This window comes from Bombus fervidus, chromosome 10 (assembly GCF_041682495.2).
Source record: "Bombus fervidus isolate BK054 chromosome 10, iyBomFerv1, whole genome shotgun sequence".
NCBI lineage: Eukaryota > Metazoa > Arthropoda > Insecta > Hymenoptera > Apidae > Bombus > Bombus fervidus.
Window position 1 is genome coordinate 4,266,560 of NC_091526.1, and position 72,089 is coordinate 4,338,648.

Here is a 72,089-nt window from a genome sequence, read left to right on the forward strand (position 1 = left end):
ATTTCCCTTATTGTAAGTGCCCCGCTGCATTTCAACTTTCGCCCTCGATATCGAACACCGAAACACAAGTGACTCGACTGAAACAAGAAACCAACGAGACAGAGCACAAAGTACCGCGGCCTGATCTCAATAAGATCACGTCCCATGATCGAGAATCGACAGTGGTGAACTAAATACGCGTGGGGGACGCAGGGGCGATTTTATTTCGACAGGGACTCATCTCGAAAGAAATGGGCGAACGGATGTACACCTGTACGACAAAAACGGTGCTTGATTTTTCGGCGTTCTCGTACCCCATATATGTAACACGTAATTGGTCATATTTTTAACATTCCGATAGAGAAACGCGTTCCGTTCACGCATACCACTCGACGTGTCTTTCTTACCTTGTCTTTTGTTTCTCACGTACCACGCACACACGTGCACACAAGCTTTGGATTGAATCACGTTTCAACGACTTTTTTGTAGACCGGTTCGACGACCGGTTCCCGCCAAAATTGGATTCAAATCGGGCATTAAATCGGGCGCAAAGTTTGTAACTCTCTGTGACGCACGCTGTTCATCCCTTTGTCCCCAAGGAGCTGCGAGACCTCCTCGTAGATGTACGTTCGTTCCCCTACGTCTTGTTCCATCTCTGTTTGGCGATGAAAATGCTCGTTAAAGGATACCACTGGCTGATGGACGTGCGTAGTCAGTGATGGATGAACCGAGGCTTCGAGCCGATTGCTTCGAATTAACGCGATCCGTGACGAGTGGTCGGTGCGACTCCTGCTTTGTTGCTTTGCGAAACTTTATCTGAACAGGGGAGAGCAGAAAGCTTGTCCGCGATTTTACACAGAAAAATAGGGAAATTGCGCGTGCTTGGAGGGTTAACCCTTTCCCTTTTAACCAACATAACTTGATAGAAAAAAACTATGCGAAAAGGTTTCATTACGAGTAAACTCGGATTGATAGCAATTTTTTCACTCATCATTTTCTATGTAATCTTCTAGATATATCGGGATAATAATTACGATATAATCAACAATATAATAATTTCTCACGTAATAACAATTATACCAAGATTTTTTATGAGTCTCGTTGTCCATATGCACGAAAAATCAATAAAAAGAATCGATCCTTTTAGCAAACATTTTCCGCGATGAACAGACAAGGCGAGAGATTAAAATTTGCTCGGATCTATAGGATCGAGAGGATCGATCGATCGAGAGTAGTTGAGGACGAAAAAGCGTGGCCCGCGCGTAGCACGCTCGATTACGAAAGCGGACGGACCGCACGGCGGCCTATACGAGATTCCGCTCACGCGTGTCGCATGAAATTATGCATCTCGCATTTTTTCCCCCGGTCGGTTGACAATGCGACCGTGGCGCTCGTCCCCGGATGCCATTTGTGGAAAAGCCACGCAATTATCCGCCGGCAAATCTGAGCGGCAGCTGTGTACTCCAAGTTTGGTCTCTTCCTCTTTCTCGCTCCCACTTTCCGCCTGGGTCGACCGTAGTCCCGTTCACCTCTTTTCAAGTTCCTTTCTTCTCTCGTCGTCACACTCTGCCGACTTTACTCTATTCTTCGCTCGTGCTCGCTCGCGACACACTCGCGTGCGGTCTCTCACGGCGATCCTCGTCTCATTCGAGCCGGCTGATGTCTTCATTGGATGGCTAGCTCACCTTGAATAGGGAGGCGTATGCGAACTGACCAAGGACGCGAAAACAGCATTAGTTGCTAATCAATGATGTATTTCGGATTTCGAGATAACGGACGATTACGACATCCTGCAGGCGCCACTCGAGCGATGCAATTTGATTCAGGATAGTCCGAGATGGAGAGCGTGTTGTTGGTTCCTGGGATCTTTGGATGTTTATAAAGCATTCCGAAGCTGATAAACAGATTTTTATGGATTTATTTGAAACTTAAAATTACAAAAATATTTAAATATAAAATTAGAAAAATATACAAAATGCATGTAACATGCGAAAACATGAAAACTACTCAAAGTAAAGTACTTTCTACAATATCGAATGGATGAAATAAATCTTTACACGAATGACATTTATCCACTTACGTTAATAAAAATATGAAATTGCACAAAAATCCAGAATCTACTGATAAAGCTCGTACATTGTCCCTAATATTTTATATTCTGCATATTATTATTTATAAATGAAATCCCAATCAATCAAAATCAAACGAAGATTTTTCGGCATATATATATTGTTAAGAAATCACACTTTTTGATGTTTTCTTTGACGATGTTCGTATTCAACTGTTTAACGACATCCACATTAGATTGTATATGAAAGCATATGAAAGGATATTGAGAGCAAATGAAAGAACGTCGATGAAATTGTTTCTTGATTCCGGAAAGTTCTTTTAAGAATTCTATTGATTTAACCTTATTGATTTAATAGGTTGTGAGTTTGGAAAGAACTAGAAAAATGAAAATTCCATTGACTTAAATTTTTAATTCTATTTATTTTGTGCAAGAACATGGATTAACAAGATGTTTGGTATTTTGTGTATTATAATAATCGACTGACCAGAGATTTGATGAAACGATTGATTTACATCGATTAAAGAAAAGAAATATAATTCTCGCGCTTCATAATAGGAGGATTGTACCACAGTTTGATGGTCGATCATTTAAGAAAAAAAACTTCCACTGTTTGTCGTGACGCGTAGCGTGCAAAGTTTCTTGGCAAATACCGAACAGATAGCCGATCTCGTCACGAGGTCGTCGTAACAAAGCGTGTATCATTTTTATTAGCATCGTTCTTTGCCATTAGTTTCTTGCAAACATCAGTTTTTTCCAACGAGTTTAAAGAGATTGCACATACCAGCTTTATCACATTTAGCATATCGTTCAGTGCAAACGAGCATATTTTTTTAATTTCTTGAATATCGTCGCAAGAAGAAGCGATAAGATCCCCAAATAAATGAAACCGAATAAAGCCAAACTAAGTTGAGAAAATTACTCGCAGTACCAGAGATGGACTATAACTGTTTGAAAAATTGATAGTTTTAATTTCAAACAAACTTGATTCTCCCACATCAATGTGAATCGTTTTATATAAAAAATTATAATCCTTTAAACAATAATCCAATAATGAAGAAAACAGTATAATACATACAATAACTCACAAAGCAATAGTAAATAGCATAAAAGAGCCCAAAATTATCAAACCAAAATTTAATTTATACCGTTCTTACACCGACGACTAATCTTCAAACCGTCAAACATAGGAGAACATGAAGTTGTTCGCTTATACAACGATCTCAGACTACAATGTTGACCGGAGTCGTTCCACGTCGAACACAATAGACGACATCAGGCATCGCGACTACATTGCAACAATAAAAAAGGAAAAAGAATAAAAAAAAAAAATCAAAATGACGAAGAGGGAGGAAAAAGGACGAAAGGAAGAAAGAAAGGAAGGAAGAACCGTAGCTCATTTCGCGCTGGACAGGCCGACGACGCCCAGTCTGGGTCGAGTTATTTCAGACGAGCCGCGTTCCGCGTGCTCTGTGCCTTCGCAACCGTACATTTAGCTTTGAACGTGGACAGCTAGACAGGTACAGAGAGAACAAGCGGACCGGTTTAATATAGATATACTGCTTAATTAGCAGTTGCGCGACTCGCTTCGCTTTTTTGCGGATTTACGACGCCGGGCACATTCGGTCCGGTTCCACGGTGTTCTATTAGTCCTGAGGGATGTAGTTCACCCGGTTGTTAATTATCCAAGAACACGCGAATGTATGTAGGCTGTAATCGAATTAACGCCGATACAGGAACGTTGATAACCTGACCGAGGTGAATTGCTATGGCTTGTGCGACTTTAGAGGATTGAATATTACAAGGGACGAGGTGCCTTCAGTTTCAGTGATTACGTATCGTGGTATCGTTGCTGAGTTTGTGGTACTTGATTTCTGATTTATTGCTGTAATAAGGTGCTTTGAACGCGTTAATCTACTCTTCCTTTGATATTATCTCATTGCAGAACCTGCTAACTGCTATTCTTCGTAATATCATTTTTAGAAGTGTAATTTAAAAGTTAATTCTTCTAATGATTACAAGTTGAGTTAAATGATCGTGAGTCAAGCTTATGCGTTGTACGTTTTATTTCGAGTCCATACAGGGTTCTACGTTTTATTCGAAAAGTAATGTTTTAAATGCACGATACATTGTAATAAATTATCTAAGTTCTAACCACGAAGTTACGCAATTCTATATGATATTTTTCATATTATTAAATATCATACTGGATATCACCGTGCATAATTATTCGTAAAACGTGTTTGAAGATACTGCAGCATGATAGAAGCTTCCAAAATATTGTGTAAATTAATTACGAAAAACTACTTATGATCATACATAAACTATAAGCTCATAGTTGCTTATAGAAGTTTTTCTTCTGTTTAAGGTGTTTAAATAATCTTTTAAAAGTAAAACTAATTAATTAATTGCTGAATTATAACGAGTAGATTCGTGTATTTCATGACCCCAGGAGCAATTTATCAACGAACAGATGCTTGATTAAAGATATCATGATAGATAAACTCATGAAACTAAAAAATTCATAACATCGTACTGAATTATAAAGAATAACCTCGTTCATATCTCATTACGCGAATTTATTAAATTATTTATTTCGTTTAACTTCTAAATTTTTATATTTATTACATGTATATATAACATTTATCCTGCGCGTTTTCTTACACGATTTCCTATTTATACGCGTTTCTTTATTTTATCATTCACGTACAAAGCATAGTTTTGGTTTTGAACATATTTACTTAAGAATTCGCCTAATACACGCATATGATGAACTTTAAACTTTATTTTTCTTGAAAACGAAGCGTCTCGTAAAGATATTGTATTCTACGTTTGCAACTTATTTTCACCTGTAGAATAACCTTCTGTCGATTATTTAGAATACCTACTGCTGTCCAGTGCGAAATTAGCCATATTCAAATATATTTGATAAATTTGCAAACTTAATTTTCTGGAAGATCAAGCGCTATATGAAAAATTTCTATTCTATATTTTCTTATTATCACGTTATTCGGCCTTGTATATTCTGCTTAAGCTTTAATCGCGAGAAGTTTCGCATCCTGTCGCATCACAGGTTCGGAAGGCATCTCGCGACACACGGCTCGATAAATTGAAATCCTTATCGTGGTTCCAAGGCGGAAGGTACGGGAACGAGTCGTAGCTAACAAGATCAAAAGTTGGGGGTGGGTCGTCCGGGACAGACGTGGGACGTGGTGCGTCGGTGCGCCATCCGCGTGGGATCACCGTAGTGTGCGTGCAGATCGCCCAGGTCCAGGTCGTTACCCAGATACCAAGACGTCGTGTGCGTCCACTACCACCGACGCCGCCGTCGTGACGCGTCCTATAACGACGTAACGTGTGGGAGTCTCTCTGGCTCTTTTGCCTCGGCTTCTATCTCGCGGCTCCGTATTTCTCGTTATTCCATTTTCTCGGGGCTGTCTCCTAGTCCCTTTTACGCAAAACGTCGCTCAGGCGATACCTTTCTACATTGTTCCTTGGAAAGTTTAATAAAATGATAAACCAAATTATGAAAATTAAAAGATCGTATGAAATTTATGAAAATATGTTAAAAAATTTGAAATTTTTTAATCTTCATTTTATTGTAATGAAATATTTGTATCTACTCGTATTCGTATTCAATTAACATTTATAGTATTGCTAGTTTATTGGAATTATTTCTTGAATTTATATGTTTTGTAGAATACAAAAAGAATAAAATAGAATGTCTTTCGGACAGAAAAATATTGTAGCTTCAAAGATACAAATCCACTTTTCTTTCGCGTATTTTAAAGTATTTACACCCCTGTTCATAAGTATTAGGATTGGGACTCTTGTTACATATCCAGGTTATTAGAGAAATAAGTAATCAATTAGAACTTAGAATCAGTTAAGATCTCTACAAGATGACGATTCAAGACATGACGAAATATTACGAAAATTATTTGGAAGAATTTAAAGAGATATGAATTTAAACATTGATAGAATTTAAACTAAATTAAATAGCGTAAAGGCTAAATCTGATTTCTTGAATTGTTTCTCAACAGCCTACGTCTAAATAACGACATATAAAACACAAAATCGGTATCAGACACAAACCAAATCAAAAGCCCTAATCCCAATCTATAAATATCAAAACTGATTAAAACGGTGATAGAAAGATACGATGGATTTAAATGAAGAAAACATCTAATCTTATAATATAATTCGTAAAATATTTATTACCATGTTGAATATGATTTCTTTGCAGTCTAAGATTTCAAATAAGGTTTAACAACTTTTCAATAGCTTATCAGGTTTACCTTTTTCTATAACAGACCTAATACTTATAAACAAAAGTGTATTAATGTAAATAATAAAAATTGGATAATTTAACTTCCAAGTTACGCCATATTGTAAACATACGAAATAGGTATTCTTCATTCAGGTTACTTTTAAGTAGATGAAGATCGTGTTAGATCAGACGCGATCGAAGAAACAAAATCAACTTTCCTCCTCACAACGCTCTTTCTTAACTTTCTAATTTATTCTCGTCGCTGCATTCTGCGCTCGTCTTCTGCATTTATAATTTCAATTTTTCGTGTTCTTGTTCGACCTCAATCCGCTTTACACCTTTTCGCTTTACCTCGTTTCTTTTTGCGTATCTCGCCGCGACACGAACACGAAACGCAGCTCTTGTCGACATCGACGCGCCATCACCCAGCTCGATAAATTTAGACGGTCGATGTCGAGAGCAGGACTGTCGTTCGACAGAACGAAGCTTAATGATCGAAAATTTAACTCAGTATCAACGACGTAGTTCCGATCGCGCATCTTCGATGATCACGCACGATTTACTGAAATACGCGTTTTTATTTCCATTTTTAGTCACGTGTTGAGTTTGCAGAATATTCATGTGATAATCGAAGCTTTTAAGAAGGAATTAAAACATTTTTATCTTGAGAAATTTTTCTTTTATTAGTTAATGCGTAGTAATATTTAATATTTAATATTTAATATTAATATTAATTTATTTATAATAATAATATTAATAATAATATTAATTTATTTTATATTTAATAATTTTATAAATTTTTTGATTAGGGGAAACGAATTATTTCGTCATTCTGGTTGACCATAACATAATAATTGCTATATGTAGACTCTTACATTTTTACGCATAATGTAAATTATATTATGTCTATATTTGCGAGGACTAAAACTGGCCTGTACAGGTTTCTCTTTAAGTCACGATCTAGTTAAGGGATTAATTTAAAAAAATAAAAATATTTTATATAAATATATATAGATAAATATAGGTATAGATACATATATAATTTATTGATTAAATACAAACCCTTTGTTGTAGGTATTTATAAATCATTATTTCTGTAATTATACTTCGTATGACGAAGAAGATATTTAATCAACCGTTATAAATAAAAATAGTACAAAATAATTATACTGTACTGTATAAAAATACGCAGACATTTAATAAAATAAAATATCAATATAATGAAAGCTCTCACTAAAGTTTTATGTATTTTTTGAAACTCAGAAGAAGAATAATTTTTAGAAAATCGAGATGTATCAAATTATTAAATACTTCCTTAATATATTTTTAGTTCTACCACTTACATCTATTATTAACCCTTTAAACTGGTTTATTTTATATATATTTTGGAATTCTTATCAATATGTACATCCATTGCATTATACAATTGTTGATCGAGTTCATTATTTGAAATTTTTTTCAATAAAAATTAAAGCTTTTTTCAAGAAACCCAGGGGTAAATTTTCACTTACCAAAATTTCACTACGAAAGATTAAATATTCGGATAAAGTACAATTCAGCACAAGTTCCTCGATTATCGACAAGCAAACTCTTAAACGAATAACGTACAGTACAAATCCCGAATTTTCTAAATTTCGTAATTATTCGCGTTTAACGAAAGCATCTTACTTCAAGATAATAATTTGTACAAGCTCTAAGCCTACGAATACAATTTTCCTAATTATCCATTAATAAACATTTAGACGAATAAGCGTAAAATTCTTGAATTTCTTTCTTTCTTTCTTTAATTCCCGTAATCGTACGTCCTGATCAAAAGTTTCTAGATACTAGTTCGTACAAGCGTCAAGCATACTGTAAGTACTTCATGCTCCTTCCATACAAGATAAACCATCGAATGAAATATTTATAGTACTAGAGCCTCATCTCTCCCCTTCCTTTCTAGAAATTGCAGCTTCACGGCAGCGTGCGCGCGTTGTATCTCAAGATCTTGATCTTACGTTTGCTAAACTCCTACAACGGTTGCCGCGATGAAATACGACGCAGTCGGCCAGGGAAGCTTTAGTTATAACGGCCTGGACAAATTACGACTGGCGCGTGACTAAAATGGTCACGCCGGACGAATTGTCGATCGTTAACACCTCCGTGCCAGCGAGCGCGCCGGCATTATTTGCATGAGGTTGGTTCTTGCTGCATGAAAAAATAAATGCTGGGAAAAATCAAAGAGAAAACGCCGTTTATCGCTCCTTCTTTAGTTACCAATCGATGCACTGGCGAAATTTGCGAATTTTTCAATATTAATGTGTAAAACTTTCACTTTTCAGTAAACTCATAAAGTTTGCTTCGAAATCGATTTGCTCGCGAATAAAAGTCAGAAAGGAGTAGAATCGATGGAAAAGATTCCGTGTATTGCAGATTTTTGTGCAATTATATGAAACTTAAAGATGTAGAAATGGACAGAATATACATAATCTACAGAGATATATAAATATGAAAAGTAGAATATACATTATAATTTTTAACAAGTAAAACGAATCTCTACTTCAGTTCTATTTCTTGAGTCGTGTTGGTCAAAATATAAGACATAAAAATTCGTAGTCTAGTTGCAACAGTTAAGTTTCGTGTATCAAAGTTTCCGATGATATATACAAGTTTTAAAATTTGTATTATACATCGTTAAAAAAATAACATCTCTTTTTAATAATTCTGGTACGAAAATGTGCTCTGATATTTATTTACTATCATGACACACGACAGCAACTCCCCTCGTCTAAACTTACAAAAGCTTCTCTCGACTCCACCAATGTATGACAAATCCAAAACCAAGGTTACATGAACCTCGTTCTCTCTGAAACCAAGGTTACAAGCCCTCTTAAACCAAGATTACAAGTCACCTCATCCCAAAATACTTCTGATCCTCTATAAAAGCCCACCCAGTTCACTTTCAATTTTATCATAATTTTAAACGCTCAGATACGACGTCTGCCAAAAAATGCCAGCACCAAGCTCGAAAAATTCAAAGAATCGTTACAGTTTTATCATAAACGACCCAGATCTGCCTTCCTTGGAGATCTTCTACTGGAAGAGCACCGGAATGATCTCATATTCTCGGCGAGTTTCATCCATTTAAATTCCCAACCAGGCTGGAAATCGCCATCGGTACGGATTACCGATCTCGTGGAATTTCCCGTGACGATTGACCACGATCATCGCGATATCGCGTGGATCGGTTACTAGATCGCGGCCGGTGGCCCGGTGCTAGGCGACAATGCAGAAACACGACGGCGACGACGTGTGGGCTCGGCTGAGGTGTGGGTTCGGCCGCGTTTAAGCGGTCGTATTTGGCGATACACGACAGAAAACGGTCGTGTGGGCTCGTTCAGCCTACCCAGCATCGTCGTGCTCAGAGATCTGTACTCTGGCGAAAGCGATACTCGGAAATTAATCGCGAGGTCAGTTTCTTGCGGCTCGGCGTGGTTCGCCAATAAAATTGCTAATGCAATGGCAATAAAGCGGAAGAAGTATTCCTTCGTAAACGTATTTTCCTTCTGGTCAGGATGAGAGACTATGTATGGATATATTCCTTCTTCTTCTTTGATTGCTTTTTCTTCTGCTGCTTAATCGTGAAACGATTGGAAGAGGGGGCGAGAGAGAGAGAGAGAGATAGAGGGAGAGAGAGAGAGAGGGAGAGGGAGAAGAACGAGACCGTTTTAATTTGACAAGATCGGGAACGACGCTCGTCACGCGAGCCTCGACGACGTGCACCAAGCTGAAGAGGTTAATGGAAAGTTATCTTCTTTAATCTCGAAGGCTGTCGCGCGCTCGTGCACGTCGCGCCTCGCCGTCAGAGCCAATTGAAGCGGCACGTGATCACTGCGGTGACTGGGTAATCGCGTCGTTCTTCTGCCATTCGAGGCGCACGCGGCTTCCACGTCGCGTGCTACACAGTCGTCACATTTTCGATGTTATTAGAGCGGTATAGGCTATTTTCGAGCCGAATGGATGGTAATTCGCGCTTCTCTGAGATCATCATTATTTTTTGAAGTGTTGCTTTTGGTTGAATCCACGTGAATGTAGAAACAGTTGAAGTTAGGTTAATGAATATGTAGCTTCGTTAATTAATTTAGGAAGATTGTATGTCTGAGTTAATAGCGTAAGAAATTGTAATCAAACAAAAAATTGTATTTAACGTACTGAATACTCTTACTGATCTATCGAACAACAGAAGCAAGCAACAAGATAGTAAAATATTACTAAGTTACAAAGAACCTTACATATTGTCGAAGATAAGATAAAGTAACTTATTTATTGTTTTTGCCGACGTACAAAAGATGTATTACAATAATATATACTTTACAGCAACCTATTATATAAATCAGAGATACAAACAAAGATTTCTATAATCTTAAAAAAGATAGTTTGTTATCGTTTTTGAGGATACGTCAATTTTTGCAAACTTCATAAAATAATAGAACCTAATTGGAAGAAAAGATAATATCAAAAAAAATATTAAGTAAATCCTTGAATAACTACGATATTAAAAGCAGAAGTTAACAAGTTTCAATTATCTAAACAAAACAACTTCCAAGTAAGATGCCTTTAATAAACTAATCATTCCAATTTTCTTTACATCGTCTGAACTTTATCAACCATCAAATCGTCTTCTACGCCGCTCTTACCGTAAAATTCCATTTCTCGTGGTGCACTTTGCTCGTCAAACCTTCGAACAAAAACTCGTGACAAATTTTCAGATAGCGTTTGTTCTACAAACAGTGGATCGCGGGTCGCGGTTGAAACGTGCGCAAACATCGTCTCGGGAGGATATCGAGGAGCCTTTAGAAAAGCTCGTGGACCTTGCTGAGGATGTCATAACTCATCGTTCGCCTATTGACACCTGTTCAAACGCGGTGGCTGGTGAAGGGACGGCAAAGGTCGCGATCGAAAAACGTCGCGTTCACGGGAACCGCCGTGTCACCCACACACGTCGTTGGCCTCTTGTTAAGGAAGCCGCGATTTAACAGGAGCGGGATAATACGACGAAGAAGGAAAGGACGGGGAGTCTCCTTAAAGCCTACGCGGCTAGATCGGCCCACTTGAGAAGGCTCGAATGCGTCGAGCACACTCTGAGATGCATGATCGAAAGGACAGGGGTAGGCGCTAAGAATGACCTGCCTACGATCGTCTAATTAGGCGTAAACCGCGTTCCTCGTGTTCCTTATGCGTTGCCAGGCCGGCAGAATATGGTTCCGTGGATGATCTGCGTGAACCGACACGTGGGCTACAGGATATTAATCGTCGCGGGAACAAGAGACTTGTTAAGCGCGGGTCGAACGACTTGTCTTTCAAGATCGCAACTAGAATATGGTTTATGTTTGATTAACTACGGGGGTAACCTTTAACTATTTATCGAGTAGTTTTTTGATTGCTTCTCTGACTTTTTACTCCATTACAGGATAATTTCTGCGATATTTTTTCAACATCTATGTTAATTCATATTTTTATGAACTAGGGAACTGGACTTAAAGCAAGAATTTGTTTCACACATTAAACCTTTACCGTACACCTTTTTGTAAGGGCTACTAAATTTCTCGTGACGACTATAACCGTTGTTTGCAACAATGTGTTAAACACTATAAACTAAATTGTGGTCTTTTATCTACATTATTATCCATCTATAGATTATCCAACCTTTGTTGCCATAATTTTTGTTTTAGCCAATTAAGGACCAGGGTATAGTTTATCACAATATTTTAAATACTTCAATTTCTCTAAATGTCATAAAATTGTAAAGTCTAGATGGAAGAAATAGCGATGAAGGAAATATTAAAATCCTTAGAATTGCCTCTGTAGAGGATAGTTGGTCGTGTGGTTTAAATGACGAGATAACTCGATGTTAAAACCGTCAAATATATTTAAAAATAATTAATAAATGCAGAGAATGTTCGCTAAGACGCTCGGTATTAACTGATTCGCTAAAGACTGTGTATTGATCGCTATTAAAATCGCTCGAGACTGAGCCTGAAAAACTCGTCACCTTACGATGGCGTTCGTTTATTTATACTGGTCGGAGGAGTACCAGAAAATTGAAATTTGACTTTGTTTAACGATTGCACGTAGCGGCAACATTGTTTCGCTCGGAGTTTATTTATTATCACATTACGTATGTCCTAACGATGTTGATACTCCGAGGCAAAACAACAACATGATTCAATTTTCCTCTATCTCATGTGCCGCTACACCTCTCATAGCTAGAATGCTAAAGAGCAGAATTTAATAACGTATAGTAAATTCCTTAAAGATTATATAAGATTATATAAATGAAGGATTTTTAAACATAAAGCATAAAGTATATTTTGGGAGGAAACTCGAAAATGGTCTGATAAACGTCACAAATATAATCGAATCGCTACAGTTCATCGTACCTGATAAAAATAACATCAAAGACGATCCTTGTACCTTTAGTACATCTGCCATATGGCTGTGGCACTTGGGGTGTTAGATTCGTCCCTTCATAAGTTCTCTCCACAGTACCACACTTTCGAGTGTCACGCAGATAAAAGATCTTCTCCTCTGTTACTCATATTGTAAACACGTTTACACGTGGCTGGGATTTTCGTCGTCGCGTTTCTTCCTTTAACTTATAGATAATATGAGTATGTACATGCATTTGTAAGAAAGATATCTATATTGATATTTAATTCTACGCAACCTATTCGAATTAATTGGCAAAGTAAATGAAAGTTCTAAAATGTTATTTGAAAGTTAGGCACAAAAAGGCAGAAGAATATAAAAATATTTAAGAAGTCTTTAATTATTTCTAAGTCTGAATTAAATTGAAAAAGAGCATGATACTATATTCTATTTCAATTGTCTCATTTACGATGTATGTGAGGAAAATAAATAAACATTAATACGAAAACCAATACTAAGTAGAATTTCATTTATTCATTCGATTTTTTTGTTCATGTTCGATTAATAAACTTCTGCTCGTTGATTTGCTTATTTGAACGTAAGTTCCTATCATATGATACGATGTGGATTTTGATATATTTAAGGAAAATTTAAAAGTGCAAAATTTCTAGAACGTATATAATATGCAAAAGTATATTATTTTATTATAATATTGTATAAGTGGGACAAATCACGGACTAGGTCCTAGTCTTTTAATTTATAAAAGACCAGTTTATAAAAATATGAATTTGCATAAATATGCAGCCTGGTAATGGGGAAAACTGGTAAGCTCCTATCTCGTAAACTTTTATCGATTATTGTGTAAACTGTATGTCTATCGACAATTTCAGATAAATGGAATTATACTATAACGAATAATAATAACAATAATGAATTAATCAAGCCAATCGAAACGAAATGTACATTGAAAGAAGTAACACTCATAAAACGTACAGCTGAATAGGGACAACTTTAAACCATCCGATTCTATACCTGAAAAGGTTAATCCCATTTTGATGGAAACAAGCAGACACTGTCTCCGCTCAAAAAGCTAACAACCGAAATTGCTGGACTCTTGAAAGATACACGTGTCCACGTGGCTTTCCCGAGAAGGATATCCCGTAACCAATTCCAAAAACGAGCCGACAGAAATGTAACGCGATCGTAGCCGGTCCGTCCGATCGATCGCGAAGAAGCGGCAGCTGCTTGCACGATCGAGTCAATATTTAATACAGTGGCCCCGCTGTTGTCCTGTGACCAGTTTCGGAAGGGTGACGTCCCACCCCTTTCATCCAGTCGGGCTGCGTTGGCGCATTCTTGCCGGTTTTTGTCGGCGGTTGGTATATCGAAGAAACGTCGAAACTCCAATTCGGGATATCGACGCGAGACGAGGATATCGAATCGGCTGGCGCTTCGACCACGATTCCATCGTGGATCGAAGGAACGACGAAAAAAGGGGGCAGATATTAATAAGATGACACTGTTCGCTTGAACTCGTACGAACGATTGACAGATGTTACTCGGCCAGAGGTAGCTGTTCTTGGGAACGATCGTTCCTTCTCCTCTCGATTTCAACTCACGATAATTATCTTTTTCTACGCTTGTCATGTAGTGCCGATGATTTTGTTTTCTTTTTAAAACCCCCAAAATTCCACGGAACGAACGCGTGTACGCGAGAGATGGCATATATGGTGTATCATTTATGACGAGAATCGAAGATTCGATTTTTTGGATGGAAAGGATAATGGTAACTGGTGAGATTCTTAGGGCTGGAAAGGGAACCAGCCTTCTTTGGGGAACACACTGTGCGTCTGGTACAGAGGGCCGCGCGCGGTCAGGATCGCATCTAGATTCGGTTTTTTGATCTTCTGGCAAACCGTGGGACGCCGTGGTCCAGCGGGGAACGAGCCAAATATGTCCGTTGCCGGAGCCACATTTTCATTGACTTTTTGCCGGCGAATGAATTATCGCGACGGTCTGCACGTGAAACGTTTCGCGACCTCAGGGGTATAAGTGAAGCCGATCGATTCTACGAATTTTTTGAATATCGAAAGGTCAAAATGAAATTATGGTGATTCGACGTTCACTCTGCTATCTTTTGATATTATCGTTGTCTGTTTCGTATGTTTCAGAGCAGAAATGGTATTTTAATTTTACTTTCTATCGGCCCTTTTTCCCCTATTACGTGTAAATTCAACGCTATTGGAAAACATACGAAAGTATTCGAACAATTACCATAGAAAATTTTTATGAATATATTATGCGTGTTATGCAACATTTCTTGAAATTCTATTAGCACTGAAATGATCTGCCAATGGATATACATATAAGATTATAAGGTGTTTATTGCAAATATGCGTTTAATGAAAAATTATATAAATCTTGTGATTTTTGTGAAGTGTATGTTTGCAATACAAGCCTGTTAACTTCTATATACATTCTCGAATTTGTTTCAAACTTTACCAATGTGATCATAATATATCATAATTATATCACGTGTATTATAGAAAATGGTTTATGTAACACATGTGGTATATATTCAGAATAATTTGTCACAAGTGTTCAAATACTTTCGACAGCCTATCTAAATAAAATAAGTTATTGTTTTATCGAGTTAAACACGTTACAAAAAACCGTTCCTACAGAATGTAGAATCTACATACATGTATATCTCCAAATTTCATAAAATTGTAAGATATAGATGGAAAAAGAAGGATTACCGAAAGAGATATTGACCAGATTCTTGAAATTCATCTTTAAAACTGCAATGTGAATTTGATAGAATTCGACAATCCTAAACTGATTTAAGTACTAAAAAATTACAAATGAAATGTTCCATCTAATTAACTTAACTGAATCTTAACATGTTGACTGCAACCAGTGACCATCGGTGGACCAACATTACTAAACTTTTTAGGATGACTAAAACAAGATAAATTGAGTGGATTAAAAAATATTCGACAATGTGAATGTCATAGATAACATTGCCAGAGAAAAGGTGTGCAAATACAAATATTCTGCGAAAATTTAATGTTTCAATGCAGTAGGTACATTTCAATCTATTGCGAGTCCCAGGGCAAAATATAGGTATATAAAATTCACATGACAATTAATGTGTTACTAGTTTAAAGATCTCTGAAAGCCACCTGAACAAAATCAAAATGGCTCTGTGGAATGGGTTCTTACCGCGTTCGGAGTGAAAATATCCGAAGCTGAGTCATCGGAAGAGCGGGCCACGCGCTGTTCTCGTTGGAGGGGATTCGAAGAACAAGCGGACCGCCGCTACACGGGAATGTATTCCGAATGTTTCCCTCGTAATCGTCTGTTTGTAGGTACGTCCGTGGATCGTCTGGGGTTGGCAAAGGGTGGTGGAACGGGGCCAGGAGAAATGGAAGGAGAGGACAGCTTCTTGCGTTGCATGTTTGTCGTCGAATCCGCCGCGTGATTGACGGACGTTAGCGAGAGACGAGGGCTGCCTCTCTGTATCGTGACATCCTCTGATCCGATGTTTATCTTGCACTGCTACGAGCTCGTTCCTGTTGTTCTCCAAAAGTAGGTATGTAGTACCCGAGAGCGCGATCTTTGCGATCGTATTTCGTGCTGCGTCCTCCTTGGCTGGAATCGATCTTGCTGGACCGTGAGTCGTGGATTAGCGTTCGTGAAAGCCCTCGCAATGGGAAGGAGAACGAACGTGGATCAATCCACAGATAGGGGAGAGAACCGAGAGATTGACATGCGGACCGGGCGGGAGCCTTTAACGTAGAAAGATCGAAGGTCCAACGATCGGAATCGGATGTAGAACCCGCGCGCTACATCTATCGTATCGCTCCTTTTGATGTTTTCGCCAACGTTTCGTTTATTGCCTTTTGCTTTCAACTCGAACGTGTTGGTTAGACTCTCACGAGTTTGCTCTACGATTTCGTAGAAATTTCCAGGAGCTCTATATTTCTTAGGATGCTCTATGTTAGTTTGATTCGTCTCTTTTGGGAAGTTGGAAGATACAGGTTTGTACAAGGTTTTGGTTTAGTTTAATTTGGTTAGATAACGTATAATCTTTTAGTCAGTTTATTAGTACTAATTAGTAATATGAAAATATGTAGTCTTTCGTTAACTGAGTATTGATAATATGAAAAATGTGTATTTTTTTAGCGACTGAGTATCAATATTATGAAAACTCGTTTCTTTCTAGTACCTGGATATTGTAATATGAAAACGTGTATTCCTGCAGTGATCGAGTATTGAATGGGTTTAGTCTTATAATTTTGAAATCAACGTGAATAGGTTGAAATAAACTTATGAAGGATTAGGATAGAATTAATTCTACCTAGAATATTATTCGTATTTTTCTGGCCATGTGAATTTTCTTCGATGCTTCTTTTCTTAATCTTTCTCAAATTAAGACGCCACTTTTATTATCATTTCTCAGATTCCAGTTATAAGTGATCTATGAAGACTCTGTGAAATATTAATAAAAATTGTAGCTGAAAATTATTTCTCGTTAAATACACAAAGAATATGTCCATACCAATGTATCACACTACCGAAAAATATTTGAGACAGAATTTAACTTCATTGGTGACACAGTATGAATAAAGTCTCGACACCAGCGAGAATGTTTTGCGAGTGGACATTCTACCGGTATTCGAAACGCGACTCTAAAGAATGTTAATTTTACATTTAATCATGGGTATCAGTTTCTACCAACGCAGTTATTGCGCGAAAGAAATAATTATGGAACGCAACGAAATTGTTACACCCAGTGGAACGCGAGTCGTTTTCGCGAGCAAGGGTAATCAATACAATTATTATGTTCCTGTTCCAGTGCATTTTCTGGAGCGCTGTACACTGTACAACCTTCGGTCCACGACGGAGGGAAGAAAAAAATAATAAAGGCTAAGAGAAAGGGAACTGTTCTCGAGAATACCTCACAAGAACGCGTTTTTCCTCTCTCGAAAAATAACGTGTCAGGGTCGTTGTATTCGAGATATAAATTGCTTTTTGGAATGGAGTCTCGCGTTTCAGTGAAATGCTATGATTTTTCCGGACAAAACATAGTTTTTAGTTCTGAATAGAAAGACTGTTTCATTATTTTTAAACTGCCGTCTAAAAATTACACGTGACGCGGTGGTGCTATAAAAATCTCAAGTTATTTGTACTCTTCGACATATACTGCATTGTAAGAATACAATAACGATTAAACAATTTCCGTTCTAAAACTATAAAAAATATTGCAATCCTGTGCGCCGTTTCTCTCGCCAAAGAACCAGGTAATTATTGTTAGATTATAGAAATTCTCTCTAAGGATACAGTTCAATTTATGACACACCAGTGTAACAGAAAACGAAAGATAAAAAATAACAAACTCTACTCGAATATCCAAATAATATTTTTCACTAAAAAGAACAACTATAGATTTACCTAAGAAAACTAAAATAAAAGATTATGATCTTTTACCAAGAAGCCTAATCTTTTCCCACTAAAACCGTCAGAAACGTTGCAACCCTCAGCATCATTCCTCTCAGCGAGGAAGTAAAACCGATTTCAAAGACAAAGAAGTGTAGACCGATTTCAAAGACTTTCTCGGAAGATCGAGTGGAAGAAGGGTTGTTGAATTTTCCCCGCGGCTTGCAGAATATTTTCGTAGCTCTCGTTCGTGGCTAGCCAGTGCTCGTTCGTAGCAAAGAATAAATAACTCGGTAGCTGCTTAATGGATCGTAAAAGCGTCGCAAATTTCGCGGCCGTGGGGAGAGGACGGCGCGGTTCTGAAGGCAATTTCCAAGCATAATTCGCACCTGGTCCAATAAGCATCATCCACGGACTACCGAGTTGAATTTCGATCGTCCGGCTAAACCTCGTAAAATCCTCCCTTGTCCGCCGGTTAATCAAGATCTCCGGCGGTGCACTCTGACGAAAAGTGATAAAACTTTCGTTTCTACGTCGTAAATGGCTCACCTTGAAACGCTGACTCCCTCCAAGCCGATAACTTTTACGCAGCGATTTCGTTTATCGCCACTGTTGCTTGCACGCAGTTTCCAACGGCGGTGCTTACAATTCCAACATTTTATTAAATAAAGGCTACAGCGTTCGTTTAATGCTGAAAGTTTCGTTTCTACGATTAAGATAGTAAAATTGGATAATGACGAGCTTCGGCGAACGTTTTATTTTCGTTTAAGTTTGTGAGGAGGGATTGTTTTATGAAATTGAGGATTCGGATATACCCCTTACGCTCAATGAAAAACATTAACAAATTTTATATTATTTAGTATTCTGCGTTATAAAGCACACGCGATGCGAATGAAAATAAAACCAACGAATAGAAAATAAAAACAACGGTGGACCTTCAATTTGAACATCCAATTATTTGTACATGTCCTAAGATTTATTGCCTGGGATAACGCATGTTTACGTATTTATCTACATTTGTCACAGTATCTAACCTATGTAATCATTCACAGCCTACTCATCATTCGTTGTCTGTACCAAAATGCATTCGGCGAAATGCTTCCATCGAATTAACTGTCAACAACGATTACGTGAAATTTAAAGGCTGGTAAATTAAAATCTTCACGTTCACACCTCCGCTATAGTTCGCGGAATTATCGAACGTTTTACGCGCAATTACGCTTTAAGTAGTTTTCCTGTCCATCGTTTGACCGGTGCTTTCCGTTGGTTCCTCATCTTCTGACTTCATTGCTATGCATGGAACGGCGCAAGGATCGCAGAAGGACGACCAAGGTAATTGATTCCTGTCCGAACGAGATATTTACATACGCTAATGGCGTGCTTTCGGCTTATTTGGCTCTCGTATTCGCCACGTTTCGCTTCGTGTGTTCATCTCTGCGTATCTTACTAGTGGCATGATACACGCGATTTCAGAATCGAACAGAGCTCGAATTTCTTGTTTCTGTGTAGTATACTGTGAATTGTTTCGGATAAGTAACCGCTTTCGAAGGTCGATGAATAATCGTCTCATTGATAGTCTCGCTTCCAAAGACTTTTAATTACCATTGACATCAGCTTAATGCAGACGTCACGTTCTAAGATGAGTAATTATGGGTAATTATGGAGAACGGATGAACGTTTGATGGCACAATGACGAGTTAGTCGTGAATTTTTTTCCTTGTTTGGTCGAAGAATTTTAACCTTGCTACGATCCTCAAATCTTTGTATTTCAATCTCATTCTCATTTTAACAAAGAAAAAGAATTTGTGACGTTTCGAGGAAATGTTTAATATGAAACTGAAATGAAAAATCATGCATACCAATACGTTTTTTTTTATATAATTTAATATAATTGCAAAATCAAAAATGACCGAAAGAATAAGAATATACAAGTTACATTGGAAAGCTGCTTCAAAGAATTTTCAAAGTTTCCCAGATTCATCTCTAATTCCAGAAAACCATCCAAAACACTGTATATATATTTTAAACTGAACAAAAACGAACTAACATTAACTTGTTAACACACGCACACTTATATATTACCAATTAATTCACGATTCAAATTATTAACTATAAATTCAATGACCAAAATTACCTGAACAATTTTTCGGAGCTTACAAAATTTCTCACAACTTCAAACACCGCCAAATTACTGGAAATGTGCGCTGAAACTCTAACCCAGATAGAACCACGCCTCTGCAATTAAAATTTTATCAGGGAACTAATATTAGACTGCGAATTTTTATACAAACTTACATTTTTATGAACACAATGAAAAATGGAACTTAAGTAGAAATATCTTCTTATAATTTGCATATTCTATATATTTTTACATATTATGTACATTCTATACATTTCTGCATTTTTAAATTTGGCATAAATGCATAACAATCCGTAATCTACTGGTTATAACGAATTACCATAGTTTTTAAAATTTACCACAAGAAACCACTAAATCCATCAACCTCTCCACCTCCGATTCCCAAAGCGAACTAGAAGCGCACGCACACACAGAATCGACTGGCTCATTAATGGCACGAGAAACAGGGTCCAAAGCGAAGGCAGCGTTGAAATTCATCACGAAGCTGGTCAGTGTCACGTCGGAATCTCGGGGTCGCTTAGGAACACCCGAACCTGGAACAGGCTCACATTGTTCGCGACAATTCCCTCGACACGACTATACCTAACTGAAGAGTCAGACTCTCCATCGGGTTTCTACACGCTCACCCACGTGGCGTGTCGGTGGAACACACGGCGGAGCGGAAGACGCGCGACGCACGGGCAGCAAGCGCACGTGTCGCGCTTTTCTAGCTCGGTATTACGCGCTTGGGAGCGAACAACGAAATAAGAGCATCAGATAGACGGCCCCACGGTCGTGCCTCTCCCCGTGGTACACTTCATAAATAACTCCGGTTTCTCGACCCACACACGGCCACGCGAGCGCACGCTCGCTCATTGCTTTCCGCCTCTCTCCTATCTAAGGTGGACCGAGAGGCTAATCGTCGAGGTACGCGTCCACTCAAGAGTAAAACTATCGCGAGGTGCTCTCGAGAGTATTTCTCGTAAGTGAACACTGCGTTGAGAAACACGACTATCCGAGTCACTATCAGATAGGATAGAAAATGAGAGTTGCTCTCAAAGCGGTATCCACTTGCGAGAAACACCCTCGAGAGCAACTCACGATTGTTTAAGTCTAGAGTAAACGCGTACCTTTACGTACCTTGCGTAGCAGATGTTTATGGATTTGTAGGGAAGGGACGTGGTTAAAAAGTGCCAAATCTGTACCGTTTCAAGCCTAAAATTGTAACAAAATATCATATATCGTATACTTTGTCGTCAATAATGATTTGACTGAGAAAGTATCGTCCGAAAAAAAAAGTAAAATATAACGATGGTTCTTCGTATTTATTATATTCCATTTTGTTTTAGAAGTAAGTTATAGTGTAATAACTTGTCACGTTTTGTTAACAGAAATTGATATAAATTCACGCGAATGTTTATGCAATTTTATATCTTTATAAACATGTAGGTACGACACAACAACAAGTCTTCTATTTTGAATGTTTTATATATTCTTGCATGTTACATGCATTTTGCACATTTGTAAAACCTTAAGCCAGAAATGCATACGTATCTTTTGTCTGGTTATTAATTAACAAATTGTCCAATATGTTTTTACATGCTATATAAATATCTACTTTCCTTTACAGAATAGGACTCGATTTCTTGCACTCCATGCATTCATTTCGCAAGTTATGATCATTTGAAGTGAGAAAGTTCCAATTCGTTGTTTCACGAATCATTCCATGCACAATTTCACTTCGTACTTAATTTTTGTTTATCCTCCAAAAAACACTAGCTAATTGTAAGTAACTAGACTGAGAGATTTTCATTTTAATAATCATCTTGTATTCTTTTAAATACAATAATAAAATCCAACATTAGGTGCCGGGTCTAATCTCTGCAAATGTTCGATCGTTAGACGGTGAACGAATGCTTATTTACACTTTCATTTTACTAAATTATTGATAACCAGATTTAACAACTAATATTTAGCCTCAAACAGTTTCATATATAAAAGTTTCGTATAGATATATAAAATACATTAATAACCCAATGCAATTAATAAAGTTGCCTTCTTAACGAAAGAATCGATTGTAAGAAACTTCAAAAGAGAAAAAGATATTACAAATTTTACGAAAGCGTAGGGAGAGTCATGATATAAACTCTGCACTATACTGCGCACCGTAATAGTCGTAACCCGAGGATGAAGAACGCGACCGAGAAAACGTGTCGACGGTGTTCTGTCTTTCTTCTAGTAGATTTAACCGAGGAGCGTTATTAACCCAAATTGGCCGTGCTTCGTGCCCTTATCCAATCCCACGCGAGCTACGTACTTCTATGCCGACACGGGAATTATATCGCCCCGGGGCTGTAACTGGTCACGTGTTTTGACTCGTTCTGGATGCACGTTCTGACGGGGTAGGGATGTGGAATTGAATTTCACAGGAATTTGAGGAGGATAGATCGGTCTGTGTATTTCGTTTGTTCCCTGCTTCGTATTTCATATTTCAAATTTCTCAGGTGTATTTTAAGAGCGTCACAATTGAAAATAAATCAGTCTGTATTAGAAAATCATTAAAACCTTAAAGGAAGATTTCAAGTGTAAAAAATAAGATATTACAAAAATAATATTGTACCATTGTTTCTTAGAGTCTATCTTTTGTAACAATTACGTTTGGTAAATAATTGTTTTGTAAGCTTCCAAATAATTTTTCGCTTTCGTTGAAAAGAAGAAAGAAGAAGGTGAGAAAATGGAAGGTTGGAAGATGATCTAGGACAGCTAATCAATTTATTTAATTGTTCATTTTTTATATTTCTTTTGCAGCGAATGTGCATCTCGATCTGTTATTATGCACAGATTGGAACTCTCTAGTTCTTAGCTCGCGAAAATACTCGTACTATCAATAAGCGGTATTTTGCATCTCCAAAGCTGCTCTTGCAAGTTAAACCAATTTCAAAGAAAGAAGCGAGGCGCCAGGACGGTGTGCAGAGTTCAGCCGTGATCAGCAACTCGTGCAAGCATTTGGGAATATGTAAATACCGGATTACACGCGGCGAGCAAGGTTTCCGAACGAAGTGTCAGCCGTGAAAGAGCTTACAGGAACAATGGTCGATCGTGACTGGCGTAGATCGATACGATTTGACGTGTACGCTCATGGTGTTAGTGTGCCACGGGCCAACCTATGTAAATCTAGACGGACAACGCTGTAAGTAAGCTTGATCCGTTCTAAGAATAGCGGAACAATATGTTCCGCGTTGAATCCAAGAAATCGGTTTGTTCGTTTCGCAATCGAACCTCTGCGAACCTTTCAACATCCTCGCTTCTCGTCGACCGGACGTATCGATCAAAATATAAAAGAATAAGATCAGAGAACACAAACGCAGTACAATTTTGATCGATCTATCGAAGAAAATCGTTGTATACCGCGTTCTTCGTCGCGATTGAGAAGATATCACGTATTCGCTCACAACTCGAATTATTATAAATTACAATTTCGAGCGAGTAGGTTTAGCCGAGTTGGTCAAGAATTGTTGAGTTGTACGTTACACAATTGCGTTGTGAATACTAAGCGTCTTTCCTTTCTTTTTCTTTCGTCTCGGTATGTTTGATGCGATGCCTTAGGCAGTTAAAGTTCACTTTATTACGCGCTTAAAACCTATAAGTGTAGGTGTAGATTTATTGGCAATTAGGATTGGCTTCTTGAGCTTCAATGTGTGTGGACAGGAAATATTTCCAAAAACCTGTACGCGTATGGATTAAATCAAGTGGCATCAGGTTTCTGAGTGATAAATTGTGCGATAGGTGTTCTTTCCAATTTTGAATAGGAATTCGTTACGATTGTATCTTACTATTTTGTTAATTAGTGTATTGTTGTGTGTTCTGTTCAGTGTTCTTCGCGTGAGTCCTTCAATATGGGTCATAACGTCTGTCTTTCGGCTTCCATATGTCATTTTCGCAAATTGTAACCGCGAGTGGTATCAAGAATGATTCTTACAAATATGTTCTGTACTCTTTGTGCGCTGTGCGTGTATTTTGTAGACAGCGGACTCGAATTGTTCTCATTGTTTCATGGATGGGTGGCTTCCAGGTAATTTGCATAAATTACTAACAATAAGTGGACAAAATAATTTTCAATAATTGGATTTTCAATCCGCGTCTACGATTACCTACTTAAGTGATTGATTTTGGCTAGAAAACCCGAAGGGATCTCGCGACGAAGCAACAGTTCGCGATTTTATTGGGGGTGCGTCTGAAATTTCAGAACCACCGTCACCGGTGTTGGTCGACTGCTTAGAAATCTCAGTTTACAATTCCGATTTTATTCTTACGTCTCAACAGAAATAGATAAAAAAGGAGGAAATTGATTTTGCACGAGATCGGTAGAAAATGTGCGGATTCGTCGATTCGCAGGCTGAGACTGCTGACACATATCGAAAACTTGCCAGCACCATCGTTCCTCGAAATAAACATCGTTCGCTTCCAAAGAGCGAAGAAATTCGAGCCGCTTAGGTATTCCGTTTGATTATTCAGCGTCTGGCAGCCGTTAGCAGACGCTTCGTCATATTAACATTCTCGAAATACAAAACCACCATTCAGAGAAGGGAAACATCGATAGACTACGGCCCCGGTTGTGTATTGCGCATGCATTGAATATCGGCGTGCCGTGATTCGACTCGATGCTTGCATTTCGAAACGCCTTGTCGAAAGTCGTGTCGGTGGTTTTTTCGATTAATTGCTCCATTAATTGTCGAGATATTGTTGCCTGTTCGGTCCTTGAATTGTTTTGTCGCGTCAGCATGAGCTTGGAGTTTTTAAGGAGGTTATTTCCTTCCTCGAATGACTTTTGTTCCAACATCTTTCCTGGTTTTTCTAGCGTCATTTTTCATAGAATATGAAGTTAAGTCGTCGGGAAATAGATATAATATTTCGAGAGGTGGAAAAATAGATGCATATGTCAGGTACTTTAACGGCGAATGACTTTAGAGTGCTGTTTTTATAGGTAAAATCTCCACGGAATAATTGATTCTCTACAGGTAACGTGAAATTGTAAAAGTGGAATCTTGACAAGAAACTAGAGTTCAAGAAAATCATGGTAATCGTATTGTCAATGAGCAGATTTCAATTAAAATCAAATTCCAATGCACTTAAAATAAAGCTTTACATTGGAGCTACAGTTTACTATACTACGGATGTATATGCGAATTCATATTTTTATTAATGCAACTAAAAGAGCAAGATCTAATTAGAGATTTGTTTCACTTATCAAGTATTACAACAGATACTATATTTTGAATATCTTATATACTTTTGCATATTCCATGCATTCTGTAAATTGTTGCACCCGTAAATTTTCCATAAATGCATCAAAATTCACAGTCCATTTATTACTGAAAGTATATAACGATATATCTAACGGTCGGTTAGTGAACCTTAAAATCTGTTAATTCTCTAAAATACAAGAAGAAGTAGGAAAGTAGAAGAATGTTCAAAAAATTCCACGAGCTCAAAAACAGGTCTGTCGGCAAAAACTAAATTGAAAGCAGAGGCCGATTAATCGATGACACACTCACAACATACTTCAACTTGTCTGTTCTACGAAAACACACGTCCAGAAGTATCGAGCGGTATAAAATCCATCGATTTCTTACCAATGAACTCGCTTCTGACAGTCATCGAGCACAAGGCAGTCGTGTTCACCGTCAGTCGGTTGATCTTCATGGTGAACATCGGTAAATGCGCGCTGGCCAAAAGTCCAGGGGCAAAAGAAACCCGAACGACCATTTCTGTGGCACGTGGAACGCACGAAAATGCCCGGCTTCTTCTGCCTCGCGCGCAAAGGGCCGCGTTTCGCGAACGGCAGCACGATAAACGGTGCCTTAGAAAAAACTTGGAAGACGATCCTGTACGTGAGACGCGAGACAAACGGCTAATCTTGGACGGTGTACCTTCGTCCCTTCGATAGGTTCGTGGCCCTTTCTGGCATCGTGCTTATGGCGCTCGAACACTCATTCTGATTTATTCCCGCTCATAGCGATGCGTGTCTCGTTCGCGGTCTAAGTAGAATAGGACGTCGCCGGTCAGACTATTAGACAGGCGACGCGTCGCGTTTAACTGACGCGGACGAGTTTTTGCTTCCCTTGGATTATACAGGCTCCTTTGACATGATGAAATCTGTAGAATGTTTTGTGTACTGTTACTTAACGCAGATATTAACAATATCAGAACATAGTATATATATATGACGAATACTTGATTACCTTGTTTGTCTCTAGAGTCTCTTGAAAAAGAATGAATACTGATAATAGAAGTGTTAAGAATACCAATATATCTTAAGAATATTAATACGTTTCAAGAATACTATCTTATGATTGTTTAAAGATTTCTCAACGTTGTTTTTTAATTTTATATTTATATTTCTTTATATTTGTACCCTGGCAACATATTTACCCCAAAGCATTTTACTCAGCGTCAAGATTCTAAAACAAAATTCACTTTTCTACTACGATCTAAATTCCGAAGAATCTATAACACGACTTTAAAGAATCAAATATTACGTTCTATCAAATTTTCTAATTTTACACCACCAAATTCCAATTACTTACGTACTCCAAAACATCTTCATCGACTTCAAGATTCCAAAATGTACATATCATTCTCCCTCTATTTAAGGGAGGGACTAACCATAGATAAAAAGACATGAACTTTTAACCTAATTTAATAGTACAAGAGACTACGACTTAATCTCTCTGTCGAGCCATTGCAACAAACTCCCGTTTAATGCGCTGCAACGCGAATCTGCCACGATCTCGAGCAAGATTCCAGCAAACGAAACCAGAACGAGAAAAATAGAGGAAGCAGAAGCCTTCGCAGCAGCGTTTTTCTACGAGGACAGATAATCATCGTTCGCTCCAGCAGCGTGTCACCGGATAGCACTTATCAGTAAGAGATTGACGACGAGGTCTGCGAGCGAAGGCAGTCACCAACCGCGGCGCGGAAGCGTGTGGGGGATAGAGAGCAAGGCACCGAGGCATAGAGCGATGCTGAAACGGGAGAGAAAAGCAAACGTGGAGGGAATGAAACGAAGCCAGACCCCCCACTTGCTGTTCGCGAGTGGCGGCGCGTGTCAACCTTGCCTTGTCCTTGAAACCACGCGACCGCGACCGTACAACGAGCCAAGTCGCTTCGGAACTTTACTAGACGCTTTCGCTCGGTTCTAGCCGTTCTAGGAATCAGCTGATTGACCGACAAAAGAGGAATTCCTAGTGGCTCCTGTGGTCGCATTTTCACGGACCTCCACAGACACGAAATAATTAACGCTGTCTGCCATGGAAACGACTGACAATGAGTTCCCATTCTTCGTCTTTTTTCTCAAGGCTCGGTTCGAGAACCTGCTTGGAATAAGGCTTGAATAATTGCTCTTACGTCATGATCCTAATCATTAGTTTCGTCCTTTGAACAATTTCTAGTTTGCGTCAATGTTCTCGAAAATATCTTTGGAAGATTGAAACTGTGGTTCATGTTTTCCAGGGAAATATTATATTAGTATTTAATTACAGAAGCGATTATATTTCGCCTTAGATATGTAATTTATCAGATTATTTAATTGTTCTATTTGTTACATGTAGTTTGTTGCAAAAATTATTATGTTTTGTTTAGCATAATGATAATAGTATTATTTTCTGTCTGTTCTTGTTGAGACATTTTTATACCTGAAAGTATTCAATTACTGATTCTTCTAAAACTTTTTATTATATTGCGGTAATGAAATGAAAGTTCAAACTGCAATACTGCAGAAAACGGTTAGCCATTTCGATTCGTGGTGTTCATAAGCACATACATGAATCTAGAAAAATTCCATTGCCGTGACCTATGAACTTTTACACGTGGTTTTATAACTTAATGGATTTACGTAAAATCATGTGACACAAGTTGCTTAAAACTTAACAAAAACCTGTAGTTTACATTTTCACCTTCATCGTCTTTATTTCAGAAACATGGCATATTAAGCAAAGAATATTTTATGATAACTGTCCACTTCTATCGATCCATATCAAAGCATCAAATCTCACCGGCGAGTTACGAAAGCACAAAAACGAAAAGGTAAATTAAACACAGTTCTAGAACTTATGTATCAATCGTTTGAATAATTATCATTACCACGTAGCTTGTACCATGTCACGCGACTCGAAGGTTCCATCGTCTCTTTGTACGAACAGTCTTTTTATCTGTTATGCCGTGTCATTCGCAAGTTTAGTGGCAACCTGAAAGTCGCGCGGTTCATTCAGTTAGAAACAAAAGACTAAAAAAAAAAAAAAAGATAGAAAAGGAGAACAAAGTTTCTCTTTTTTCCGAGCAGAGATTCTTTTCTTGTCTGTAGTAATAGGGATCCGCAGATAACGATTCGACGACGCGAAAAATCATGTGATTTAATTAAATTACCCGGTGAAATTATGCGACTCGATTATCATCCTAATGACCATTAGAGGCAAACTCCAGGGTCGGAGCTAATAAATAAAAGAACGTTTCCCCGAACGGAGGACTGGTTCAAGTTGTGAGCTGGCAATTATGGCCACGTTTCGACGCGAAAAAATGATCCTTCTCGTAGCATTGTCGCCATGGAAATCGTACGTGAGAGGTTAGAGATGAGAATCCGGTCAGACCTCGGCATCTCGTGAGACCTGTTTGTCGGAGATTTTACGTAACAAAAGATAACCAACTTGTCGGCGCGTAGATAACTAGGAATTCTAGCTCCCGTGTCTGTTACTTATGCAACATGTTAGCTAGTGTAAAATGGGCACTTTTGTACCTAGAAACCGTACGATATACGTATATACTTAGAGCAGCACTGTTTAGTATGTATAACTGGTGCAATGGATGTACCAGAGTTTTAAAGTAAAATATTAAGTGATGACATCCATTGGGATAATCATATATATCCATATATACCATACCATATGGGATCAAATATTGAAATACTTTCCAAAAATCATTTATAAAATGACATTTACAATTTTTATATGATGTATGCGATTAACTTTGTCTTGTATGTATTTTCAATTCCATTCAAGTTATTTAAGCTTCAAATGAATAATAATTTCAATCAGCCAATATATACAAAATCTTCTTTAAATCTACTACGAAGGAACAGACAACTGTAAATTAAATCATACTGTGTTAAACGATACTCAAGTTTTTTATTCCCTTTTATATGCCTCGAACTGCAATTCCAACTCTCAATTACATCAATTTCAACACTTAGTCTATTTTAAAACCCAACTATGTACTCGTATATGCCTCCCTCCAACTGTACATTCGAAAGGAAATCATCGAATGGTCACGAGTTGCCATTGAAACTCATCAACCAGATTGAAAATACTTTATGCTCTTCTATTTATATGTATGCATTTCCTCGTTCGTTACCACGAAAAGTATAGCACGACTGAAAGCGTTATTTACTTGAACCCTAGCGCCGGGTTTGCGATCGAAAATGATAAGGTGCTACCGCGCAACTTGTCATTCAACGTGATATTGCGTGTGCCACCACTTTTGCGCCGTAAATTGCGGTGCCAGAGACGCTACCGGCCAGCCAGAGGTGCATTATGGTAATGCACCGGCATCGTGGTTTCTTGTAAAATCCAGACGCCTAGGCAACGGTCCAAAATTTCCTCTAGTCACTTCCTGCTTTCGAAACTGCATCACCAATAGCATAAATTATGTCTAGACATAGATATTAAACACTCTAATCTCGAATACGAAACCATTTACTATTCAACAATAAAAAAGTCTATATACAATCTGTACAATAATAGCAAATAATAGCATAACGAGGAGACGATAAATATAGCCTCTTGGAAACCTTTCACCGTTCGATATAGCATAATGTCTTCGATGACGTCTCTAAATATCAATCCAAAGAATTTTCCGATCTGGAAGCGTGGCTCGATTCTCTGGAAAATTACTCATAGTTGATTACGGGAGAAAGTCGACAACGATAATCAGTTATCAAAGTCTCGAGATTAGATTCTCCTCGTTGCCTGATAATTTCGAATCCGTGACTTCTTCCGTTCCACTTTCCACGTGTATTCTTTCGTGATTAGCACGATTCACAAGAATGGTTCGATCGAATTGCAGACGCCCTCTGTGATCCTTGCGAGGCGAAAAGGGCACGACTTTCGAAGGTACAAGGGCCTCACAGTGTTCGAGGATCCATCACCAGGAGGCAGCAGGTTCTTGTCGACCCACGTTTTCGGCCTAGCTCGGTGGTAGAGATACGAATTTCGGGTCCTCGTCGGGTGCCAGGACCACGAAAGGAGTCCCCCAACACCGGTTTAATACACGAGAACCTACGATATTCTCCTTCAGGTGGCAGCACCTCGGCGGCGGTACTCAGGTACCTTTGCTCAGTATGCATTGGGAGCTGCAGCGGCGCAGATGGTGCATAGGACCCCACCTGCAATAGTTTTAAAGCATCTAGCTAGACTACCTGCGAAATTCTCTTTCATATGATAGAATGCTCTTATAGGATTATAGTTTGTTCTCTTAAACTTGGTATGGCTACGAGTAAATTGTATTTGAAGAGTGAAACTTGTAATAATTAACGATCGATCTTTGCTTCTTTCGTATTTATCTCTTTTCGTATATTATCGATTTTAGATTGTTAATATAGTTAAGCGAAGATATATTCAAAATGGAAGCAATGTTAAGAAACGTAGACTAAATTTATGATAGAAAAATTGCATTTAAAAAAGATGAAGTTTGAATCTGAAAAGATTGATTTAGAAATTGGTAAATCTATAAAAGAGGTAATGGAGGTAAGGGAACGAGGAAATAAACGAGACAAATAATTGAGTTTTGACAAAGAGATCAATATTTATTTGATGCTCTTGTAGTTGATAAGCGTCGATCTTTTGTTCTATTCTCACGATAGAGAGGAATTTATAAATTTCTTTGCACTCGATATAAATATAAATTAGGACAGATCATACTCATACGATCACGCTCAGCCTCTCACGCTCTCCCGCTCTCTTTCTTCTTTCACGCACAAGGCTTAACTAATCTATAAACTAGGTGATTTTGCAGTTAGTTTTATATACGTTCCTCGTACTTATTACAACCACGGTACACGACTAAACACTCGCTTGGCCGTTTTCTCCGTACAAGAAACAGAATGGAAGACCTCGGTGATTCTTGTTGCGTAAGGCACTTAAAATATGATATTCGTCTAACGATATATACAAAAGGAAAAAGGAAATCAAAATAGAACGCGAAAACATCGTCGAGGAAGGAAAGAAACAGGGAACAGGACGATACCGATGAAATGAAAAATGATGAAACGATGAAGGTTTACGAAGGGTTATTTTTTAAATCCAGGTTCTCCACGAATACGGTGTTTAACTGATAAAATAAAACAATATTTACAAGGCACTGTATAAGGCACTGCCTCATAGGCTACTGGCCGACTGCACGCACTCGGGAAATATCGAATTCTCACGGTCTGACAGCGACAAGATCCTAGCTCGCAGGACACCTTTCACCCTAACAAAAACACGACTTCGAAAACGCGATACGTAAGGAACAATGATCCGTGTTCCGCGGGCTGTTCTCCAACCAATCCACGTCTCTTCCGCCGAAGCGTATATATCACTCGAGACATGACGTCTTTTTCACCCGCGACCGTTTATACAACAATTAGTCAAAATTTTCTTCGATATCTTGACCCCAATGAGCAACACGAAAATTCAGATTCACCCTTGGCAACTCTTTACCACGGCCTCCACGGTTTATCTTCCACTTCTGGCACAACGCTCTTCCTCATCACCAATGCAAGAGGTTTCTGAAGAGGAGGACTATACACACGAGGATCGAATTCTGGATCGCTGGTGTAGCCGTTGGCTGGCGACGTCGCGACGTCCCTGTGACTGTTTCCATTGGTGTACGCTGCAGGTTGTTCGCGGAAAGTCGCTGGTGGTGCTTCGAACGCTACTGGACTCGCCGCCGACGTGGATGTCGAGCTAGCAGAAGATGACGAGGATGATGCCGATGCCGTGCTAGCCGTTCTCTGAGGAATTGGGATCAGAGTTGGCAGAGGCGAGGTTGGCGCCGGAGATGTGGCTGGTGACGTAACAGGAGTCGCTTTTGCACCCGCTGGGAGCACTAACGCGATGTCTCCATTTGGTAATCTCGTTGGGACCAATTGAAGACCCGTGCCATTCGCGTTCGTGAAGAAGATCCCGTTCGATTGTTGCACCTGAATCCTCGGGGTTGCGTCCACTTGAGGAAGAATATGCACTTGGAGCTGCGTAGTCGGTGGCGCCGGTTGGACAGGCTGCTGATTCGTCGCCTGCGTGTTGTTGCTTGTCTCAACCGGACCAAGGTAGGTGGCCAAATGGGCCATCAAACGTCTCTTCACCGAGGCGTCCAGCCCGGGAAACCTGCCAACCTCACCGGCGCATTCCGTGAAACCAGCACGGAATTTGTTTAGTACGTTCGGATCGGTCGCGGCCGCCAGGGCAACCTGTTGACGCTGGAGCGATTCCAGGTGTTTCACTGTCATCTCCAGAATGTCGGCCTTCTCCAGTTTCGAATGTCGCGATGGCTGTAATCGCAAACATAATACCGCGATTATATAACAGTTCGGATCATAGGTAGCTGAATTTTGGATAAAAGTCGCGAAAAATTTGCAGTTGCATTCTAAGTCGTATCTATATCGAACCTTCTGCCAATTTTTTGTTAATTAGTCGGAAATTAACAATATCGATAGTAATCTCGACCGATTTCTTACTAAAGAATTTTTCAACACAACAAAATAATAATACGATTTCCTTTTCAATGTAATTCATGGTTTTATGGAACAAGTCATGATTTTGAACGCGAATTTTCAATTAAAACGTTATATTATCTATACATAAAATTCAAAGAGAAGAAAAAATTGATGATTGAAAATCGAATAACATGCGGGGGAGCGTTCGAATTACGTGATGTCAAGATACTTACGTCTTTTTTCATGGCGTCCAGTATGAGGGTCTTCAGGTCATTTAGGCAATTGTTAATGCGGGCTCGTCGCCGTTTTTCCATAATCGGTTTATTGCTCTGTAACACAAAGAGGATAGTCACGTCAGGCACGTTGTCGAGTTACTTCGTTCATTGCAAAGCATCGTTTGGTCAACGGTACAAAATCGATGCAATACTCTGTATTGCCAATGTTTCGAAGAAAGACAAATCCGTCGAGACTAGTGCACTTTAATAATCATCGACAAAATTGTATTTCCCAATATCAACCATGACTCATTGATCTCTTTCATCGTATTTGTCGTCTACTTTAATTTATTTATTATTTATTATGTAATTATTAAAAACACTATTTTCAAACTTTCTTCCAAAATTCACTGATTATAGTTTCGTGACAATGAAAAAGCCGCGCGTTCAAACATCCTTCGAAAATTCTTAGGCAGTCTCGAGAGACCGTCTCAGAAGCTTCAAAAGATTTTCGACTTCATGGATCGACCAGTCTCGTGACAATGAAAACGTTCCAAATCAATAAATTCCCGAAAGGACATGAAATCTTGATAGAGACACTAACCCGCCGATTCTCTCCAGATCTTCTCGTAGTGGTAGTCGTGGTAGTGGTTTGCGCAGGAGGCTGTCCAGCTTCCTGGGGCACGTGTTGCGCCGGCGGCGTAGCACCGACAGTGACACCGCCTGTTGGCATCGTGGCACCCACTCCGGTCACCATCGTCCCGAAACAGTTCTTATATCACAGAACAGAAATCAAACGAGAAATTCGACAAATCGTTTGACACAATTTGCCGTTCTGCTACACACTGCACTGTTAATCCAAAGTAACGATCTTTCTAGCGAATGTTCACTAAAACGTCTGGCCAGGTTGGTGTTTTGCACTCGTAATCCAAGCGACTGATCAAACGATAATCGAAGAATATTCGAAGAGGATAGTTCGTATATTATTTCTCGAACGAGAGAACAGAGTAAAGAGAACGTCGTCTCTCCACACGTTCCTTACTCGCTCAACTCTCTCACTGAACTCCGACCACTCGGAACGGGCGTCAGAGCACGACTGACTGAACGAACGACGAACGTCTTCTGTCGTCTCGTCGAAGCGTGCCACCCGATGGAATGCCCGATGGAGGCGCTGCCACTTTAAGGGTGGGGGCAAACGGCAACCAGCCGACACAGGAGGGGATAGCGCGTGACGGTTTAACCTGGACTTCCCTTCCACCACCGAATTCCGACGGTCGGACGGCACCCGGTTGCCTTTAAGTGCCCCCACCCAAGGTATGAACCCCCCCCCAGGTTCCTCTAAACCGACGATCGTGCCGGGTTGCCTCGCGCAAATCCCCACCAGAAAACCCAACTCCCGGACTCGGATCGATTCGATTTTTGTGCACTGTCATCGACTGTTTTTCCCTCCTTTCTCTCATTCTCCTTTTCTCTTTGTGGAAAATACGTTTCACTACCCTTCGACCTAGTGTCGGATGGGTGGCGAATGTCTTTGAAACTGCATTCGAATTCTGTGAAAGAGAACGGAAATTTTGAAAATTTTTAAAGGAAGATTTACTTGGAAGTCGTTGAAGATACGTTACTTATGGTAGTCTTAGACTCGAAAACATTTTTGGTATGTATTATAGATTGGGGTAGCTAGAGCTGATCATTGACGACTTCTGCTTTACACAATTTTTTTTATTTTAGAGTAATAATAATTAATGCTTAGCTTTTTGGAACTTTCTCAGAATCGATTGGAAGAAACCAAAATTTCTTTATTATACAAAATACGTGTATGAATATACTGCTTCATTTAAATATAACAAGATTTTTTATGTTTGAAGACGAAAAGACACGATTAAAAAATCTTCAAAAATTCACATTAAAAATTTCGAAAGTCATGAATGTCAAAAATCGAAATAGGTGGAGTCATATGGAAATTGTAGATGATCGTGAGCGACAACCGATAAGGAACAATGCCATGCTGTGTTTTCCCCGACAGAGGCGATTAGTCTCGTGACGCGTATCGCGCGTCGAAAGGTCATTAGAACCGGCTGCTCGTGGTATATACGACGTCGCGGATCGAGAAGTGGCAATGGTAATTTCTACACAGGGACGCACGTACACATGGAACGGGCACGAACGTCATCGGGACTTATATCACGTTCTTCGAAAATAGCCGAGTGCCACCGTGCGTCGAGTGCGGACTGACGCACGCGCGCACCACTGGCACGTGCCTCCTACTCCCTCCCCGAGTCTTTCGAAATTACTCTTTCTACTTGTGCGACCGATTAAACGCGCGCCGCGGCATTTATCTCGGCGCATACGTGCACGTATGCTCGGCACGAAACTCGGATACGTAGTATTTCTTCGGATGTGCCACGCAACCACTTCGTAATTGATACTGGATCCGATAGAAGCCGCCGCTTATCGCGGGTTTCATTTTAAGTTGAAGAAAACGTGGTTGTATGGACTTGGAATGGCATGAAGAATTTTGTATGGATCATTTGGAGCAATACTATTCTTGTGAGAAATTCTGGAACTTTTATATTCAATTTTGCCTACATTAAGCTTGAGGTCTAAAAAAATTTCGCTTAGAAAGAGATTTCGATTTTGTATAGAACGCAGTGTTCATTAAATTCTTTGATTTAATTGTGAGTTGATGGGATTGTGGTAGAGTTCTTATATTATGGAATTCCCAATGAATCATTTAGGGTTATACTACAGGAATGTCAGATATGGTAAAATTTTTACATCCAATGTAATGAGATTGTGTAACTTCCGATGCATCATATTTTGGCATAGTACCGAATTTTGACATGTCTTTATTGTGTCTATTGTCAAACTACAAAGATATCTGCGAATATTTATATATACAAGAAACTTCCGAAAAATCGTAAAAACAACAGATATCTCGAGTTACCCACGCAAGTGAACATTTCAAACCTCTATTATCATTAGACACCAACGAGTCAAATAATCATCATGGCCAGACGTTTGATTTTCCTAGAAAATATTGCAATTCCTGAGTGTCTATCCTATTTCCGCAACGAGAAACGTCATCCCGATAACAAATCGGCTCGCGCAGCGTCACTCGAACCATTTCTTACATACACCAATTCTCGGTTCTATCTGCTAGGAGTATCTCTAGCTTCGTGAGAGCACAGGCGTGTCAAAGGCTCGGCGGAAAGATAATCAGCGGAGCCAGTGCGGGATGGTTCCGGCGCCGAGCGAAGCCAGCCGCGTATTTCAGCCGCTGAACTTTACCACCCTACAAAGGGTAGGAAACGGGTAAAGCGTGTAAAGGCCGTCTGGGTGGGGGAAGCAAGCCCAGGAGTTCGTAGAAGTGCGATAAGTGCAACGAGGATCGCTGCGAGGATCGTGCTCTCGCATCCCTTTTGAGCGAAGCAGAGAGGGGTAGAATGATTGGTAAAGGACGAAGGGACTCACCCTTCCTAAGGCCAAACAATGACAGTGGTAGATTACAAGGAAAGAACCGATCAGACCTGCAGGAACGACGCTGCTCGATTACAACTGCGAGCGAGACGAAGAATCGCTGGCCGCCAATCACGTGACCAAGATTCGACGCGGCGTACGACGTATGCGCGCTGATTGGCCGCATCTCACTCCCACTACGCACCCGGCTCGAGGACGAGCGTGCCGCGCACGACGGTTGCGTGGGTGGTGGGGACGCGATCGTCATTCGACTTTGAGCGCTGAAGCGGTATAGCCGCGTCGCGGCGCGTGGGTCGCGGTCGTGGCCCTCCGGGGCCACTCGATCTCTCGTGGAATGCGTAGAGGAGAAAAAGTGTGCGGCGTGACGGAGCCAGGCGAATACCTGTGGCCTCCGCGATCTATCCTTCTGTGCATTCGGCCGCACGTGGAAAATTGGGCGCCCGTCGTGCGAGTGCACGTCGAGAGCACACTCCATGGCCATCGACCGATTCGTAGATACATCGAGAATGTAATTGAAGTGCGCTAGACCGGGCGCTGGAAATTGAGTTGTACTTGGAGTACACTTCGCTTGTCTATCGAACATCGGTTGCAATTTCAAGAAATAGAAAACATGAAAATAGTACGTTTAGCTCTGAAATGTCTTTACATGCTGATGATAAAGGGAATGGTTTGTGGGGTAAGCTAGGAATTGATAGAGGACTTCGAATACTGTTGTAGTACGTGAGTGATAGATTTAAGGAATATGTAGACAGGGAAGATTATCTTTCGTTAAGCAGATACTCGATATTTATTTATTGACGTATGAGGACCATTATCTGTAAGGTATATATATATTTGTATTTCTTAAGATTTTTTATCTATTAGAAGAATCTGTAATGATTTTATTCTCATCTACTTGTATAATTGATTCATAATTTATTCAAAAGGACGATTTGATAATATCGTACTGTTCAATTAGTTGTGACGAATGAGTAATATAAGGTATGTCGGAAGGTATGAGTAAGATAATAAGTATGTTGTATGTTACAATGTTACATAGGTGGAGCAAGAAGGGTGAATGAGAAGACGAGATGCACCGATAGTGTGCTTCCACCTGTCGGCGATCACAGTAGGCTTTTTCCTCTGAATCTCTAGCGCACTCGATGTTGGCTTAACGGAATCTGAACTGTTCAATCTTATTTAAATTTATTCTTCTTTTATTGACATTCGATTTTAAATTTCTTTCTATTTGCAATTTCAGTTAAATCAGTTTCAACAATTAACATTTATAATGAACTATAATCATTGATTTTTTACAATGTCGCTTCTTGTGCAATCACGTAGAAAGAATATTTAAATTACTTTTTTCTCTTTTCTAGAAAACCTGTCGCGACATAATCGATCGTTCGCGTTTCTCACGTGTCTCTTCGAACGTGTTCAATATTCTCCCGAGTCTCTATGAGTCACAGAAACGTCTAGACTCTCTAGGCTCTAGACAGTCTACAGATAAGGATCGTAATACTTTGATATTACACATGGTGGGTGTTAATCTCTCAATAAATTCTGCCACGTTGCGTGTACCACGTCGAAATTCTATTCGATATACAATCAGCTTTCATTATTACTTTTCAACGTTTCCATTCGCATTTGCATGAAGACTTAAAACACCAACTTCATACCCCATGCAAATCCCTTTCTGCATAACGACTCTCGAAGTGTCCCCTGTATATTGGCCAAAGGTGTACGCTGTACACATTTCCACATAACAATAGCTCGCTCTCAAGTATCGAATTCTAACTTATCGATTTTCCTATGAGACGTACCAGAAGGGTGATATGATTTTCAACACTTCCAATCCCATTGCAAACTTCGCGTTTACAGATTTATTTATAGTAACTTCATAATAATTGCAAATTACCATCGAAAGAGATACACGTAATAAAAAAAGAGAAGAGGAAAAAGTGGTCACGAAAGAACGTGTTTCCTTCGCATAACAAATTGCTACATCCTTTTTCAAAATGACTCACAGTTATTCGAGACACAGTGATTACAGGATATTACGAGTTATTAATGTTTATGTAAATATACCTATAGCTCGTTATTCAGTCGTCAAATGACTTTTCTTTCGCCGAAGACCATCATTTTCATAATCTAAACTTGGATCTATCGGTCGTGCACCACGTTCGTGGCCAACATTCGAATTCGGCTATCTCGCCGAGGATCGATCTTCCGTCGACCCCTCACGTGTTTAATATACTCGAGTGGTCCGATAAAGCGGCTTACATCGCGATACGAACCGGAGCCAACTTAATTCGTCGATATAACCCTTCCCAGAAAAACTTCCCTCTCTAAATAACTTCCGTATACCTGAAAATATGGCTTTCCTACAAAAATTCACCTCTCTTTATCGATATAGCTCTTCAACATGTTATTTAATAGTATTATGCGAGTCTTAACGAATTTCTGCAAAAGTTATTAAGACCGCTTTAAAATATTCTGTATACCTGCGGTTCTATGGTGTTAAGATGGTTTGTCAATGGTGTACACGAGATCCGCGTGACTCATTAGCCTTGTAGGGTGCCGGTGGATTACGTAGGCCTCGGCTGGTGGCCGGATAAAAGTTACACGCCGCGGTATTAGCCTTTACTCCCTGCAGACCGACATTAATATACGCTCCCCTTGCGTCGAAATATCAGATTAGGGTGTGTGCAATCCGCTTCTGCTGTTCCATGGATTATTATACCTTACAGGAAAAATAAAGGATCTTAGCGAAATGGACATATGTATTTATACAGGTTCACAAATATTCAGGTACTTTTTGAGACGAGGTTTAACTCTTAATTTTAAGGAGAAGATATGTATAGTGTGACTATTCGTACTTGTTGTTGGAATATGAGTATATAGGTTGATGGGGATGTTTTATCATCACCGTAGGTAAGCTGTGGATGATGGAAGAATAGCTCGTTTTTGGAAGTGTATTATAGCGTAAAGTTTGTATACTGCGAATTTTTCATTTAATAAGGAAGTTGCGAAAGAATACTTTATCTAAAATTAAGCAAAATTATATACGACTAGTTCTATTCAAGTTTAATACTTCTAGTTTAACCGAAAAAAGACACAATTCCAAAAGTATCTCTGGAATAAAATGAGCTTGAATAGAAATAACGGAAATATCGGAATAAGATACAATATGTTATTTTTAGTACATACAGAAATTGTGAATTAAAATATTTAAAAAATCGACTCTCCATTCTCATTTTCGATGAAATGATCCCTAGATAGCTTGCTATTTCATGAAAATTTATCGCGGTTATAGGGCGGGCGTGAAAATAAAGCGAGTACGCGTACGATTTTTTCCCTTCTAACCCGATAAAACTGTATCTTTCGTTGCCACCGGGCTTTTTCATTTGCATTAGACCATTGCACCATTGTGGACTGTTATCCTGTGGTTTAAGTTCTCTTTTTATTTTACTGTATTCCCACTTTTGAGAGGCAAAATAGAAATTGGAATATATTGTACAATAATTTGTACATTAAGTTAAACGATGGAATCGCTTGCTGCGCTAATAAATATATTTATTATGAAAAATTCACACACATAACTAATTTTTTTTTTATTTTGTATCATAACGACTTACAGTATGATAATACGCTTTTTTTAAAAATATGCAGAAGTCAAATCCTTTTATGGCAGTCAAGAGATATCTTTTAAATCACACGTAATCATAAAATCTAGGTACTCTGACTACGAAAGGTATCTATTGGTCCTATGTTTTATCTTTGTATCATCAAATTTCTGTAGTTGTATAACAATACCTATTATTATAAATGATACGGAAATTTACTATACTTGGATTTAATTAATTAGTAGGCAAATTAAATGCTATTGTATAATAACATACAATAGTATGTCAATACTTTTTGCAGCCATAAGTCGAATCATCAAAAATAAATATTCTTAAATAAGTGAGATTGTATTATATTACGCTATGTCCATTTTGAATTAATAAATTTCAGATGTTTACTGGAATTTACATTTTTATAAATATGTACACATAAGGAAATGATACTTAAGAAAAAAAGCTAAAAATTTATTTGGAAAGAAAACTAAATATTTATTTCAATCCGTATGTAATATAACGAGTATTTTACTTCAGACATTTTTAATCTCTATACTTAAATTTTCTTAAATGTATAAACGTTTGCGATCTATCCTTTGGTATCCATTCGAAATGAAGTTACTTAAACACGAACCGCTGCGAGTGAAGCGACTTACATGAATACCAACTCGAGCAACGAAGCTTTACAAGAAGCAAGCTAGGATTTGTAGATTATACTATGCGACCAATCAGTTTCGAAGCACGCGAAACGTTCGAGTTTGAGTTTAAGCAAATTGGACGCGTTTCCCCCGAGGACAAGAAGACAGCCGGTATCCTCCGGTTAAAATCGAATGACCGTAGCGAAACCTCTTACCCTCTCGTTTCGCGATCGTTATCGAGTTTTCGGTGCATTCTGCCGCACACGATGACAGCCTAAACACGTTTCTAAGCAAACGAAAAGAAAACCACTTCCACGGAACTGCACGAGATCTGCAATCCTGTAGCAATGGGGCGCAGCCTGTTTTATGCCTCGATCATTATACCAAACGATCCACGACGTGGCCACCTATCCCCTTATTGAATCTAACTGCGCCGGAAACGAGACTGTTAAACCTACCTGTTCGTTGTAATTGGACGACAAAGATGGAAAATTATTTAGCGTGAAGCTGATTTTATTTGAAACTGAATGGGCTTGGATGTACACGTTCGTTCATAAGTACGTAGACTTCTGGCGAATATTTAAGAAATTATTGCAACCTAAAGATGTTTAGGATTATTTGGGAAAACAGTTGCCTTGCTAGAAGAACAACTATCAAGAAGAGTAAATTTTTCTGGTAATTGTTTTAAAATAAAATTGTTAATAATTCGATTATTTAGCAATAGAGAAATTTCTTCCTTTTATAATAAAGTAATAGTCTTTGGGTTTTGAGGTTCTCTAATAAAATATTTATGTACGCACAGTGGTTATTATCGATGAAAAAGGTTCGAACAATTTTTAAATTCCAAAATATTTCTTGTAAAATAGTATAATTTTATCAGGTAAAACAATGACATTATCATATAACAAAAAATAAAGTTCACTTATAATTTAATATAAAATTGTAATTAAATATGTCTTTCTCTGATAATCTCTGTCATATTATCATTTGTAATTTCATATAAGATCAGCAAGTGTTTTCACACTTATGAAAGAGTGTGTACTCACGCTGTACACGATTAATTTTCCTCTCTACTCTTCTTTCTGTCTCGTATTTGCTTAACCGATAATAGGGCCAAATTGTTAGCCTGTCAGTCAGATAGAGCGCAACACGCACACAAACACGGACGAATCAAGTGCACGCTGCGTGCCAGTTTTATGACTCGCCCGGGGCTGCCAATCGAACGCGTTCGAATGCACCGACGATAGGATCGGAATGGCACGCGTAATTTTCGGTGCTCGATTTTTCGAAACCAGGCCGTCACTCTCGGCATATACGCACACGACGCGAGAAGATCGATACGGACGGTGATGCTGTCGAAAGAAACGCGCTCGGAATGGCGTGCATCGACGAAGAGGCGCGTTTGTCGTCAATGAACGACGGATGTGTTACGCGAATGACAGTTTTCATTTCGAGATCAGACAGAGACCTTAATTCCTTTCGTTTGGATCGCTTTATGCGAATCAGTTGGTTGTCCTTTTCATCGTCGAGTGATATTTTTTCGTTGATGGGAAGATTAATTGAGGGACTCTGAGGAAAAATGGTACGTTATTTAAGTCTCCTGCGATCCTGCAAGTTTTATATTTCAATCTTGTTCCCTTTTTGCCAAATAAAAAAGATTTGTAATGTTAAGAGCGGATGTTTGACACGAAAATGGAACGAAAAATCAAGTATACCAACAACGATAATCTTCTTATATTTTATTCAAACTTGAAATACTTTTTAACGTTAGAAAAATACAATTGGATGGAAAATAATCGAAAATACCTATGCAGAAAGGCTAAAATACTTTAATCATTATACCTATATTAAACTTGTATTTTTTTAAATGATAATATTAAAGGTACAGTCTTAATGCTGTCACAGTTTGAAATGTAGCACTTAACGTTTGCATCTTGTACCGTTAATGCTTAATACTTCTGCGTCTAACGCTGTCTCGTCGGAAATCTCTCCTTGTTGGCCATGGCTTACGCCAGACACAACGGTGTTAAGTATGGCAGTGTAACAGTGTCAAGTATGATTTTTAAAGTTAATTTCTATTATAGTATGTAAATCTATCAAGCCTTCTGCTTGTTTGATTGCTGGAATGAAATTTACAGTAATGTGTACATTTTGTTTCAAAGAATATGTAGTCACTTGTTATCAAATGAGGACAAAATTTTATAGCTTTTGACATGTCAAATTCGTTTATAATGATAAAAAAATGATAAAAACAGAATTAATACCGCAAATAAATTATGAATGTAACGTAATAAATTATAAGTATGAAATTACTTTGATCGTTTTATCGGCCAGCTTTCGTGGTTTATCACATGGATCGCTTCAATCATGCGCTATTGAATTTTTCAGCTTACTGTCTCTTATCTGGTCGTGCTGCATATCCATTGGAAAATTTTGAAGCTGATAGACGCTTGTAAATTTTACGAAGCTAGAAAATAGAAACTAGGAAACAGGAAATTTCCATTCCGATTATCTTAACGTCCTAAAGCAACAAAAACGTATCAGCGTTTTATAAAGCTACAATTGACAAACTTATACAATTGCAACAAATAGAGGAACATGTGAATTCAGGTCCTTTCTTTGATAAGTAGACTGCGAATATTTGTACATTTATGACAAATTTGGAAGTCAAAGAATGCATATATGTAATGCAAATAATATGCAGAAATATAGAAAATATACAAAGTATAGTGCTGGTTATAATTTTATTCACAAAAATATGTATTTGCATAAACATCCGTCGTCTATTGATAAAATATGTTCATTTTGAAACTCATTAGTGATATCATCTATCTCGAGATGACATTTCTTATGCAACAATCAAACGATTTCATAAATCAAAACTAGTTTTCCATTTCTTTTACTTTAAAATATTATTATCAACAAAATAATTTCCTTTACAGGGGCGGTAATTCAAGCGAGGGATTAAAAGAAACATTTTCAACGGCGTTTTTCAAGCTATCGCGACCGAAGGAAGGAAACAAAAAAGAACACGATAGGAAGATTGAAGAAACGAAAAATTGCAGGATACTATTTTTCACTAGCAGACAAATGTTTCGACTCGGTGAAGTCACGGTATGATCGTATTTACGGTGAGTAAGTAACGAGCTAGCTCGTATTTCTCTGTGTCGTCCGTAGAAATAAATTTCAAAAAATTACTTCTGCGGCTGTATGTCCTGAAAAACGCATCGTCGCGTTTTTTCACAAACTGAGTGAAAAAAAGATGCAAAAAAATTGGAGAGGTGGAAAAAAATGTCAGGGATTCAATAAATATATATCGACGAAAAATGTGTTCTTTTTTTTATCTCGTTCCGATCGAAAAAAGAGATTTCACAACATACTAGAAAAAAGTCAGCCTGAGTAATAGTCAATCGTTAGGTGAGCAAAAGGGTTACTGATTCGTTCGACGAGTTTTAGAATTTTTAACCGAAGATTCTTACCTTTTTGTAGAATTTTTCAAGTTGACCTGCTGGCGATAGAAAATCGTTATGATTTACGTTCGGTAGTTTTGTAATGAAAATACAATTGTGAATTTCTCTTTTGATAAGAGTAGTGGGGTATTTTTAAGAATAGGGAAATTTCTCCATGGAGTTCTAATCGTTCGATGTCATTTGATGATTGCCTTGCGAAGAGTGTGACACTTAGAAATCTTAGATATTTTTGTCAAATTTAATTCTGCAAATGTAAAATAATTTATCACTGAAGTACTATGAAGAGAATTAGAAAACATTATTATTAGTTTAAAAAAATATATTAGATATTTATTGAAGACAGTTCGTTCTGTGATTTATTTCAGAATTTGTTTCTTTAAATATTACATAACACCGTGTTAAAAATACAATAAAGTGTTTAGTGGCATGATTCAAAGATTAAAAATTATAGAACACATACTAATCTAATAATACAGAGATATTTTTCATATAGTACTTCGATGAAACTAAAAAAATTGGACATTTAGAATTTTTAGAAAGTGTGGATATAAATACTCAACTGGACATAAATATTCAGAGAACATTCTGTTCTAGACCTTGGTAATCATTAGCTAAAATAAAATATTTGTAGAAGGGTTGCACCTTCGGTTGATGGTAAGGGTGCTGAAAGGAAAGAGTTACGAGGCTCATGGTACATTTCTGAGTAAAATTATCGCTTGCAATGATCGAGGTAATTATTTCGCTTATTATATGGCGTGAGTCAGTTGTAACCACATAATCCGTGTTTTCATTTCACAGTTTAATATTTCCTGATCGTGAAATTCAAAATGGATGAATATTTTTTATGAAGAAAAAGAACCTTTCACTTTTATTTTTCACTTCTACTCGCTTCTACTACTTTTTCTTTCTATACTCAAAAAGTTCATTTTCATTATGCTCGTGCTATCTTTTTCCTGGTTACATATGCAGATCAAAAATAGATTGAATTTTTAAGAGAACTGCGAATGAAGGAATAAATTATTTATATAATCCTCTTTTATTGCAGAGGAGATTCGGACTTTCTATTTATTTTACCATTAGATACGAAATTAAACACGCGTAATGGCGTAGAGCGGCTTTCTAGAAACGAAAGATCAATGGAATAAGAAATCTGTTGTATATTGCCCAATGACAGACGTTGATGTTTTTCAAATATTGCGCTTATAGAAACTGACGGAGGCCACGGTCGGTTGAAGCACGAACGCTTACCTCTTTAATTAGGGTTAAATCGTAAAACGCAGACAGCTGACCTTGGTAAGTCCTTAAGCCTTTGGAAAGAGTAAAATTTGCAAACAGCGGTCGTAAAATTGATGGATAGGGGAAGACAAGCCTGTCTGTTCGTACCCTTTATGATCGGTTGACCGTAGCTGAATATCTGGAATTCATATATATATATATAATATATAAAATATTGTATTTCAGTTCATATTTTATTGTATACAATTGTTTTAGGAATAGTAAATGAATAACGAATGATTTCTTTCATAATAAAAACAGTTCTTAAGGACAGTTCCTCTGGCGATAAAAAATCTTTTAATTTTTCTGATCTTATTTCTGTAATTAGGATATTCGTCTAGATTTAGTTTGGGGTTTGCCACCTCATTTTATTGTATTTCATTGTATCATCAACTCTTTATAATCAAAATTCGGTATGCTTGTAACCAGAAACTACGCTACAATTTTAAAACTCAAAATTCTGTATATCTTAAACAAATTCGGGATCAGTATAACGATGATTTAAACTATCTCTAATTTCACATGCACTACATCATATTTTATTTGGAGAAAAATCCTCGGCACTCCTGATATCAGAAAGCGATTGACTTGTTCTTACAGCGTGGATAAAACGTAGATCGGTAGGTAGATAAAAAAATGTTCGTTAAAAGTTCACTACAAATTTTCACTGTTCAAAGTAAAGCCTTTAAAAAATCAAAGTCTGAGCAAAAGTTCTTCGAATGGTCGTAAAAATATCGGCTGTACACCATGTTGACGCTAAAAAGACAGTTAAATGGTGATATAACGTGTTCGTCCATCGCGAGGATATTTTTAAACACTTTCGACAGGCAAGATTTGGCCAGTATAAAGTCGCTTGTTCGACTCGTGGATAGAAAAAAAGTGGAGAAGCCTTATAGAAGGGTAAGTGAGGGTAAATACACGACAACATAGCAATGTACTCAAAAACCGCAAGTCTTCCTAACTACTATATTTTTTCTTCAATGTCTTCTCATCTCCTTCACAAGGTTGAAGGAGTTGGAAAGAGTACGTGACAACCATTGATGTTTGGTAATAAATCCATAAAAAAAAGTACGAGCCAGGAAGGGTCAAAACTCGTAAGAATTGTAAAAGGGGTGTAGGTGTGTTTAAAGGGAAAATCTACCGGTAAAGGTTAAAAATCGCAAAGATGAGGACATTGTAAACCCTTCGACAAGGCGAGAGAACTTTCTTAACTACGTTTCTTTATTGTCTACGCGATCGTAAAACGATCGTCGGTCTTAAAGTTGCGCGCGAAGGTTATTTTTTTATTTTCTTCCTCGTTTTATTTCCTCTTCCACATCCAATCCTTTTTTTTTTTTACCACGAATTTCACTTCTTTACGTAGTGGAACATTCGTAAAGCACATCCTTAGTGTATGGCGGGGGTGTCATAAAAGGGTTGCGGATATCTATTCACCCTTTCACAATCGCCGCAGCTTAAGTCGCGGTGACAGGGTTGAAAAGGATTGGCAGAATGCAATTGCCAGCTCTGTGAACCCTTTTATTGGTGATCAGCGATCCATTCTGCTTAACCCGCTCGTATATACCCTTTTTTGTGGTGTGCTGTATTTTTCAAGGGGTTACCTTCTGTCCAGCCTTTAAAAACGATAGGACATCGGCACGCGCCGTGGCGTGTTCATAGATACGACCCTTCATTTCAGCGGCAAGTAAAATTTCAGCTGCCAAGATAGATTTTTTCCGGTATCAATTTATTAGAAGTGTGACAATTTTGACTTACTTCAATCGTTATGATTTTTTAATTGAACGATTTATATATCGAATTGAGATCAATTTTTGCATTTATGATATTGGATCTCTTATTGTCTCTAATTGATCAAGAAGTCATATTAATCAATTCTACATTTTATAAGCTTCCATTTTCATTACTTAGATATACGATTAGAATGCAATTTCTCAAGAAACAAATTATTTGTTTCCATAAGGTTTCTCATCACAAAGAAATCGCATAAGCAGTAGTAGAATTCAGAAGTACAACACCACCATTACTTTCCCATTTTTCTAATTTATGGAATTGATCAGTATCATGGCATCTCAATGCTTCGTATGACAAACTGATAGATTTAAAAGGACAGTCTGTATGGCTTCGATTCATAGAGATGTGTATCTGTATCAGCGCAAATCACGGAGAAAACGATTGAAGTTCTCTTCTCATCCAGCCATATCTATGTCATTCACCCCGTTATTACTTTCGAAAATGAACGTAATGTGGTTCTTAAGTAAATATAAAATGCAACGAGTTCCTGAGGAGGAGAAATTTTCAATAGTATTTGTTCAACTCCTTAAGTCGCAAACGATCGAATTTCCTTCTTTGTTCATCGCCGATAATATCCGTTTGTTGGGTATCTTTTTTTATGATTTTTTTATACGTATGATTTTCATACTCGTGAAAGTATTCGAGAAAGGAACGCGGTGAAACGAGGTCGACGCGATAACAGGATCACGATGATTGCATTTTCTGGTGCATTTTCGATATCAATTCCTCTCTCCCCAATGGAGAGTTACGAGAGCTTAACACTGGCGTACCGATCGTTAAATCGTTACCTAGTCTACTTATTTTATTTTTTTTGTCATGTAAATGCGATACTGTTCCGCGAAACGTTGCCTCAACAATCGTACAACAAGGGAGGTATTATTTCCGCTGCACTGATTGTAAATTTCTTGGAAATCGTTTTCTTCTTTACATCCCTGTTCAAGCGAAAAACACGGCTTGAAGTTTCAGCGAGAGCGAACTTTCACGATCATTTTTGACGATGATTGGTATCACTGATGCTATACGGATCGCGTATTTTAATACCGAGTAATACCGCGTTACATAAAATTTCATTGTCACTTCGATGGGAATACATTGTTTTTATGACCAGGTATAAAGATAAACATTTTCAATTTGTGTGGTAAAAAGAGAATTGAAGGTGCGGTTGAAATATGATTAGTTCTCAATTTTATGAATTTCGCAATATATTTTATCCTTTTTCCTTTTCGTTCTTAAATTTTATATTTTTCTCTGGAAATCAAGATTCGTAGCGAGAGAAATATTTTTGTTGCATATTTTCTAGTTGAAATAGATTTTTAGAAATAGTCGAAAATTTATTCGTGTCGCGTTATTATATAATAAACGTAGTCTTTGAAACAAAAGATTTCGATAAGTATTTTGCCTTGGAATAAAAGTCTTTGATTAAAATATGAGACATTTTAACAAATACATTCTTGTTATTTCACGATAGTTTTGACAAATTTATATTCGCGAAGAACAATCTAAAAATATTTTGTCCTAAAAGCGATCTTAGCCATAAAATCTACAATTTAATGATTTAATTGCATAAATAGTTGCATAATATGTAACACAACATTTGTGCAATACGATGAATATTTTAAAGAAAGTAGTGGTATATTTTTTTTTATAAATTTTTAAAAGAAAAAAATTTGAGAAAGAAGAGACATAGACAAGAGTTATATTCGCTGTGAATTCTTCAACATCTTCACACGACTTATTTCAAACCCCCTTTCTTTTCACTTTGCTCTCGCTTAACTCGCGCCAGACAAGTTTCGGAAACACGGAACTCCCGCGGATCTAATGTATAGTCGATTTTGGTGGATGAAGTCGCATTCTAAGAGGAAGAATCGCGGTACCACACGGCCCACGCCGCAGGAGTATCGCGTTGCGCCTCACGTCCGAACGAGTTTGCTCACGCGTTGCCGGCTGGTCGAGTGGATTTCTGCCATCTCGCGGCGCGGTCTGCTCAATTTGCACTTCATTTGCTTCAGATCGGGTTGCCCTCTTTTTTGGCACGTGCACATGCAACGCGAGTGTCGCGTCCTAGGAATCTCCCACGAGAGTGCGGCCGGATTCCTTCGCAATCGGATAACCGCTTGCGATGCCTGTCCCGCGCGATCAACGTTATTGACGAACCCGAACGTAGGTAATAAGAGGATCGTCCTATCGTGCAGACTTCGATCAGGTTAGTCGAACGTCCATTGTGACGTTACCGGCGGATTCTCTTAGTTCTCGTGTTGTGGGAGAATTTTTGTGGGAAGATTCTTGTAGACATTTGTATTGTGAGAATAGGAAATTGAAAATATATAGTCAATCGTAATTTTGTGTGGAATATTCTGTAACTTGGAGATTTTAAAGCCTAAGTTTATATCGAGGGACGAAATAAAACTTAGTTACAAAAATTATACACTACTTACAACACTAATTAATTACAAAAAGTGTACACTACTGTGTTTATTATCGCATTTACATACTAATATACGTATTTACATACTAATCAATTAGGCCTATATCAAATTCTGTATCATGTAGTATAGGGTACGTTTGTATGATGTTAGAAAATAACAGTATGTACAAACACGTTCTGCGGTCATTGTATATGTAAAGGAAAATTGAAATTTAGTGAAAAATTAGAGTACAAGATTACAATTCCCCTATTCCTAGAAAAGACGTATTTCCAGAAGCAGAAAATAAATTCCTAATAAGATTTCCTTATTAGTTACGAAATGAAATATTTGTAGGGAAGCAATGGGTGTTTTCACTGGAAGAATCTTATCTGGTATATAAATAAAGAGATATTCCTCCAAAGCATGATCTATCATACGTTTTACATTACGAAAATAGTATTCAAATGTTCCAGCTAACAGGTACATCATATTTCAATTTTCATGCGACAAGAATCCATTGTGATTTCTAACATATTACTTACAACGGATCCATGGCATTTCGAGCGTGTCTCACCTTTCCTCCACGAAAGAACGACGACCGAGGCGACGTTCAATTAACAAAGATCGTCTGGATGGTCGATCATTTATTTTCCCTTGTTAGAAAACCTTCTCCACCCGACAAAGTTCGAAATGTCACGGCTTGAAACGTTTCGATCGCGGCCAGCTGCGTTCATGGAAGTATCGTTGTGAAAATGAAAAAAAAAAGCATTCGTTGCGAGAGAGAGAGAAAGAGAGGATTGCAACACTGTCGGCAGGAATCGATGTCCTTTCAACGGATGGTGGATGTACCATCGCTTGTAATTTGCGCCCACGCGGTGTAATCGATGCGGCTCGTGCGTTTCAGTCGAACATGCACCGGCGATGCTATCGAGTTCACAGTCGAAGAAATGCGGCGAATTAAATTCTAGGTAGTTGTTACGTTCGATACTTTTCTCTATAAATTGCCGATTTTTCAAGCTGCGAAGTAGGTACATCTTTTCATTAATTTCAATTAGAATAATTACGTTTTTTAAGGAAATTCGGATACTAGTAATTTAATTTTATTTTAATTGTTAGGATCATTAGAATTGTTTGAATTATCAGGATCAGAGGAAATTTTAATTTTACTAATTTAATTTAATTGTATTAGGTTTATTGGAATTACTGGGATTATTCGAATTAGTGGAAATTTCAATTAAGATGATTATTTATCTTATTTATGATTGTAGATTTAGATAAAATCGTTGATAAATTGTAGTTCATTTTTTCATTTAAAGCTTTTGATACGTTTGGCTCGTTGCTTACTCGCAAACTTATTTTTAACGAGAATTCTACAAGAATAGAATTTTCTAAAATTTGATGTCACGAAAGATTATTCTTGATCAGATACTTCCATTAGCAACTACGTCAATGTGCTATTTAAAGACTAAAAAAATGCTAAAATCATATTTTCAACGTTATGTAGTTAATTATTTTCTTGGCAAAGGATATTTTGTTATTGTTAGATGATGCTGTAAATATCGAAGTCTGACACTAGTTATTTTTACCAGTTAGAAACTCTATTTAGAGGATTAACTTTCTTTGTACGTGGACCGAGTGCAGGTTAAAACGCATGTGTAGAAAGTGTGGGCTCCTTTCTATAACGTACGATGTATCCCCTAGGTTAGATTTCCATACGTAATCACGATCGTGCCGATCTCTTCATGGGAACGCGAACCGAGCTACGCAACAACGTCATTAGAAACTCCCACGTGTGACTTAATAAAAATATGCTTCGATGATTAATTGGATGGCTTCTTTCTGAATCGAGTAAATTGAGAAATATCTTGAAAAAATAGTAGCCGTATATCGGCCTGGTATTACGCTTCCTTTAAAATCTATAATTTAAAGCACGTCTTGAAAACTACTGGAATGGAATGTTGATCGCTTGGAATTTTTATTGAGCCCTCGTGAACTGTTGGAGCGAAATAAATAATTGACAAGATATATTGTATGTACCTAATAAGAATTTTAATAAAAATGCTCGAAATTACATATGAAATGGACCATATTTCTTCAGGTTCTAGTTATTTTATTTCACTAATTGTACTTTTTTTTAAATAACAATATCATTATTATTCGCATCGCGTAGCGTAGAAAACTACTACAATTATTCTATACAAAGAATCTTTTCTTTTTAACTTTTACGCTACGTGATAATTAGACTTTAGCCATGGTGTGTGGACTACATATTTTACGAATGTGTAACTATCAATAGTATGCGTTAGGCTGTCAATCTCCCTGTCATTTATACAATTATAAAATTATATAATTGCGAGGATTCGTATCCTTAGTCATTGCTTTTCTATGTAATGATTAGCAAATTATAAGTATTAGCAGTATATCATATAAGTTCTATTGTAAATTCTTTTAAAATTTTATCAAATTGTACGATTTAAAAGAGATGAACGCTAAGATCGAAGATCAATCAAAGCACTAGAATAACTTCAACCTATTCAAGATTCTCCTGCGTATAAACTGTAACCATAACTGAACAGAAGTTAAACATATCTTTAGTTTAAAACTACTCGTCTATACTTCATTTCCAACTCAAATCCAGCAGATCTTTATCCAACCTGTTCAATCAGGAATCGCTCAAAGTAGCACGAGAACTCCGAAGATCTTCAAAATCTTTCTGCGTATAAATTTATGCTGGCCGACGTTAATATCGTGGAGTATCAAATATCAGGAAAACGAAAGCGAGAAATCGAGGAGGAAGTAACGGGAGAAGGAGAGAGAGAGAGAGAGAGAGAGAGAGAGAGAGAGAGAGAGAGAGGCATCGTGGTAAGTCTGTGCAATAAGAAACGCGGCCATGCGCGTGACATGCGGTCGTTGTTCACCGATACGGTCGAGGGTACCTTACAGTAAAAGTAATTCGTACGTTTTTCTGCTATAAAACGATCTTTAACAATAAGGTATTTATAGGATTAATTTTACTACTCGAACGACGACCGGTAACAGGGGTCGTAGTCAGTAGGGTCCAGGTAGAAAACGAAAGTAGGTACTGAATGAAAAGGCAGGTCATACCTTGTGTTGAGACCCGCTCACGCGTATTTATTGTAGACGTGTGTACTTCATAAAGTTGTTGCAATTTTTCTGCTCTAAATAACCTCGTGAGTGGTAATTGAGAATTTTGTACGGAAAGAATATAGACACTCGAATATACTTTTTTTTAAAACAATTGATAAGGTTAATCTATTACCAACGGCAAGTGATAGAATAAATGATTGATCGAACGAAATATGAAAATACAAATTATATAAAAAATGTTATAAAAAAATTTTATAAGAATATTGGCACGATGCTTTGACTCTTCGAACAATTACCGTACATACAAAACTCCAAGAAAGAAAAAAAGAACAGATCTCACATTCACACACACATTTAGATCACACTCTACCCTAACTAAAGCAAAAGCCGTTAAAGAGCGTCAAACATCGTCGGAAGCGTCGATTAAACGTGACTGGAAATGCTTCTTACCCCAAATCATTACCGACATCGCGTCTCCTTTCTCCAAGCAAACAACTCCAAACGAGACCTCGTTTCATTGGCGCGAACGATGCATGAAGAAAGAAACCTCGGACGAAAAAAGAAGTTGAAAAAGAAAAAAGCGAATGATTAACGATTGTTCAAAAATAATTAAACCCTTTGATAGAACTCTGGCTGCCATTCATCCTCCCCCCTTCTTTACCATACACAACCCTCTCTCCTCTTCACTGACTACAGACGACTTGTTTTGATCGTTTTCTCGATCACGAGCCGCTCTAATGAAACTGACATTCCGAAACAAGAAGGCCCCCACCGGGGTCGCGCGACTCACAGACGTGAAATAGGATTTCGTCTTCGTTTGCCGGATTAATGCGCGCGGCCGTTTAATCCGACAATATTAATGACCGTCGATTCTGCCTCCGTCTCGTGAGCCTGGCTCACGATTCAAGGATCTTGCGTTCCTTTTTAGAAGGAGTAGAGGGCTCGGCCACGGCTGGTTGGAGCGACAGAAAGGGAGAATGTCTATGGTGTCCCTCTCTTCTGAAAGCCTATTCAACGAGACGCTTGGCTTACGCGCCGCCCCACGACTACCGGAGTTCCACCGGCTGAAATTAATCGAGGTCTTATCATAATAATTTTATTCAGCCGGCCTGAAAGACCGTCTAGCCGCCGCCGCCGCCGCCGCCGAGGATTTCCAGCGAGAGCCCTGGGGAAGCCGCTTTTTAATTCGTGGGAGAATCTAGCGAGACCGGGATTTGAATTTATCTGAAAGGGAGTCGAGTCTCGAAAGGGGACACTCCCGCGTCGCCACGGTGACTCCCGATGTTCTTTGGAAACATATCGAACCACTGGATCGTACGGATGTTGTACTTGAGAATACTGGGAATAGAGGGACGAGTGGTTCTTGCTTAGGAGCAGAATTGTGATTTCTTGGAAATTACGGGCAGAAGTGGCGTATTAATTGGATATTTGTGATGATACATTGAGAGACGAGGGTGGAAATAGAGAGTTCAACGAGTTTAATTTTCTATATAGGATTTAATATTTCGTACAGTATAGGGAGAACGAATTGGAATTTGAAAATATCGAAATATCTCGTTATGATTACAATTCAGGCAATAATATTTGGATATTTCAGACAAGAAGGTCAAGTCCTTTTTTCCTAGTTGTGAAAGGCAGCGTGCTAGAAATATAAATTTGGATATCAACATTTTTAGAAAATTTTTTTGTTGACTGTAAAAGTTTCTAGAGTTCGTACTGTTCTTATATAGGTAGATTGTTAAACTATAACATTGTTAAAGTATATTAGAACACATCTATTATACATATATTAGATTAAAGTAGAACTCAAGATTCATAAAATTCGTATATTGGTACACGAAGATTGTTAAACGATTTAGTATTATTGTATGCTAGAATGTTTCTCCATTAAGATTGGACAGGAAGAAGTTAATTTTACTACTGCTTTCACTAAGCTTACCAATTGCTTACGCTATATAAAAGGATTATCCTGGAATTATTTCTAACTTTATCAAGAAATTCCACTTTACCCGCGATATTACCGTGATATTCGCGGTTTCCCGTGAAATATCGATGAAATAATATTCAAGCCGACGCGAATAACCGCGGAACGATGTTGCACACGTTTCGAACGCGATCATTCCTGTAACACCAGCTCTCCGTACAACCATCCTGAAGAAACTTTCAGTTCGTGCATTCTTTTCACGATCCAACAATTTGCCAGGAGCGTATCGCGGAAACGTTTCTTTCTCATAAATACACGAGAACACGAGTTTCTGGCTTCTACGAGACGATCGTCAAAGCGCAATATCGCACGACATCCGGGAACATTACACGCGCTTCACACGGTACGTGTCCACGTCCAGTCGGCCAAAAACGGCTCGGCTACTTCTACAAAATGATATGTTGTTTTCTAATGCAGCGTTTCCCAACTTTCGTCGAATTATTATATTTGGTGGAACGCATATTTTCTTGGATAATTTTATTTGATATCAAATAATTGAATATTTTTTGGTGCGACTGACATTTTCGTTGTGAATTTTAAGGAAACTTGGCATTCTTGAGAATTGGATAGGAACGTGTCTATTTTATTGTAATAATATGATTTTTCTTGATCTATTCCTGTAGTAAAAATAGATTTTTCATTTTTAATTACATTACGTTAATAGATTCTCCGTCCAAAATCAAATTATTGTCTCCTCAATTCGATAATCGCTTCTTTATTCCACTGTCGAAACTAATATCAATGAAGAACATATCCTTTGTGTTTAATAGAAATGACTGACGTCAATTTTTGATTCGAAATCAAACCAAATCATCTTCTTCCAACAAAAAATTTTATTCATTTCTCTAGCATTACTAACAGGTTCATATCAATGAAAAAGATTTTTATCCCTCATAACGAAGCATCAATATAGATTTTCAATTCTACTCCAGACTGATCTCATGTCATAAGAATTTATCTCTTCTTTCACAATGACTTTATTCCTCAGTTCCATTCCAAATCAAAAGCTTTCTGGACTCAACTCTCTAAAAAAGATTACTAACAACACTTGTAGCATCAATAATTGCTAAAATTAGGGAAAATACTCGTAGCGTTCAAAACTGCTAAAATTGTTCAAAATAGGATATCACGAGAATTGCGAAAAATACTTGTAACATCCATTGGTTGAATTCCATGAACCAGGAAGTATAGAATGTTAGAACAGGACATTAGTAACAAGAGTTGGGAGACGCTGGTTGGCGTGGCGTCTCACCCCATAGAAGAAAACGTTTACGACGGGGGGTGGCGGCGTACGTCGTGGACGTATCTAATCGACAGCACGGTTATGTAAATTTTATTGCGCCGCTTTAGAGTATGCCGGAACTAGGGAATTTATCTCGGCGTGGAAACGCACGCGGTGCGACCCGCGCGTGAGAGATACACCCGTAGCTCGATCAGCGTGTTACAGGTGTGTCCGATTGCCATTGCCCAGACCCCGAATGGAAATTGATCGATTATGCTAACGGCCGGTGTGAACGCAACCGGGCGAGAAAATAAAAGAGGAACTCGAGGGAGCGCGATTAGAGGCGCGGTGAAACCATACCGGCGTGGCACGGCGCGGCGAACCAAATTGAACCTCTGCGAGTGCATTATTGAGTCGAACGTGGGTGGAGGAAAAGTTTTAAATCGAGAATGTTGCTAGAATATCGTGTTCTAACCTGGACAGTAGAAAACGTTATAATAAAATGATTTTTTATTTGATCAAAATTTAAGAAGCATATTTGAATTTTTGCGAATATTGAAATATTTGATCGTCGAAGGTAGTCAAATCAAATTTTTTATTAAAACTTTTTCAACCTTATAGCTTTATTGGAAATAACATCAAATACGATACATCAGAGTAAATAGATTTTAAACATTATAAAATACGGTTTATAGTCTCTCGTAGGCAAACTTCATCGAACTTTCTTCTTTGACTTTCCTTTGTATTTTCATTGAATATATACGTATGACCCAATGAAAATTTACAATTTCTAAATTAAAAACTCTAAATTTTAAAACTTAACTCAAGGATTATTACTAACACTATAAATTGCCCTTATTTACTGTTATTAGATATTTTATTAGTATCGTATAATATACTGTTCTTATCTTAATAGTAATAATATTATTATTAGTATGCGAATGTTTACTTCTTTATGGAAAATTTAAATATACGTTACAGTATTCAAATAATGAAACAAAGTTTTATTTATCATTTATTTCTTTACTGGCCTTTATAAAAGTACGAATTTGTATAAACTCTCACAGTCTATTTCAGTCATTGTTTACTGAATTTCTTCTCCCTATCTGTTCTGGAATCCAACCAATTCTTTTTTGATTACCATTCATCGAGTCAAACACCAAATTCTTCTATCAATTCCCCACGATTTTATAACCGAAAAAACGAAGGGATACCGCGCACATTTAGCAGTGCCATTAACGCCACTCGACAAACGGGGCGTCGACCCGTACACTCGTTAATTAATCAGCCAACCAACGGCATTCTTCGCGTACAGGTTTTTCATTAACCCGGGTCTTTCGAAACCCGGGATCCAACGGTTCCTTCGCGAAGGTAGCAGCGTGGCGAAAAAAAGATCCGAAGTTGGTGAATTAAATTACGTCGGCACGGCGCAGCGGGTCTCGCGCGCGATCGTCAATTACATCAGTCACGTGACGACAACGCGTCCCTTTATTTCCCCTTTGTTGCTCTTTCTCGCTCTTTTCCCCTCTCATCCTTCACCGCCAATCGCGTTTCGTCCTCCTCCTGGCATTTACCTTCTTCTTACGACAAGTCTTTTTCACATAATTCCAATTATCTACGCCGGGGCCTGAACGTCGCGCTCGCAGCGCATTAATTAGCGGAAGCCTTCTCTTTCTGCGAGCGGAACGGACAAAAAAATTTTTCGTAAGAAGTCTCCCGACGTTTTGTCGAGCCCTTCGGGATAACACACGCGGGATTACTCGTTTCTTTCTTTTTTTCCTTTGTTTTTTTCTCCTTCGGAGGCATCCTCCACGCGATACCTCTACGTGATTCTCACCCCATTTCGAACATGGAACAGGTTTCACAGCGGTGGCTCGAGGGAAGAACAGTTTCGAAGGGGGCAGAAAGAAAAGGGGAGAGACACTCTCGATGGTTCTCGGTGTATATTTTTCTGCTTCCCTTTTCTCTGCATTGTGGTTTCGGTTCGTTAATTTCGTGATACGTCCGCGTTAATTGTGGGTAGCGAACTGTCTAATAGAAATAATATGATAATTCGAGGGAAACGGTCGCGTCTCGTCGCCGCACGAAAAAAGCGGTGGAAGAGATTTCAGCTGAGGGTTGTTTATTCTGCCGTGTAAATATTGGCGCAAGGGGTGGCCTCTGTCGAGAGGATTGAGATGCTAATTGCCTGGAAGAGCAAATTGGAATGTAGATAGTTGAAAGTTTTATGCTAGAATTAGATGGTAAAATTAGACACGCTGTGGATGCCGTTGGAAAATGGAGATTTCTTTTCATACTTTCGAAAGAAAGAATTGGATTGCGATGGTTGATTACAGATTGTTTTTGAATGGTAGATATTCAATGTTTTTATACTCGAAACTTTCAATGGAAAATGTGAAGTGCATCGATTTTGATGAGTTTCAACTCTTTGATGTCTCGAATCTAATTTATTATACGTGACGATTTACTGATTTAAAATTAAAATACTGAAACATTTGAAGTAGGATAAATGTATGTAATATTGTTCCATTATGTTCATAAAGGAAAGTGAGTCGGTAATAGATTAAAATGTCAGGAAAGTATGTGTAAAAGATATGTTTGAATTTCAACCGAATGTGAACTCCTATTATATGAACTTCAATTAGTAGAAATGACGAGCTTCATAAAATTCAATTTTCTTCGAATTCTGATCTTACAAAATTCCACGAAAATGCACCACGTGCACCAAAATTTCCAATTACAAGTATTCACGAGATCCACATGTTACGCAGGCTAAATACCTATCGAGGCGAATACATCGAAAATAACACTTTGTCGATGATGGAGCCGGCGATACCACGGCAAACATCATTTGCTTCCAAGCTCGATACTCTGCGGACTCGGTATGCAAGAAGAAATCGATTTTAATAACAACGTAAAAGCGCGGAAGAAAATCGATCGACTGGTCGTATTACCATAAATTAATCGGAACGGGGCAGCCGTCCGTCGGAAAATGATTACCGTAAATTGATTTCGCCGCTGCTGTACCCGGCCCAAGGTACTGTACAAAAAACGCGGCTTGGACCAGCAGTCACCGTATACCACTGTGGTATCGAGAAAATAGCGTGTAATATTAAAATGTCCGACGATAATCAAATTTTACGGCAGCGGTATGTAAACCTCGAAAATTGTGCCGACCTCTCGAGACGTACGCAGCACGCTTCTTGGCCTGCTCTCCTTCTCTTCTGCTTGCATTATTCCAGCAAAGGAAAGCGATCGTTCGACAGCTCTGTCTAAGATCAGTAAAGGACAGTTCTCGCAGCTCTGTTTAAGAATGCAACTTCCATCGTATCACGCTTCGATCACAGTACCTACAGAAATGATAGAAGATACGCCATCGGCGATACAAAGGGTTTATAGAGCCTCCACTGTGAAGCAACAGCAAGGCATTCCTTGTTACTGTTCCGCGTTCCTTGAAAAAGTCGCCATCTGTCGCTGAATGTTTCTCCAAACTTCCTCTTGTTTCCAGCAACAATGTTGCCTGTTTCTATTCGAAGGGGTAGAAACATATGTTCCCTCAACGTATACGTTTTGCCAGCGACAAGTAGCTTTGAAACCCAAACAAAACTGAAACGTTTCTCAGATTATGTTGCTTCAGCGTGGATAAAATGTTTCTGTAAGAAATGTTTATTTATTAAAAATGTTTTGGAATATGCAGCAGGAAGAAGTGACAAAATGTTCCTGGTTACTTCAATCGAGACGAGGTTTAACGATCACTGCAGTAAGCGGTAATCAGCGCCACAAGAAATCGATCTCTTTGCCACCTGTTCCTTTCGGCATGTTCACCACCTACAATCAAGCGTGGCCACTGCCTGACGAAACGATTATGCAGATTACGGAGCGAGGCCCCGGTTACGGATCATACATTGGCTGGCATACACGTGGTGACACCGCAATTTGCATCCTTAAATCGTGTAATCTGCCCGTTTAAGCGTTTTTAACGACCACTGCCCTTCTACTCTGCTATCTTTCCTTATTTTAACCAACGTGTCCTCTTCTTGGCGACCACGCACGCTTCGCGACGCCCTCCTCTTCCGCACCGACTGAATAGCTCGCGAAGGGCGTCCACTCGCCGCTACTGGGTGGTCGGCATAAATTCCTTTTTCCCGCCCGCGAATTATGCTAATACAGGGAATTACGAAGTGTATAATTGATATTTATAACCGGCGACCGCCGCCGTCGGCGTCCAGCACAGGCGGCGTTGCGATCGCTCGAAGAGGGAGAAAGAGATGAGAATATGTTCGTAAGGGTGGCTCGCGTGTTCCCGTAATTGCGATGCCTGGAATTCTTCGGCTGGCCGCCGCCCAACTTCCTCAACCTTACACAAGAGTATTAGATCCTACGATCCACTGCGATTTTTGCTGCTCCGACGATGGTATTCTTCCTTAATTGCGTTTACCTGCAGCCTGTTACTGGATACGCGCGACCGGATGCTTTCGATTTTCGACCGTTGAAGGTTTTTAGCGCCAATCGTGGCATGACGAACGGTTCAGTGATAAAAGCGGAATCCTGAGAATGACACGGGGGTCAGCTTGGGTATTTTTATTGCCGTCATTCCGACTTTTGGTAGCCTTTATATTGTATGGCAGACGAGTGCCGGATTTTTGTATCGGGTATCGGTACTTTCGTTTTTTTGCTATAGAAGTTAAGCAAACGTGGATTTGCTATAGAAGTTTGTTTGCTTAACAATGTGTTGATGACTGAGGAAAATCTTGTATGTGTATTTTAATTTTGGCATAGAGACGATTAAAATATTCATTGCGCAAAATGCGAATACTCTAAAAACGAAATAAAAGATCACCAAGTTTGAACAAAATATTAGTTGCAACAGGAAGTTTTATATGAGGAAGCAATAACACGTAAGAACATCTTTATCATAAAAAATTTATTCCAGTCTAATTAATCCATAAAGCAATGGAATTTCCGATTTCCTCGCCTATGGAATTAACCACTCAACCAAGTTAGTAGTTAGTATTGCATCCTTTAACACTGGAGCATAAAGATCTGCAGTAGCAGGAAGCTATAGAGCATTCAAACGTTAATAAACCTGTAGCCACATACTATATTAAACCACTTCCTAGACTATAAAGTCATTGAACCACGTGATCGTCCAACCATTCTTAAAATCCTCAAGAAAACAGAATCATTAAAGAATACAAAAATTTAAGCTCTTATTACACTTTTACGATTTAAAACACGACTGTCATCAGTGAGCAATATTAATATTTCAATCAAGTTTGAGGTACAGTAATCGCTTAATGACTAGTTTATTCGAGCCGTTGAACACAGTAAAATAAACAAAATATTACTTTGTATTACTTTGTATTACCTATTTTATGATTACTTTATCACACAAATAATTATGGTTTTGCGTTTTTTCTTGCAAAAATAAATATTTATGTTTGTGCTTTAACGTATGTATTTATATATGGAAGTGCATAGAAATCTCAAAATTAATTTCACTTACCGATACCTATGTATTGCATTGATAATGATATTGTATTTAACACAATTATTACACGATTTATGAAAATATACTAATACTTAAAACATTAAAGAAAAAGAGAAGGAGAGAGAGGCAGTACCATATCTATGACCGATTTCATCAGAGAGTTTTTATCAGACGACAGGCAAAGATAAAAGAGATTCTTCTGAATGTCAATGTCTTAGAGCTGGAAGATAACGAGCGTCGGTCATCGGCATGATCCTGAACCCTCAGGGCTTGCTTCGATGGTACAGGGTTAGTAAGGTCATCGAGTGTGGGAACCAAGCGGCGCGATGACGACGATGACGCCACCGCGTGACGTCATCCAAGACGCGGAGAAAAAGAAACCGCGTGAAAGAGCTCGCAAATCGGAATGCCGGCATGTGACTCAGCCTGTTCCGGTATACGGCAATGAGTCGTTCCGTTCATTCCCGGGTGCCCTTCTAATTAGAGCAGGCTGAAAATAAACACGAGTCGTTCGCTTTTAATTGCCACGCTAGACGTTGCTCTCGCCATGTCGGCACTGTGTCGTTGACGACAAGCGCGTTTAATTACGTTTTCTTCCCTTCTCCTCTTCTTCTTTTTCCTTTTTCTTCATTGTACTCTCATTTATCGGCGTGACGAGTTAGGAAGAAATGGATATTAACACGTTAATTGCCGCTGACGTAATACGTGTTACACTTCTTTATGACAAGGTATATCGATTATAATTTATAACAATAATTCCAAGAAGTAGAGAATTTTGTGTATTTATTAGCGAATATGATATAGCTTATTGTCTTCCCATTTTCATTTTATTGTTATATTTTTTGAAGAAGTTTATTTCTGATAGCTTAAAATGACTTTCATCAAATATATTCTTTAGTTACTGCGATGTACTTCAAGTATCATTCTGAAGAATAAATCAAATTTTCTTTTTTCGGTGACTTGAATAAAAATTTAATAAACTAAACCATTTTTGTACTTGTAATTCATGATAGCTAACTTCAAACATTTAGAAGCTCTTTTCGCACTTGCTCAAACTAACGTAAGTTTCGTTCCAAATTCAATGGTGATTGGATGGTAAAATGAAATTCTGTAAAAAAATTTCTTAGATCGAAATGCTATTTAAAATGCAGATATGTATATTATCTTTGTGCGCAAATGTATTAATTTTGAAATATTCTTAATTAATTCTCGATCAAATTTAATTGCCAAATTTCATATCTTCTATTTGTTAGTAGGATAGGAATAGATTTCTTTGTAGTTTCCGTAAGTTGCAAAGTTGTTAGTATTTGATGTAAGTTTCAGTTCATTCTGGGAAATTAATTTAGGAATTGGTAGAATGGAGGAAAGTTCTTGAGTTGAATATTTGTTGGAAGTGGATTTGATTTAATGTTTTACTTGAAAAGGAGTTGCAAAAGAAAAGAATGAGAATTTATCGGGGTTTGCAGTTTCATTTTAATCTGAACATCGGTGTCTTTTCGAGCAGAATGTTCGATCGATAGCCTGGGTTCGACTTCGAGCACACTCGATTGCATCTCGTTTCAAAGTTAATCTGGAATATTCCATATCATAGTCGATATCTTCAGAACTGGAAGCTCCAGTTTCTCTAGCATCTAAAAAATTTCTATAAGACCTCTTCGCGAAATTCAGTTTGACCACTGATAATAACATAGACATTTTAATAGATCTTTTCTCTAATTTCGACTTCGAATTTCATACATTGGAAAACCTTCTATTTAATTTTTTATTAGCCTGACGGAAAAAAAATTCCTCACTATAGTTTTTAATAATTCTTAATTTAATTCTATGACTATACACCAGGTTTCGTTTATTTTCTAAATTTTTCTCAAACTTTTGTTTTTTTGTATCTCACAAATTCCAATAAGGGATAAAGCGTGCCCGTGATTTTGTACAAAAAACTAACTTGGAAAAGTAAAGCGAAATTTCTGGGTTATCAGCAACGATCTAAGTGACTAAAACAATCTACACAATCTTTAGTAAACAATATATTTAGCGTAGAGTGATGAAATATAGGGGTAAGTAATTGATCAAGATTAGTTTAACCCAAATAACATAGACACGAAGAAGCTTCTATAAACTCGTCTCCGAATGTTCTATGTCCCATTTTAACCAATGTACAATAGCTCTTTCGACACATTACAAATTGCACCGATGTCTCAAAATGTTCGAAATGACAGATATCAGTCTAGCTCAGGTTCGCCAAAGGTTCGCCAGCGTAAAACGCATGAGGCGAACATTCACACTGGTTGCACAACTATTTAGAAGACAGACATACAAGCTTATGTACGCAGGCATCGTCACCGATGCAGCCGGCACTAATTTAATATTCTCCTTCCTCAAAACGACAGCCGTGACAACGGGCTCGCGTCGAGTCACGACGCAGAAACAATTCTCTTCGAGTAGAACGTCTGGCACGCAACGATCGCGATCGCCATGATATCTGACACTTTCCTGCCGTGCTCACCATGCTATTTCTCTATCCATCGATTTGTAATCTGTTTCGGAGAAATATTCCTTCTTTTATGCACGTGAGCTCTAGGCCCCAATAATTTATCAACTGATAATATTATCGAATTGGGAAGAGCTAAGTTGTACGTGTTACAGACTTCTCTTTTGTAATTTCACAATTTTACATTAGATAGGATACCAGGACAATTTTTAGTTTGTAAATTCGCTTTTTAGATTTTATTTGTATTATTATCAGACTTATTCCAATTATGTAAGAGAATCTATTAGTATAAATACATTGTCGTGCATAAGTACACTTTGCTTGATTTTATATTAACGATACATGAATATTATTAAAATAAAGTAAAATATATGAATTAATGGAAAAGTAGTTAAAACTATCTTCTTGTCGAATATACATATAGCATGTGAAATATTGATTGTTTGTTTTAAACGTTATTACATTAAAATAAAATAAATATATATTAAAATAGTATATTAAAATTAAATGCATGATTCGTCGAATTTTTGATCGATTTTAAATATTATTGTTAGAATTACTCACGATAGTTCCTCTATCAATTATTCAAAAGTACCTTTTTTATTTTATCTACGAAGATAATAAACTCCTCTTAAGTGACAAAACCGGCTCGTAACGCTTTATTGCATATTGTAACTTATGAAAGTAAATTTTATCGTACTATAATGTCCTATATGTCAGCTCTAATGAAATATAAAATCATACTTAACTAAAATAATACTAGATTATATAGTATTAAAAAAGCAAGTATCCATACACTTGTAAGTTCTGTAATAATATTATTTCAGTTATGCAAGAAGATTTGTACCATATTAAATACTCAACAGACAACATGAAAGACCATCAAATCAAGATTTAATAACTCTAGAATCTTTCTTTTCAAGAATATTTTCCTTCAAACTACATATATATATAAACGTGTTCACATCCTAGGAACACTAATCGACGACTAATTCCTCGACTGTTCCTATAATGGTAATGTTAACACGTACAAGTGAAGAAACGAGTGATTTCGATTACGGGGACACGATGATTGATACCGACAACGGTTTGGGAACGAGCGTACACCGAAAGAGTACTCCGACGTGGAAGGGACATTTGTCAGGGTTCACGTTAATTTCATGCGACTGGTTAGGTGGACGATGTTAAAGAGAGGAGTCGAACGTGCCGTATGAATTCGATGCATACGGAATCAGGGAAGAAGGAATAATTCTTGTCGAGTGAAGCTGAGGGGCAAAAAGAGGAGATGAAGATCGTGTCGTTCTCGAGCTGGAAGAAAAAGTGATGGATAAAGGAACGAGGACAGTGGAGCTCGCGCTACATGCGGATGGAAAAAGGAAGGTGAATTCGTGGAGAACGAACGTAAAGGGAGAAGGAATATCGATGTAAGAAAGAGCGATAGAGAGGCATACGAACGACTGTACACTGTCGCGAGTTCGTATTAACTTTAACGAGTGACGGCCCACGCGACGGTTCGATGGGTCGAAGGTCAACCAGACGTGAGAATCTTCGTGGATTCTTCATTTCCGTGGCCTTCAGGGTGCCGACACGCCGTGAAAGCGGAGATTCACGCCTCTCTCAAGAGATATCACCCGCTTCTCTGCCGTGTGACGCTCGTTAGAAATTGAAATGGGAATCGAAGCTGCCGATGTCTATTATTTCGCGTACGACGTGTGGGCGGCTGCGATTCAATGCTGAAGATCGATGGAAAGTTTACCGTAATGCCGCGCTTTCGACCAGGGAAATTCTTGTACCATAGATTCGCGTTGCTCATCGACCCTCTTTCGCTTTATCGCGAAGGAAAGAAAAGATGTTGAAGAGAAGTGTTTCAATTTGTTTGATATAGAGATTTGAACTTGCAGGTGCAAGATATGCTTTCATTCGATGGAGAAGAAAGTAAATATAAAACGATAAACAATACATATAGAAAAGGTGTCGTGTACTGGTATATACCACTCTTTCTCAATGAAGTTTTTTATCAGATTGTACATTTCATTTTTGTAGTATTAAATTTTTGCAATCATATGGAAGTACCGCAGTATAATACAAAATTTACTATACCTGTTTGGTCTTGATAAATTAATATAGATATAAATGATTTAATAGATATAATGGTATACAAATACCTTTGTAATCATTGTACATATGTAACAGAAATCGTGACTTTTTCTTGCATTAACAGGTTGTTCTACGTTTTAATTGTATCATAAATATTTTTTAAAAATTGCTTTACCATTTTTTCCATGGGGTTCCCAGAATATCTACAAATAGCATAAGTATATTGGACATTTCTTGTGACCTGTATAAAATAAAAAGCTTTTTCTCTCGATCGTATTAATTTATCTTTTTATCTTGGCCATATTATGTTCTTTATACAGATCATTAAATCCCTGATATATCGAAAACCTCTCTACACAATAACGCCCCAGATGCCTGACATTCGTTCAACATTCTTCCTTGCCTCATGTTCCACATCTCCCCACTAACCGCATAATATCAAGAATCTGCTCTCCGATCATATTCTTCGATCGCAAAAAAAGAGAGTCATGACATCGCGCAAACGAAATTCCTCGCTATCGAAATCACTTCCAATTTAACGTAAAACACTCGTTCGTAATAAAACGTCCACCTCTTGTCGATGAAAAAGCGCAAAGGGAAAAGAAACAAATTCGCAGAGAAACCTTCTTCGCGATACTTGGTTCGGTTCAAGCGAAGGTCAAGCACGCTCGTTAGACATGCGATTCGGTCTGCTCCATCCACGGTTGGCGATATTCTCGCGGGTTTCATAATTACTGTGCCGCTGGTCTTTTCAGAGCGGTTCCGCCGCCAAGGAGCCGCTGATTGCAAAGGTGTAGCTTGTTATCCGTGCTAACGAGCGCACACGTGCGCCAGTTTCGTTCGTTATCGTAAAAACGGGCCTGAGAACGAGCCGCGATGTTCCGGCTGCAACGGTGGACGACGTCCACTAAACGGAAGCTCTCCCCATCGAGTACGTTGGTTCGATGTGTACCCCGTGATACCTCGCTCGTTTCTAATTTTTTTACCGCGTGGTCAGCCCTGCCCCGCCAGCAGCGATGATTACGCATATAAAAATGTAATTTCTCACCAGTACCGCGGAGCAGGGAACGATGCGTGTGGTCTAGCGTGTGTGTGGCCGGGACCGAAATTTACGATTAAAAATCAACGACACGGTGGCCGGGGTCGTAAACCCCGATGGTAAGCACCAGCCTTCTCTCACAAAGCGATCGATTTGTCATTACGAAACGTTTCCACAAAGACGCCAATATGGGTACACGCACACTCTCACACGCGTGGAAACAGGTACACTATCGTGCACAAGTCTGCCGTACACACTCGAGGGCGAACATCCCCAAGTAGAGGTTGCCGATTTTGATGGAACTTGCGTCATCGTTTATGAGTCTTCGGATATTCTTATGGATTTGCGGTAACAGTAGATTAGTTTTATCAAGTATACATGGTAATCGTGAGTTATTAATTTGCAGCAATATTTCAGATTCAGGAAGTTATTCAAGTTGTTGAGTCGGTAGACAACTAGATATGATAATTTCAAATATTCTTACAATTTTCTTATATGAATTTGGCAATGTAGAAGCAGTTAAGTGTACGTTATTTTCCCTCTCGCACAATTTTTTAACGAATCAGTTATTTTAAGAGAAACTGGAATAGTTTTATTGAAATCATTTTTTAATTCTAGAACGAATAATTCTAATAAATCCGAAATAATAAAACTGGTTAGTCATTGGAACAGAAATTGATTTCAACTTATATGAATTGAAGTTTCATTAGAAAGAATATTTCGTATACTCGAATGCAAAATATAATTAAATTATATTTTGGTCATTCTATGGTAGATCTACGTTAATAAAAATGATATTTAAAATTAGCGAGATTTTGGTGACTTATGGATGAGACTGTATATACGAGAATGGTCAGAGTCTTCGGTTCCCTTATTTCCTCGAGCGTTCCGTTGATTTACGGGAGTCGACTGCGGGGCTCCGTTTAGCGAGATTGTGTAAGCCACTTAATCATTCGGCCCGGTTACCCTTTAACCGTTTGGCGACTTGGACTTCCGGATGAACGTATGATTATCGGTTCTCTCGCCGCAGATCGAACCGGCTCGCTCCGATGAACTTAGAAATCCGTGGTTACGTAGCCGACCCTTTGGGATTTACCGTTTTCGCGTTTCATTGGCCAATTTGAGGCGGCCTTTCTGGACCATCGGTGCAACGTTGAATTGAAGCGGGACCGATCGACACGCGGTGAAAGTTTGCGGGGAATTGGAGTTTTCGGGTTTCCCGCACGGTTTTCGACGGATTTTCTGGTCAAAGTATTTTACGTTTAATCGATTAGTCAAGTCTAGCTTAACAGCTTCTTTGGTTGAGGGGTGTTGAAAGGTTAAATTCGGAGTATTATAAGTGTGTAAGTTTGTAGTTAGGTTAATAGAAATTAGATCTAAATTAGGAATTAGACCCAATAATTTAGTCTAATGACTCAATAGGTAGATCTAGATACACATTTTTTTGGGTTGAGCGATAGTCATAGTAAACTTTACCAATTTAATAGAAGTTATACCTAATTTGAAAATTAAGAAAATATTAAAATTTCTAATTCTAAACTTTGAAATAGTCTTGTTCTATCCTTCCATTAATATTCTTATTTTCCCAATTGATTTCACGTTATGAATGATATTACGCTAGAACTCCGTCTATCATAGTGTGAGTTCACGCAATATGAATTCACTAGTTGGAATAAAAAATTCTTCTTCAAAGATCTTTCTCCGGTAAACATATTGCAGTTACCATAATATAACTTTGCGATTTAAAGTGTGACGGACACGGAAGTTACAATGGTAGATCTATGGTTCGATATTGTTAAATTCGTATAGGACTTGACCAGAGTTTTGAAACATCTCAGCATGAAAACTTTAAATCTTCCTGCCTCCTACCGCCAAATACACCTCAGAGAGACGACCGTCCTAATTGATTATAGCGTCTATTTCCGGAAATTCGAAGACACTTCTATCCACGTCAAAAATGCTATAGCGAACTGTGGCAGTTAGTCACAGAGTACAAGACCGTTCAGAAAATTTAGACTTTTGGGTTAAAATACGGTAGTTGTTTTTTTTCCTGCTGCCGAGCTTATTGTCAGCTCTGTGGACCGGAAAATAAAGATTTATGTGTTTACCAGCTGCGGACACTCGTTTCCTCTGGAATACGATATTTGCGTTATTTTTTCTTTTTCCGCGCCACAGCAAAGGGGTAAGACGCGATAAAAATATAAAGTTTCCACCTTTTATGGCACGAGGGATTTTTAACCCTTACAAAATTCTTTCTGGCGGAAGGGTTACCGAGGTTCCTCTGCGTTTCCCAGTCAAAATATTGTTTTATTGAGGTGCTACCCCTAACTCCGGTAAAGGATTTCCCGAACGAACGGGTTGACTTCTAAAATAACGAAAAAAAAAAAAAAAAAAAAAACGTCCGAAACGTTAGCCTGCGCTGACTTCAATGTTTTGCAGTTAACTTTAATATTTTAGTAGAATTCCATAAACGCTTGAAAGGGTTACAGTTAGGTCCTCGTCGAAAATTCCAAGCTTAGAGTCGGAGTTTGACGTTAACTAGTTGTAAAACATTCTATCCATCACTTTCACCTTCTTGAAAATTTTCTTCGTAATCTCTTTTTCTCTCCCATCTTTTTTTTTCGCGATGCATATACCGTTAATTTTATTGTTTTCACCATTGATAAAACGTCGACAGTTCCTTTGCAAGATTCGAGCGTCTTTGATAAAACTAGGGTGCATTTCTGGAACTTACGGTACCTAGCTTCGTAGAAAAAAAGTTGCAAAAAATATTGACCTTTTAACCGTAAGGTTAACTGGATTCCACGGCTGACATATTTTTTTTTTTTTTTTTTTTTTTTAGTGAGGGCTACTGGAAAACGGTACTTTCGTTTCTAACTCGGGCTTCTTTGTCCGTGATAGAATATAGGTTGCTAAAGGATGCACTGTTTTGTTTGTGTTGTTTTTAGTAGGAAAATTCTATAGGAAGCTTATAAAGCCCGTACTAAAGGTAGAAATATCGAAGAAAATAGAGTCTAAGACACGTTGACTGTTGCAAAGTTAGCTTTCGGTTAGGATTTGGTAATAAATAAATACATAGTTTCATCTTTATTCAACTTAATTTTTTTTCTTTTTTTTTTTTACTTGTCATTGTAAAGCATTTGAAACTTTTTGTTTAATATTCCTTCCTCTTACATTTAAAATACTATATTCAATTCCTTTACCTACCTACCTATCTACCTATATATGTTAACTTAGCTAAGATAAAATTGATCAATGTCATCACGCCTTCATCTCCTACTTATTTTCTACTTTCTCTCTAAGAAACATTAATTTATTATTCATGATACCTCGATTGATCGATCGTAGCAACTGCTTTTATAAAATTCTCATTTTTTAATGAGATGAATTATAGAAAGTTTCAAGTTTCCCATTTGTAATAAGTACGACATACTTGACAAGTTGGGGATCTATGTTTCTCTATCTAAAACCATGGACGCTAATTTAAAAAGAATTAACCTTTTGAGCGCTATGGACGCATATATGCGTTTATCAATTTGTTCGACCTTCCTCGCGCTTGAGATTCTTTCATTAGTGTATGGAGATGATACATGTGCATTTATTTTTTAGCAACGGCAATAAACAAAAAAGTGAAAGTTTGTTTATTTTCTGTATTACACCGCGAGAGTTGCGATGGCGAATAATATCTCTTTGGAATCCGTTGCTGCCGCTGTGGCGACATTGTAAGTACAAATGTAAGTAGTCTCGGAATAACTGGTAGCCTATAGTGAAAATAATTCGCAGTTTCTGGTAGGTCATCGGGGTACTCGAGCTGCAAAGGGGTATTATAATAGTGCCGTTTATAAATTATTATATTATATTTTATTCAAAAAAGCATTCCGTCGCCAACGATCGCAACTGCTAGGCGCGTGTTCATCTACGTGGATTGTTTCCGCCGGAAGTATTCGATACTCAAAGGATTAACTAAAATCTTTGTCTGTTCAACAAACGCAATACACCGATCATCCAAAACGCGAGGAAGGAAAAAGAAAAAAGCTCTCGTTCAAAGTATAACAAAGAATTCCTTAGAAACATCAAAACATTGTTCGTTTAACGAACCATGCGGTTCATTTGTGGCTCCTTTAATTACGTAATTCGACCCGGCGCCAGAAGAAGAAGCGAGCGAGTGAAGGATCGATCGACGAAAGAAGAAAGAGCTCTCGAGCTCTCACTATGGAAGAAGCGAAGTTTGGACTTCCATTTGCTGGTCGATTCATCTGATCTTTATAGGCCGTAAAAGGTGTCGGAAACACGAAAACTACGGCGCACCGTGCGCCATTGCCGCCGTGTTATTTACGCGTTTTATACGTCAGTCTGAACACGATGGAAACGCCCATCACACAAATTACACGAGGTACACACAGCTACCACGCACCTGAGCGTTTCTCAGCGGCGCAGCGGCGCAATCGAGGAACCAAATGGACGAAAATTGACGAAAAAGCGGCCACCAAGAGATAGGAACAAGGGACAAGAAGACGGAGAAATAATGCGAGAGACGATTTGACGGCACATTAACTTTCAGTTAGCCATACACGTAAAAGAATCGTAATTTAAATCGTAAAAAATTGCACTCACCGTTTTCTGTATCTGAGATTCCTTTATATTTTTACTGCGTGTCACTCGAGAAAGCATTTGGGTAAATTGTGATCTTGCTCGAAGCAAGAGGCTCGAGGCATCGAAGAAGAAAAAGTCCGGTCATGCTCGAAATTCGACCGCTCTT

At 38.2% G+C, this 72,089-nt stretch overlaps 1 protein-coding gene and 2 long non-coding RNA genes across 4 annotated transcripts; 1 reads left to right on the plus strand and 2 right to left on the minus strand.

Annotated features, from left to right (window-relative positions):
- Nucleotides 1-16,119: 16,119 nt before the first annotated feature.
- On the plus strand, nt 16,120-49,914 carry LOC139991292 (uncharacterized). 2 transcript variants are annotated; one of them, XR_011800782.1, is made up of 3 exons: nt 16,120-16,320; nt 28,262-28,371; nt 49,506-49,914. It is a non-coding gene; the product is annotated as an uncharacterized lncRNA (long non-coding RNA). The 2 variants fall into 2 exon arrangements; XR_011800781.1 differs by lacking the exon at nt 16,120-16,320 and adding an exon at nt 19,268-19,499.
- Nucleotides 19,493-21,176, minus strand: LOC139991291 (uncharacterized). Its single transcript, XR_011800780.1, has 3 exons — nt 20,715-21,176; nt 20,302-20,402; nt 19,493-20,003 (listed from the first exon to the last, which is right to left on the minus strand). It is a non-coding gene; the product is annotated as an uncharacterized lncRNA (long non-coding RNA).
- Hry (bHLH transcriptional repressor hairy) lies at nt 31,116-34,447 on the minus strand. Its single transcript, XM_072011248.1, has 3 exons — nt 33,851-34,447; nt 33,265-33,360; nt 31,116-32,866 (listed from the first exon to the last, which is right to left on the minus strand). Exons 1-3 carry the CDS (start codon nt 34,001-34,003, stop codon nt 32,033-32,035), a joined length of 1,083 nt encoding a protein of 360 aa, XP_071867349.1. The 5' UTR covers nt 34,004-34,447; the 3' UTR covers nt 31,116-32,032.
- Nucleotides 49,915-72,089: the final 22,175 nt, after the last annotated feature.

Bases quoted from the DNA above. Each gene is read 5' to 3' on its own strand.
- Hry (XM_072011248.1), bottom strand. From the start codon at position 34,003: ATGGTGACCGGAGTGGGTGCCACGATGCCAACAGGCGGTGTCACTGTC. The intron at 33,361-33,850 runs GTTAGTGTCTCT...TTTGTGTTACAG, and splicing joins GATCTGGAGAGAATCGGCGG to AGCAATAAACCGATTATGGA. The intron at 32,867-33,264 runs GTAAGTATCTTG...TTGCGATTACAG, and splicing joins TGGACGCCATGAAAAAAGAC to CCATCGCGACATTCGAAACT.